Source organism: Pagrus pagrus (genome assembly GCF_965226575.1).
Source record: "Pagrus pagrus genome assembly, chromosome: 7".
Taxonomy (NCBI): Eukaryota; Metazoa; Chordata; class Actinopteri; order Spariformes; family Sparidae; genus Pagrus; species Pagrus pagrus.
Window position 1 is genome coordinate 9,448,744 of NC_140191.1, and position 72,089 is coordinate 9,520,832.

A 72,089-nucleotide genomic window follows, 5' to 3' on the forward strand; every position below is an offset into this window, starting at 1 on the left:
CACTTTCCAGTTGCAGCGACAGGTGGCTCTTGGGGGTTTGGGGTGAACACGACTCAACAGCTGCACAAAAGAGCCCCACTGGGGTCCTTTTGACGGGGTGTCCCCTCTCAAGCGTGCCGATCAGCCCCTGTCCCAGCCCCCACCTCGGCAGATGCTCTGAGGGATCCACAGGTGGTAGACGGGAAGACACTCAGCAGAACATAAAACTGTTATGTAACAAACATCCTTTTTAAGTTTAATGTGTTGAACGGGGTTGTGCTCTCTCTGATGTTCAAAAAATCGAAGTATATAACAGTAGCTCTATCATGGGTGGAGTAACTTGTTTAACGCATCAAACATCCATCATTCAAAACAAAAACCAGGCTGACAGGAAAACCTAGTCTTCTCTTCAGACCGAAATGACATGCTTGTATTACCTTTTTATTCCAACAAATTATGAACAGTACATATGGTTGTACCTCAGTTGTAGACATTGAGAGGGCCGTCCTAGTTTAAATCACGTTGACGTACACCTTTAAAGGAGCATTATGAAGTCTGGGAAGAACGTTTAATCAGAAGAGAAAGATCTTCACTGACTGAACACACACACACACACACACACACACACACACACACACACACACACACACACACACACACAAAAAACTCTTGGTTTCCATGACTGAATAAACAAAGTGACCTTGAAGGACAACACAATTTCATCCTGTTTTACTTTCTTTATATTTGGCGGACCCTGCCACCATTCTACCTTCAAACAGCTGGGGACCTTATTTTCCTCTGAGAACAGCTTGTTTAATCAGTTATAGAATATATATTTTTGATTTTGTATTATTACCTCAATTATTTTACAGATATTACAATTCTGAGTTTGAATTTCTTCTCCAAAACTACATAGTGCCTCTTTAAAATGCAAGCATGGATGAAGTAGTAGCTATCTTCTCTTTACTGCATGTGTTTTGCGTGTATTTTTGAAAAAAATAATAATAATAAATTCAGATAGATCTTCATTAAAGTGCCTCAAACGATTTTCTGTAGTTATTTACTGCTTTCTACCATTACGTGAAGGAAAATAAGAGGTTGTCTGCACATTGAATATAACAATATTGCAAAATTCAGTGTGTGGACCACCTCTCCTTGCTTTTGTCCAGCAGATATACCCACCTGGAGTTGGACAAACATGAATGTTGGATGTATAGATTTGAAGTCTGAAGAGGAGCTTTTGCTGGAAAACATCACTTGGATGTGCCAATAGATTACATTTAAGGGAGCTACAATGTGCTGACTCTTTTAAAAAGTTTTGTATTTTCAAATACTAAAAAAACACACAGGAATTGTGCAGAGAAAGTGCAAAGTTGTTCACAAAAACATGTGAAATCCTGTTTGTTGAGTGCAGAGAAAGGCTACAGCAATCTCAGCTTTTTGTTCAATCAATAAACCTACGGGTTTCTTACATATTGCTACATTTTAATCAGATGTTAAAGAGTGCTTTTAAAAACTGAAAACAACAGTGCAGGAAATAAAAGAAGCATGCTCGTCAAAGGATTTCCAAGGAAGAGGTTTATATTGAATCTGAACTGTGAGCTGGCTGTGTGAGCATTGTAGTTTCGTGGGTGGAGGGGCCAATAAGAAGGGAGGGGGGGTAACAATTTCCTTCAGATAAAAAAAGAAGAGTTTTGAACCGTACAGTTTGCTTTAACAGTATAACATAGATACATTTAACCCAGCCTTTACTGTATTCGTCTTTCATAACGTTGAATCTAGCGAGTATGTAACGAATAAAACAATAGGCAGTAGCCGCACCCCCCTCTTAGTAATGGTACGGTCCGATCCGGAGGCCAGTGAGGGACCATCCACACGAGCCCAGCATCAGCTGTGGCGTGTCGGAGAGTGAGAAACTTCCCTCACTCCTCCTCCTCCCCGCTTTCTCTCTCCCAAATTCCCTCAGACACCTCGTTTTTATTTAACTTCTTACCAGCGGCAGCCGCCCGCACCTCCTTCCGCATGCAGGTACTGGCTGGTGTTTTGTAGTTTTTTACCTTTTTGGTGTATCTGGGCTCACTCGAGAGGCTTTTTTTTCCTGCCCCGGTTCGTTCAGGACATCGGGTGCAACTGGAGTGACTCGACCAAGTTTCCCCCCTCGTTCAGCCTGAGGAATGAGCCCGGGGAGGAAGAGCCGAAACTCGCAGGTTTGAATGAACAAAGGAGCAGAAAGCGAGGGTACTGCCGCCGGAATGGAGGAAAATACTCTACCAGGAGCAACATGTAAGTATTTACCCCCCAGTCTTACCTGAGAGCTGAGTCTGTGTTGTTTAAAAAAAGAAAAAGACTGCACTTGTGCTTTGTCATTCACGTCCTCTATCACGTTTAAACAACACGCGTCGGAACAATGTCTTGAGGGGGTTAACTTTATAGTTGCATGGCTCATTCATGTGTTGAGAAACAGTGTTGCAAAATGAGGTAAAGCGACACAGAGGGAGGAGAGAGAGAGAGAGAGAGAGAGAGAGAGAGAGGGGGGTCAGGGATGAATTTGTCTGATGAATTATGAATGATCCATTAGGAGGTGCGGATGCAGACAGTCCTCGCGTCATTAAGCGAACGCAGCCTCGTTTTGCTGCTGTCCACAAGATTAACACCTAACCCCCAACACGGATTTTAATCTGAGCGACAGTCAAAGATGATTTACCCTCTGATGACGACAACAAAACGCCGGTATGATCATCAGCTGATTCCTGATGGCATGACATTAAAAGCTACACAGTGTGGTGCCAGTTCTTCTGCACACAGCTCAGCCAACGGGGTTATGATAACACAATTTGCGCTAGATGAGGTAATCTGACTAGTCCCATCCCATCCCATCCCCCTCCGTATGTTATGTTTAGCTCAATACTAACATGATGCAGTCACAGGCGGGCTGGCATCCCTTCCTTTCTCCTCTGTGCTGCGGATCTACTACAGGATGTTTTCCCAAATGCATAGTTTAGTTGTTGTGTGCACAGGTGCAGTCGTGCTCATTTTGCGCCGGTGCAGAGATGATGCATCAATAAAGTCCTGAAATCAAGAAAATGTTGATGAGAGGCTCAGCTCAGGGGGGCAAAGTGCAGGATAGAGAGTTCACCTCACACTCCGGCCAGATCCGGCTTACTTACTTACTTACTGCTTTATACGTGCAATTACAAACTATGCGATCTTGTGATCAGGCGGTTCAAGGACAATGTCATGTCTGTGCACTCAGGTGTAACAAATCTCTCAGTTTAAGACCGGCCTACGTCAAATGAGTCTTTGCAAGACACCCCCAAAAACCAATCGAACACTTGAATCTCCATGCCAAAGCATTGTGCACTGACATGTCGCCTGTTTTCTTGAAATAGAAGGGGACACACAATGTGACCTCCTCCTTCTGACAACAGAAAACTTCCTTCCTGCTGACAGGGGGCTTCGTGGAGGGAGGTCAGCTTGTTTTGGCGCTGCATCAGGCAGGAGGAGGGACGCGCTCCACCCTGATCGTGGGAATCTTGACCAGCAGACGAGAGAGTCTGACTAACGTAATGTCCATATGACCATAACGCCAGCAGGGGTTGTCGTCATATGCGTTGTGACACATCGTGGCAGAGGCATTTCATGTGACACGCAGCATGTCAGCCGTTCTGTTATACTTCACACACATGCATGAATTATCAAAAGTTGTTTTTCCAGCAGTCTGTAATAAGTCATCGTTGGTGAGGTGTTTGCAGAGCTCCAACCCTCCCTGTGCAAAACTCTCCAGCCTGCAGCATCTTGAAAGCCTCCGCCATCTAAATTTTAAGGCGAATTGTAGAGATCGTGGTCTTTACTGTCCTCTTGCTTCTGTTTCCAAACTTCACATAACCTCACTGACTAGCAGCAACGTTATAGCTAGCAGTGTGGTGGATGGAGAACTATCTTTAATGCAATCTTGTGTTTTAATAGTGCCAATGAAGAAATTCAATCCACGCACACTGGATTGTGATTGCGATTAAATAGACCGTGATATTACCTTTTTGGCCAGATTGCACAGCTTTACTCTGTGATCATTGTTTTTTCAGATGAGGATGAACTTCTAAATGTCACTTAAATCTCATGATGTTGCCCTTGAAAAAGATTTTACCTTTATGACATTCTCCTATTAAGAAGGAGAGACAGTATGTCCATAACTAAAAAATCTCTGATAAAAGACATGTTTTTCCGCTCCTAAGAATGTGTGTTTCCCATGTAAAACATCCGGGAGCAAGATATTCAAACAACACCTGGAAGCAGAAGGACAATTGGAAAAGCCTCCTTCTTTTGTTGAAGTACAGGCCCTAAAGAAAGCTGACTTGATCTGACCTGCTTGAAAACTAGCCCTTGGACTAGAGCCGTTGAAAGCCGGGCACAGCATTGTGAAAATCTGCTGTCAGGAGTTTTGGAGAAGATCTTCTAATCCGTCTTTTCTTTATGCAGGCTTTCTTCTCTCGGTGCTCTCCACTCTGCCGCTCTTTGACAATCAGCTCTGTTTGGTCGTCCTCTTTAATCTCCGTACCTGAACAGCTAAGCTGTGACCAGCTGAGATGAATAGAAACTTTTATTTTCCTTGAAGATTTGCCTTTTATAGCACATTCACAGGCCGATGAATGCGGCTGCTCGTATCTCTAAATTCTTACTGTAGGTACACAATGCATAAGATACTGAGGCGATGTTTTAAATTGTTAATGAGCCATTATGCAAACTTTGTTTTAAGCAAAAAGCCAAGCTACTTCACCGCAGGCATACTGAGGATAAAGAGCCTCAGCAGGCTAACAGGCAGTGGGATCATAGTGTAGTCCTTGTCTATTGTGTAATATGGGAGAATCCACCAGCTTTGGCTGTCAAGCCTGTAGTGTTGTGAACAGGATCAGTCAGCTACACATCTTCAGCCGCAGGAGTTGTTATGTAATCAGGGGAATACGTGCGACCGTGTCCCATTTTTGGAGAGATTGCTGCTTTCGTGTCTTTGTAAATTAGCAGTGGGCAGAATCCCATGGGCCCTCTTGGATTCACTGCCTAATAATGGAGCCAGATAACGGCGGGAGCCGACATTGTTTTTGTGCAGGAATAATTGTGAGCAATGCAGCGGTGAAGTGTGTGTCATAATGAGATGTTTTCGTGCTCTGCGCGAGATATGTTTGACAGGTTAGCCGCACGTGAAACCAGTCATGTTTGAAATGTATCATCCAAATCAGAGATAGACAGATTATTGGCAATTTTCAGGGCCAATATTCATATTTTTTCCGAATTATCTGTTGTCGTCTTTAGTCTTTTATGTCTTTGGTTATTTATTTATTTTTTTTATAAATGAGCTACTTTGGCTCAGATGCAGCATCCTCTCTCTGTTTGTAAACACCAATCTATGATCTCACTCAAAGTCCCACCCACAACACTATCTGATTGGTTGCGCATCACAGGTAATAATCTATCAACAATGAATAATCTGAATCTGCAAAGTAACTCTTAACTAAAGTTATGAAATACATGTAGTGGAGTGGAAGTAGCAGGAAATAGAAACACTCAAGTTACATGGTTGTAGTATGTATTACATTCATCCCACTGCTCTACCTGTTTTTTAATGTTATTTATATCACTGGGTGGTATCCACAATGGAGACCAACCTATGTGTGGGCTCCAACCTGCATAATCCATTTAATTCAGTGTATGTGGCTGCAATCACAGATTACTTTGTCAATCAAATGGCTTTTTCCAGGCATGCGTGGCTAAAAGGATTAAAGCTGATTATTATTAGACTTTACTACACTCTCACAAGATAGAACTTTTCTTTTGGTGTATGTAGATTAATTGATTATTCCTCCAAAGCTACTTCAGTAGGCAGTGATGTTGGTGCAGGAGGCTGGGGGCTTCCCAGTTCCTGCATGTTCAGATATGTTCAAAGCCCACATTCAACACTTTTTATAGAAGGGACTCGGCCCCTGTCCCATTGAAGTCTGCAGAGAGTGAAGGGAAAAGGACAGAAACATCTGAGTCCCAGAGAACTGACTGAAGTCATGCCAGCACTGTGGCGTTGAGGTCTGCTTTAGAAACTGCAGTGCAGTTTTTAGACAGCAACACTTTTTTTTTTTTGTCATATTTGGCTCCCCTGTACTCCTGCATATTGGATTTAAAATGAAACACTGTCTAGGTGTCAAGAGATGAGTTACAACTTTAAGGGTGCTTGAGGGTCCTCACAGCATATCGGTTTGAACAGTGCTGGAATCATACCCCTTCTTTTTAGTGCGGGTCTGCAGTTCAACTACTTTTCACCCAGTACAGCGCTGCAACGATTAGTGGATTATTGATTAGTTGATTGAAATAAAATTAATTGCCTAAATATTTTGATAATCTAATAATCATTTCAGTCATTTTTCAAGCAAATATGTCAAACATTTGCTGCCTCTAGCTTCTGAAATGTAAGGATTTACTGCTTTTCGTTGTCATTTACGATTGGAAATTTGGACTGTGGACAAAAAGCTATTTGAAGTTTGGGCTCTGGGAAATTGTGATGAGCATTTCCTCAAAATTATTTGATATTTTGTAGACTAAACGGTTAATCGTGAGAATAATTGACGGCGTAAATGATAATGAAAATAGTCATTAATTGCAACCATAATTGATCTACAGAGCCAAAAAATTATGTCACTGTCCCAATACTCAAATTGTGCAATTATGCGATTGTGCTCATAATTCCCCCTGTATATACAGTAGGAGCTCTTAATGGATAATCCATTAGTTTGCAAGCTTTTGTATGTATGTTTGTGCCTTTGTACAAGATGCAGGACGTGAAGCACTCCTTAGGTCAGTCCAAAGTAGATCCCACAGGGGTGAGGAAAAGCAGATACCAGAGGAAGCGGAGACATTGACCTGCCTTCTCCAAATTTCAACTCCCCACATAGAGGAGGCATCACGTCAGTGTCGGGTCCACTCTGTAGCACCAAGATGGAGTAAATCACACCACCCAGACACTGACCTCTCATAAGGGAATAGAGGCGGATCTCTAACCCAGCACTCTGGAAAGGCAAATAAATGCAGAAAGCCTTCCCATTAACCAGCACTCAAAGTGTGTCAACTGTCTGCCTCTGCAGTATTCTACCAGGAAATGGTTACTGAAACGGTCAATACGTGCATGCTGGCAGGCACAGTTCATGTTTGTTTTTGAGAAAGTGGATGACAGACACAACCTCACTGAGCTTCTGTGTGTGAGCTCCTTTTAATTTTGGACCACCCGTTTTAAAATTTATTGGTAGAAAACTTAGTGTTTACTCTGAAAACATGGATTAAGGTAGGATTAGATAGGATTAGAGCTGAACTTGCTTATCCTTGAACCACCTGTAACCGATTAAAACAAAAGGTAGCTCAAGTATGACAAAGAATGTCTGTGTGGTCTCACCTTGTAAATAATTAGTCCAACCATATGTTCTAGATAATGTCAATCAAAATGCTGTGATGTGACAAATAATTGACACACAGCTCATGTTTTCTATGTCTTGTGCATAATGGGTTGTGACGATGACTTTTCGTAGCCCCATTACATGTGTTATTAGTCACACTTAAAATGACTCTGGGCTGCTGTTTTGGTAGATTAGTCTTTTAAAGTGAGCTTCAAATTTTGCCCCAAGAACTCATCTGGCTTGTAGAGAATGTGTTTGAAGAATGGCTTTATGATGTACGACCTGTACTCACCTTTTCAGCTCCTTTGGTCTTTTCCTTATAACAAGACCCTTTGATATGTAATACAGTTGATCATTCAGAGAGCTAGGACTTGTCAAGGACCACCTGAGATTACTTTGAGTTGCAGGTTGCAAGACTCAGAATAGTTAGGTGATGAGTAGTGTGTTAAGAAATGTGTGTGTTACGGTATATAGGGTTACTTGCTGCAAAACAACTGTCATGTTTAGTTAAGTTAAACTGCATGAGGGTGATCTATAAGTTGTTAGTGAGCTCTAGAGGTAATGGTTGGCAGATTTTGTTACCCTTCGGCAGAACAAGGCTAGCTGTGAAGACTTGATTTCAGTTTTTATGCCGAGCTAAACTAATTTGTTTCACAGCCAACTCTCAGCAAACAAGCGAATAAGCATACCAGTAGGCTTGCCCAGTTGTTGGTGTCCGGTGTTATATAGTTGTCCGGCATTACCCGATTACATTACTTGCCGTCTGCCCGCACCATCAGTTTTAAAAAATCAATACTTAGTCAGATGATAGATGCAACAATTACAAACTGTTTACAAACTGTAAAAGCAGTGGGGCCAGCAGCAGAGTCACAGCAGAGAGTATCAGGAGTCACATTTAACTTGTGGCGTGGCAAGATAAAGTATAGTTGTCTGGTAAGACGATGGCCGCGGATTTGCTGTCAAAGTGAAAAGCTTTGGGATTTAAACCCAACAGTAATAGAGAACCTGATTACCTGATAATGTTAACGAAGGAAAATGAGTTGGTTACTTCACTGAGAAGTTAGAGATGTGCAGCCTGTCACCTACAGCCCTTCATCTAACAGCTCATCTTGTTCCATTATTCCAACAGACTGATTTTAAAATTGATCCGCTGTCATCAAATGTCACAAATCACCGTTGTTTTGCACTGTAGATGCATGTTTAAGAAACAATGCTAAACTCACTGAACACATTGCAGTCCCTGTGACTAGCCTACTTCAAAAGAGAAGTCAACTCGTGTTTCACAAGATAAATGTTTTTAATGTGAAGCTGCAGCTGTAGGAAATGTTCAGTTTCCATGAGCAAAGAAATTAATACAGCACTCTACAGATAGTGAGCGTCTTTTCATGTAGAAAGCCGGCGTACTGGGTATTATCAGTGTTGTCACAAGCTTCTGAGTCGATGGGAAAATGTTGTCACTGTGGCACCCCTACATGCCAACTCCCAAAAGGATGAACCCAACAAAAATACTGTTAGATTACTTCCAAGACGAACACAAACAACACATGACTAATGAATTGACTGCACCAGGGCGTAATAAAGCCAGACAATGGTGCAGAGTTTGTTCAGATGCTGTTCAAGTTCTTTTTTTTTTTTAACACATGCAATGCATACTTAAATTAAATATGCTCTACACATTTGATTTACATAACCATAACAAAAACAGACAACAAGACAAAATTGAAAAAATATGGATCTCGGCCTGTTTGGTCCTAGATGCTGCACAGCTGCAGCAGCTGGGTAGTTGGGACTGAATGCCAAAGAAACATGCTGTTCTCACTACTAAACCCTTCACTTTAAAAGCACGACAAGACCATGAAACGTACACATGTGCTGTTTGGGCAGCATCTGCTTTTCCTAACCCCTCGACTGACATACAGCAAGAAGGCCAATGCTGCAGAGCTGTTTCCTAAATTTTAAATACTCCCTGGGACTCTAGAGGAAGGAAAAGGGGAGGGAAGTCTTGATTTGGACTGTGTCGCTTATTCCTTCCACCTCCAACAAGTCTGAAAATATCCCAGACGGGCTGCTCTGTGCTCTCTGGTCTTCTGAAAGTTCCAGTCACCAGACCTATCTGCTAATATTAGACCGGCCCGTGTTCAGCTAAAGGGCATGCTTCTTATACTATAAACACATCTTGATCTCCCGACACATTCTCTGGCAGGTGTAGCATGTGTCACGTGGAGCCTTTTATCGACTCATTTACACAGTTATTTAATTTCTTTTGCTGGCTTTTTAGGAAGTGATAAGATCGTTGCAGTATCATGATTTTGTGGATGGATTTGAACCTCGTCACCTAGAGGTGGGAGTCAAAATTTGGCGTTGTCATAGTTACCTGTGATTAAGAAAACCCTGCTGCAAGCAGAAAAGTTCTGTGTTTTTGTGTGGGGAGACAAAAATCCAGTTAATGATAACTGTTTGGTGTAATTGTATGTTGAACAGGCTGAAGATTACTGACCGTGCCTGACTTTAGCTTTAGGTAATGTTTACAGAAGTAACCATATTGAAAAAAAGTGACAAACAACAGTTTCTTGAGATGCCTTAGACAAGGACACACACAGTCACAGCTCTTTCAAAATGTCAACTGAGCTGATGTAAAGTGTCACTAGTTATACCTGTATCTACTGATTGGTCCCAGTGATGCTTAGGGGTGGTAATCTCCTCACAAATCAATTCATTTCATAGGGCTTCAATGCGATTTATAAAACAATTATTGATTCATCTTGAAGCATCAACATTTTTGATTTGTTTACATGATTTATTTTTTCTCACTGTGTAACTACTTATTTTAAAACGGCATATTTGCCTCGCTTAGAGTGTAAACATGACACAAATGTTTATGTCCATTATGTTTGATGTCCACTTGGTTCAGCCATAAGGAACACACAGCCCAGTCTTACCAAAATAGTTACAGGCGATCATAATGTCAAGAACTGGATCTTAAATTTCTGATTATTGACTTTTCTGCACCAAGAATGAATCTTTCAAGAGAGAATTGCAATGCATTAAAGAATCACGGATTGCCTGAAACGCTCACTCCTTTTGCACCGGATCACTTTCAGTGATATAGTAAAGAATAAGAAAAATAGACTGCCACATAGATGGAAAATTCAGGATTACAGAAACCTGAGAACTTTGCTTGGCATTAATGACCTTCTCACTGAACCATGGAGCTAAACATTGGGAGTTTTAGTCATAAATCTGGACCATGTTTCTCTCAAAGGCTCATGTGAAGCATTGTTCTCCTGAATATTTGAAGGCATTACAAACTTAATTGCAAAAGATTAGACTCTTCTAAAACTAGAACAAATAGTTTCAATCCTAGTTTGACTAAAATTGGTTTTCGACTGTGACAGGGGACCTGAACTCCCCAACACTGAGACTAGAGAGAATTGGATCATGCTGTCACTTCCCAACCCCCCAAACGGGATGTGGAGCAGGTTGCTAGGAGCGACTGGCTGGCATGCCGATATACTGCATCCAGTTATGAATGGCAGCTTGTGCGGCCCACAAATCCCTCCTCGTCCGCTGATGTCATTGAGGAAAGACTCAAGTTAGGCAGTTTGTGACACTCTTCCCCCACCGCGGGTCAGACTCTCTAGGTTACTTATCCGTTTTATGCTGGTGGCAGCAGCACATGCAGGGTCCCCGGGGGGCTGCTGCTTGTTCAGATAAGCGGTGCCTTTCATCAGCGCGGTGGCTTTGGCGCATACGCTGGTGCAGGAGAGAGCAGCAACAGCTAAATACCAGGCATTGTCCTCCGCCTGGGCCAGGTGATGGGATGGAAGCTGTTGCAGTCACTGACAGAGACATTAGTATTCACTGACCGATTGACACGCCGTGAGGGAGCGCTGTCTTGTCTTCAACTTTCTTGATTGGTATGCAGGACCACTTTTGACCTTATTAGGCAGACATAAGCTGAAGCCTGATGAGTGGTTTCATCAGTCTGCATCAGATATACCTGACCTGTTTATTTTAGTGTCAGTCTAGAGCTCAAACAGTTAGCTGATCAATTGATTAGTCTTTCGAAAGAAAACTAGTCAGCAGCCTTTTTGATGACTAACTAATCATTTAATGTAAGTCATTTTACAAGTAAACATGTCAAGCATTCTCAAGTTACAGTCTCCTTATTGTGATTATTTGTTGCTTTTGTTCTACTCATGAGATAGTAAATTAAAATCTTTGGATTTTGGACTGTTGCTCAAATGAAATAAGATGCTTTAAAGATATTTTCTGGCATCTGCAACAGAGGACAGGCAGAAGTTAGGCTGCCTGCCAAACAGCCAGTGGAGGCGGCTGCAGCACATATAGGATAAATGATTAAAGTCAATCAAGTAAATAAGTTGGCCAATGGATCGATAATGAAAGTAGCAGGTAGTTGCAGGTCTTACTCAGTCCTTGTCTCAGATATATCATGATCACAACCAATCAACAAGAATGAAGAGCACAGAAAGATTTTAAAGTTTTTCAACCTCTCAAATGTGAAGATTTTCCACATTATCCTAGTTAACTGGACATCTTTGGACTGTTCGTCGATCAGTGTCAACTTTTGACAATCATTTGTTTCATCAAATTACATCTAACACAAAAACATTTTGGACACTAAAAGATTGATTTTTTTTTTTATCAATAATTGCCCCAATTTAACATAGCCAAGTATGCTGGTGGTATTTTTAAGTACATTCTGTGTGCAGCATATGGTGATGTTTATTTCAGTTCCTTTTTAAAATTATAGTCCCCAGCTGTAATCACATCTAATGAAAACTTTGGTCTCTAAACACACACACGCAGCGCCTCGTTTGGCATGGAGTCAGTGCTTGTTGTTTACACTGCGCTTCCTGTGTGTCTGGGCCCCCTTGCCCTCTTACATCACCCTATTCGGTGCTGGAGGGACACAACAGGGTGAAGGGGCGACGGGTTAGGGGGGTAAGCGATGAGGTAGTTCATTAGTCCCCTGGCCCATCCCAAATGAGATGCAGATCCATTCTCTGTGTGTTTCCCTGAGTTCCTCTTTTCTTTTTTTTTAGTTGCCGCCCTTCTCCCTTTCCAGTCTTTTGATTTCACACTCCTGGTCTCATACTGTTTCCTAGCCTCTTGCTTTCCTCATTTGCATTTCTCTAGAGAATGCATTTCCGTCCCGTTTACAGGGTTAAGATTCGCCGATGTTAAACCTTGTTGGTGTTCTGACGGTGCGGCCACTCCTCGACTCATCTGTTTGCCAGGAGACAGAGAAGACTGTGCTTAAGAGTGAAGCTCTTCTTGGCTTCATAAATATTCCATGCCGTGCCCTATATTCTTACGCTGCACAATGTCTTGGCAAGACATAGGAGCTTCTCTTGATGTTGCATTAGGAATGGGCAGCAGTTGTAAGTTGTATTAATTATGACTAGTCACTATCATTTAAGAAAGATCATTTTAAAGCATGCCATTACTTCTTCGTACATATTTCACACCGGACGTGTCCTCTTGTTTTTGCAGCAGGCAGTTTCACTTTGAGACTGCTTTTTACTGCCCTTCTCCACCGAAAGTATCCCTCCCTAAGCTGTTAATGAGCAAACAGTCATAAGAATGTGCTGTCATAGTTTGCCGATTCTGTCATACAGTGAGTCATGTGTTTTGCTGCGCTGTGGAGGACATAAGTTTTTCTTACCCTGGCTTACAGGTCCCCTGCGAGGTTGATGAACAAGTAGAAAAATAGCAGTGTGGTAGATTGTCAGAGGCCTGTGCTTCGTATCCTGTGGAAATGAGAGAGCTTCCATTCAAGGTCACAAGGACTCATTCTCTCCAGTCTTATGTTTTTGTTTTTATTGCGACATTCTTATTGCTTCAACATAAATATAATATTCATACTCTGTTATAATTAAATTAATTAAACTAAAGGGCTCTTGTGCCCTGCAGTTTAGGAGGTGACTAAGTATTTAACTGGCACTGGGGCAGCATTACATGAGGAATCAGGCTTTGCAGTGTGGGTATTTATAACCTGCTCTCACAAAATAATATGCTGTGAAATTGGATTTTTGCTAAATCACATTTTGTGTGGCAGCATTACCAGTTGTCCCAGTATTAACTCGGCTCCTTGCTCCCAATGTCATCAGCCAAACTGTAAAGTGCTGAATTCCTTTGTGATTGCACTTTGGGAGTGAATCTAAAATGAGCTTTGTAGAGCCTGTGCTACATTTTTCCAAAGCAACATTTGAAGTTGCACACATATTCTGTCCAACCTGACATGCCTCTGACTGGGAAATGGCACTGAGTCTGTGCTAATTACCTGCTGATTCCCAACCTGCCACTCTGCTCCCACACTGTGCTCTTGCATGCATGCATACACCCGCTCCTGCAGGGGTTCCTTTACCATTTCTGCTGACTTTTACAGATATCTTATTCCATTGTATCGCTTTTGCATATAAATAGGTTCAGCTGGGTGCCTGAGTCTTTGTTTGACACCTACAGCTCGAGAGGCCCCATGGGGAGACACGATGGGGCCAGCTGAGCGGAGGTGCAAGGTGACGATGCAATGTTCAACCAGTGATCACGCACAGCATGCCGCAGATTTGTGAACCTCCTCTGACCCACTTTGTAGAGTCTCATAGCTGTCGAATAGCCATTTGATGCCCACTTGGAGGGTAATGCACAACGCGATCATGCAATGACGTCACTGCTTCAAGGTTTATTTACTTACTAACAACGGATCAGCAAGAGATTATGCGAATAACACAATAGTGTGCTAATTATAGAAGTAGTAGTACTTAAAAAAGGCAAAGTGTTCTCGAAGCAGCTTTTGGATTATCTTGTCAAGCACCAAGTTTTTCTCTATTACATTTTGGCATCATCAGCATACACTACCATCCAACGTCTATCAAGATTCCGATTATTAATTTGTAGAATTATGATTAGATTCCTGCCAAACTTAAGACCAGTGTGAAGAGGACAAATAAAACACAAATGCAGAAATCAAAATCATGTTGGACCCCATTGCTTATAGTAAGAAGCTGATTAATACCTGGCTTTTCAGGACATCTAAAGAAGGACCGGTCGTGCGCACCAAACACTCCAACATGTCTGAGAATGCTGTCAAGCTTTTGAAATGCTGACCAGATGTTTGTCCTGTGTACTTTTCTTCCTTGCCATCCAGTTATAAGCATAACCAAAGTGTTTTTCCGTGTTCAGAGCCCGATGGAGACTCGAGCATCTCAGGGGGAAGTTGGTGTGCATTGATTTATGAATATGAATAATGTACGTGATATCACAAGGGGGTGGTCTAATGGCTTTTGGTTGGTGTCGTCCCCTGGGTGCAGTGCCTCCGGGAAGCTGGAGTGTAAATATTGTAAAGGGGCAGTTACTCATTGTTGTGCTTCATTGATAGACCCCCTGTGTTGTGTTGTAGGGGGTGTATAAATATGATAATAGAATTAGGCTGATCTTTCTGTCTCTGTAATGATCTCACAAATAAATGCGGCACATGAGGACACACTGTTACATAAGAACGTGATAATTTGATTAGCTTGGTTGGAGTCATATTTTTCTGTCAGTGACAGCAGCCAGAACACAGAGTTCATGCATTGCTGAACACATTTTGTCATCGCATTCAGTACATCTGTGCAAATATTACTAAAGAATTCTCCTCAAAGCCCTGCATGACTATGTCCCAATCGTGTTTGCTGTAAGGGGTCAGAGTGAGCAGCTTTCCAAATGCACTTGTTCCCGTAACTATGTCAGCTCAGGACGGGCAAATGTCCCTGATTCAAAGTCATTAAACTCAGCAGACTTCTCTCATTTCCTTCCTTCTTAAGAGCTTCTAGTCATCAAAAGCTTCCTGTGATACCTTTTTAAAGTATGCATTTGAAAGAGATTGCAGTAGTTACCTTGAAATGATTAGTTGACTTATTATTTGACTAAAAGAAAATTAAGCACCAACTATTTTTTGCTAAATTTTAAATTATTCGTCCTTCGTTACGGTTTTAGGGTTAGGGTTAGTTATTAGGGTTTTAAGTTTTTGACAAGCATAATTAAGGGATTATTGCAAAAAATGTGTCTATATGAGGCTAGGGCTGATACTAGATATGATCGAATATGGTGATATTTGCAGTAATTTTCAGAATAGTGAATGTCGAACAGCTGTTACGGCGTCTTCGGGCATTTGTTTAGAGACCGAGCTGGTGGAGTTTACTACAGATTAATTGGCCTGATGTGGCGGCATGCACGCAGCATTTTAACATATATGCATGGAGGACGGGAAAGAGGACCTGATCTATATCAATATTGGAATATTTTACTATATAATATTTGGCCCCAAAAATCAAGTATCGGTTTGGCTCTAGTTTACAGAATAAAAAATCAATCAACTAATCAAAAAAAATCGTAACCGCCTCAAGCAATAATGACAATGGTTGTTAAATACAGCCATAGTTCAAACTTTCTCTTATATTCTGTGTTTTTTTTACCATTAATTTTCAGCCGTCTATCGTACACTCTGTTCTCCCAGCAGTCTTGTTGCCAGACAGTCAGAGTGCTGCATCAATCAGCCCTTGTTTCAGTCCCTTGCCACACAGCAGTACTCCTCTCCCTCAGCTCCCATCCCGTTTTCCTCCAGAGAGCTTCAGGTTTCATTGGTATTCATTGTCAGTGCCGTCAACATACCAGAGTGTGTTACATTCTCATTCTCTTCATCATTGACAATATAGATCTCAGTGATTGTCTGACCAGTCGCCCACAGTCCTGTCAGTCAGCCAAATCTTTGTGCCTCCAGTTCTCAGGTGTATGGGGAACTTTTACAGGATATGAGGGAATACAATACCCCACTGTCAGAGCTACACTTGCTCCTATCACCTTAGTTGTCCTATATGCCCTCAGGGATATGTAAGACATTTAGAAGCAAAGGTTTTATGAGTTGTCATCTGAGAAGTCATAATGGAAGGCCTGGGGTTGCATCATTTGTTTCCAAAAATGCGCGGGGATTTGGTTGATGATTGCATTCATTTTAAATTAATCCCTGAACACATCTCTGGCTCCCGCTCTCAGCTGATTTTCTCCCACAAAGTTGCATTTTGTTGCAAAATTGCTCTGAACTGATCCCAGTGTTCATCTTCCCCTCTCAGTTTATCTCACTAGCAGTCCCCCACCTTCCTCCTTCCTTTCTCCTCTCACTGTCATTGCAGTGTTTTGGCTGCAGTCCCGTTGCCATGAAGAGTCCACAACAATGGCCCCTCTCTGTCAGAGCACATCGCTGCCCGAGGAATGCTTATTTAATAGTGGCATGCTTCGACAGGGGAAACACAATGTCTTGTCTCCCAGCTGGACTCTTTCATAGACTGCTGTTCTCTCCGGCTATCAGACTTCGTCCAGCTCAGGGTCATCAGTAACCGCCTCCATTTCCCAGACTGATGACATCGCTTTTCCATGAGCCGAGCTGAGCTCAGACAATCTTTGCCATGAGGCCTGATATCTCATTGAACGCTACTAGAATCTGTAGTTGCGGTAGTGAGAAGTTGTTTATTTGGCCGACAGCTATTCATGCAGATCTTTGTCCAGAAAAACTCACGAGGGAGCAGTTTGTTTGGAAAAAAATAGGTTATAATGCTTGTTTCTGAAGCACAATGTACAGTTGCACACTCTATAGAAAGCTAATCAATTCTCTTTAAAGCTGCACAGCATTGGTCTCGCTGCTCATTGGTGCTCTTCTGTGCAAACTTTTGAATAGCACAGCATTTGTAGAGTAAATCAGTGCATCCACTGTCTCAGTGTGACACCCCCCTGCGGTCTGTGTTGTTTTTAGCCAAAGTCTGAATAATTTACAGCATGTTGCCCCAGTGTTTACCTTCAGAGACTATGCAGAAGAAACTGCGCTCCGACATGGTTCCACAGGGAGTGCAGGGGTACAGTGCTGAGCGGACAAAGCCAAGTGTCCCTCCCATGAGGGTCTTTGTTCGGCCATCAAAGCCTGGGCAAACTAATGTTTGAGTAGGAGATTCAAGCAGCAGTCTGCCAAATGTGAGTCATAGTGCTGTGAGTGAAGCTGCTGTCCCAACAAACCGGACCAGCTATTCTTTTATCAAAAAAACATTTAAAATCTCGGACTGGAGGTGACTCATGAGCCTAAACAGGCTCCTGTCTAGTAGTTTTTATCAAAAAAGAAGTTTGACTACTTCTGGGAAGATGATCACTCTGATTTTGTTTTCCTAAGCAATTCATTTCACCTCAATAGAATCATCAGGATGCCAAAAAGCAATTACTGTGTTTTGTTCTGCCAGGGAGTCGGGCCATTTGCTCCGGCCGGTCTGTCGATAAATCAGCTGCGCAGAGTAGAAATGGTATTAGCCGTAGAGTCAGAAGGGGCAAGCTTAAGACCTATTATCTTGTGCTTCTGAACAAAAGCTGTAATCTCTGTGGCAGATAATGTTGCTCAACAACTAAAAGAAACACTGTACAGGAACAGAGGAGCTTAGGTTGTTTCTTTGGAGGTGTTCTGTTTCATTATGTTGTTACAGTGCTGATTTTTAAGAAAACAGCCATCGACTCCACCCCTCACACTCGATACATGCAGCTCTTTCTTCAGGAAGTTTACGTCATCTGCAATAAACTACTTCAGAGGCCTGGCAGTGACAGGAATGAAGACCAACTGGTTGAGTTCCATCTCTGTGCTTGTCTTAGCTTCTACCTCGTCATTTACTCACTTGTTTTTATTCTTTGTCTGTCTCTTCGACCAGCTCCTCACTCGGATCTGAACACAAACCCGACAAGGCCTGACCCAGAGGGGGAAAGCAGCCCACCGAAGATGGACAACGCCCCGAGAATGGAGTCTCCTGCTAAGAAAGATACAGACCGGAGATTGACTACCCCAACAAAACCTGACACCATCGGTCGATCACCTGGGTCACCTGCATCACCTGCACCAAGATCAAAACGGAAGGAAGGTAAAGGAAAAGAGAAATTTCACCTTAGGTTACATGAATTAACTGTCACGCGATTAATCCGCCAATTATTCACTTGATTAGGCGATTAGTTCTGGTCTATAAAATGTCATAAACTGCTGGAAAATGTTGATCGATCTGTTTCCCGAAGCCAAAGATGACGTCAAATCTCTTGTTTTATTTAAAACCCAAAGATATTCAGTTTACTGTCACAGAAAATAGAAAATATTCAAATCCTTTTCAGTCATTTTAATATATTAAACTGTCCAAAATCTCTGAATACAGCTTCTTAAATGTGAATATACCTTTTCAATTGTCCTCTGTGACAGTAAACTGAAAATCTTTGGCGTTGTGGACAAAACAAGACAATCCAGGACGTCATCTTGTGACCAACTTTCAAAATCTTTAAAAAAGTAAAAAGTACGGAGCAACAACTAATTGACTTTAGGGCTGCAATATCTGTCATTGTAACTCAATAACATATCAGTGGAAACAAACCTAAACTGTCAATAGAATAATATTCCTGACATCAAAATACTGAGTGCAGTTTAGAAAGAATGAAGGACACAGACATCAGTCAGTATCAGTCCGCCTCCCTCAGTCCAGGTGATTCACAATTACTCAAATCAATGAATTGATTATCAGAATAGTTGATAATTCATTTAATTGTCATTGGTTGCGGCTCTAAATAGAGTGCACTTGCTCAAAGGTAAAACTTATAATGGAGGCTATATTTGGCCTGACGTGAAGCAGCTCTTCCAGCAGCGCAGTTACATCTGCAATCTGCTGGAGTTTGGTCAGCTCTCTTGAGGAAAGTTAATGCTTCAGTATCTGAGTTACAGTGACCGCATGCTTTCAGACGTGAAGCAAAATCCAATAGAGCTGCGTCAGTTTATCTTCCAGTGTTGGAACAAAAGTGGAACAGAGGCTTCTGTGTGAGAACATCTCAGCTTTAGGCTCAAAGGTTTTAAGCACAATTGAATTAGTGAAGAAAGTAGCCCAGTAAAATATGGACAATGAGCTTTCTTGGTAAGTGGAGCGCTAATGCTGATCAGTACCTTGCACTGCCCCCTAATGAAAGGTGAGTGAAGGGAACGTGAATAGGAATCCCATTTCAGCGAGCGATGCCAAGAAGGCATTTAGTTTGACCTCATGGCACCATCGCTATTTTCATAATACCACCACTTGAACTGCTTGCAGACACTGGCTAACAGCACATGCAGACTCTAAGGAATATGTTTGAGGGTTTTGGGAGCGTAAGCCTCTTTTCTCTCTCCCCTTTATTCATTATCCATTAATCCATTCACTGTGGTCATGGTCTTTATTCCCTTAGCGTGAGGTGACGCGGATAAACCTCCCCCAATGCCCCAAACTGCTCCCAAAACTGTAACAATGCGTCCAGTTTTGATACCTTGTTGTGACCTTAGCCACTTGAGTAATACCAACACATTATAGTATTCTGTGGTTATTCACCAAAGTTTGGTCTATTTTAGAGAAATATGAAGTTGAGTCCTCAGTCTCCTGATTCCAGAAATGACCCACACTTCCTTTTTGTCCTTCAAGTTCCTTTTCCGCTGGGTTTGTAAAGCTCATTACTTGTGAGCATTTGCACCACCCAGAGGGGTATAATGAAGATGAAAAGCACTCTGCAGCTCCTTAATTAGTAAAATGAAATGGTGAGGTTTGTAGCTCAGTTGGGAGCGGTTGCTTCTGGTAATGCCCAGTTATATTTTTTACATCTCAAGCAACGTTTTCCTCTGAAAGCAGTGATTTGCTTCAGTTTAAAACCCCTTTCACACTGGACCAAAAAAACCCACCAACATCTGGATTTTGTCTTCAGTAGGAAAAGGGTACAATTGGCGTACACTCCCACATCAAATGACTCCGCAGTAGTTATGGGTACTTATCCGATCACTGTGATAAAAACATGACATCCGGGTCGACATGCTAATTTTCGCATCTTTTCCGACGCGATGCTGACGACACGTGTGATACTTTTCCATCCTTCTCTGTTCAAGCAGTGCTCGAACATCGTTCAGTCAGTGTCGAGTTTTGAAGATAGACTGAAGTTAAAGATTAAAACTGATGCAACCACCGAAACATTGTCACTGGCCTCCATGCTGCTTTCTACTGTTCACTGAAAAAAACCAAAAACAAAACAGAAAGGCAATCTCATCTAATGGATCTTGTTTTTTTGACGGTTGCATCTTATAAGGTCGCAACTTATGCTATACAGTAATGTTGTCACGACACCATAATGTCTAACTTCGATACAATACCTTGAAAAATGGCGATATTCATTACCATTTTCAATAATGCGGGGGACATTTAACACAACTAAGCATGAAACTTTAAATATCTAGTACAGGATAAATCTAATAAGATTATAACATGACAATGAGATAAAACTTATCTTGGCTAGTAGCAGAGAACAGCAGAAAGACTGTAGTAAACATCAAATATGACACTTTTTTTAATTTACAAAGATTTGTTTTTTCTTTTAAGATTGGAACTAAACTAAAAATTATATGTGTTTCAACTGGTTATCGGAGAGAAGAGAGATTAGGGAAATGCAGCTGGCTTGACGCTGATACTGCACCAAAAATTATTGAGATGAGTTTAAAATACTCTGTACGTATGTATCGATAGTTTTGACAACACAACTAAGCAATATATCCTGCAATGCTGCTATTATACCTCAATTTAGAAGAAAACAACAGAGCTGACATTTTGAGAAGGTGCCAGAATGTGTGCGTGTACAGTCTGGAGCCCCAAACGCTGCACCTAGCAGCATTTTTCTAGGCCATTCTGTTTTTGTCTCCGAAGCTTTGTGCATGTGACGTTATGATTAACACGGTGCTGAGTTGCAAACAGCAGCACATCACACTGACCAAGGCCGTGCACATGGGCTTTCCATAGTCCTATAAATATCAAAGTGGGTCAGGGGTTGTTCTTAGGGGAGACTGCATGGCAGATTGTTTTCGTGTTTATGATTCACGCCTCTGCCTATTAGACGTTGGAAGGATGAGTTCCTTTGTGTTCGACGTTGAACATCTGGTCTGTGAAGACGAGGGAGATGATGTGGTGTGAAGACTCGGGGAAGAGCCAGACTGCATCCTGTGCCATTGTTTCCCTTTGGTGGACAAGTTATTGCCAATACACTAAGAATGTATATACGTGATTTCACATGGGAGCTGTTTTGATTAATAGACCTTACAAGCTATTTATTTGGGTGGGCTGCAGAAATAGATTTAGGAAAATACTGTCATGAAAACATCCCTCTCTAATAAAGCACACACTCACTGTAGGATTGGAGCTAAAATGTGAGGATTATGTTATGTTATATTATGTTAAGTGACTGCATAATACAGCACAGATCTTCTGAGTTCGGCAAACCAGCCCTCTCTGTAAGAGCAATCCATTTTTGGAACTCAGTACCAAGTAACATAAGGCCGAGCCCACACATACACGGGTATTTCTGTAAACTGGGTTTTAGAAAAGAAAATATCTCTGTCCAGGCGAGCGCTTTAGCACCGTTTGAGAAAATATCTCCATACAACACACCTGGAAATGCATATCCCATGGCCATGCGCATACACTGGGCATGTGCGTGGCGTTGTAAACAGATTGTATACTGCGGTCGGTAGCTTGGTTACAGAAAATGCTGTGAGTGAGGCAGGGAAACGTGACTTGCTGACTAATTATCCAGGAAGATTCTGTGAAGACAAAACATTGTCCCGTTTTTCTTTTTCCGTCATTGCAAAATCGATGTCCGTTTGTGTCTCTCTAAATATAACGTTGCACAATATAACATCTATTCTACCACTGTACAAACTGAAATAGTGATAATATCATAACATGTAGCCTACTCAAAGTTCACATTTGCTAATGATGCTACAAACACTGATGAACGTGTGTGTGTCTGCGTCATCATTTCCAAAAATCTCAGTTTCTTTTCTGTCCAGCCATGAACACTGAAAACAGCGTTCCACCCTGGCAGAAAAGGCTTTGTTTTAAGAAATACCCATGTATGTATGGACGGGGCATAAGAGAGTGCTGCAGCTTTGATGATTTTGAATTTGAGATGAAATCATGGCTAAAATCAACCCTAATCATGTTTCCATCACGCATAAACGCAAATATAATCTCATTGTTATTGTAGTGTTTTAAATTATGAGATCTAATTGTTGTCGTTGAGGTTGCTGATGTTGTTGTACAGTGAATATGTACTGTCCGTAACTGTTTTTTGTACTGTGCAGCTTATTTTCTTAGTCTCCTGCCCAGGGGACTACAGATATATAATATATAGATAGATAAATTAATTTGCTGTAATCGTATTTGTGTTGTAAACAAGGCTGCAATTGATGTCCAAACCCAAATACATTCAGTCTACAGCAAACTTCACATTTGAAAAGCCGCAACAAGTGAATTGTTGCCATTATTACTTAAAAGAACGGCTATTTATCATCACCAACCCATAGACTTATTGATGAAATACATAACTGTTTCAGCTCTTCTGGTAAAATATTTTCATTGGTATATTCTTTGGAGGACATGCAAAAGCAAAGGGTGCCTTCAGCAAGTAGAGTGACCCAGGAAGTAAAACCAGCTATGCTCAAAGGCTGCAGTTTGAATTCTTGAAATGGCTCACTTCAGCGTTGGCTCGCACTGCCGTTCCTCTTGCCTTTCCTTTTTTTTCACTGAGTGGTTCCACTGAGGTATTTGGAAGGAATGTTGTGCATGAGAGAGACTTCAGAGACGTCACACAGAGAGAAGACATATATGTAAGTGCTCCCCTGTAGTCATAACATATCACAGTCAAACATGCACCCACGACCAGATGGCACAGGAGATTTACTGAGCCTGCCACATGCTGCAGCTTTGATGTGGAGGAGATTGGCTTCCAAGAGGAATTTTCTTCACACGTTCATTCTTTGTGTTAGAAAATATAGCACACTCCAGCTTCGTCCATTTGTCGAGCATCGGCTTCGAAATGTTGACGTTGCCAGTTTCCTGTCATTGTCTTGTGGCATGCATTTCCTTGTGGTGACGTTTTTTTTAAAGTTTAAAGCGTCTGCTGCTTTGACTTAGCAGCAGGGAAGAAAACATTTACAGATATTTCTGTTTATCAGACGGCTGTGCGTCATTGTTGCCTCAAGCCAGTTTTGGGTTGAGGAAGGTCGGACAGGCAGCTGTTATGGCGGATGGTACAAAACATGTGGCTAATAGTGCATCTTCAGGATTTTGCTCTTCCTGTTTTCCTAGTAACTTTAGTGCTTTGTTAACATAATACTATTTTAGATATACTGAATTATAAGACACACCGTAAGCTCTTTTCACCCCACAGTGGATACGTAGTATTGAATTATATATTCTCTGCATAACAAGTGGCCCTCAAGGATTCTAGCTACGGTGAGCCCGACTAACCAGCTTTAATTAAGCCCTTAGTAGCAGTATGTTAGCCCTAATTGTTCATTTATATGGAAGTGTGTCATGAATTTAATTTGGTGGGATACAAGGCAAAAAATTCCCAGATATTGAATTTCTCTCGGGCTGTGTTGTTTTGTTTTGAGTCGCAAGGAACCATAAAGAAATGTCAGGTTTAATTTATCAAAACAAATACTGCATCACCGAGGTCTGAATGGTTTGGACTTGATAGAAGTTAACAATGTGACACCGCTCACTTACACATCCTCTCTTTCTTCCCCCTCTATTCTCACCCCAGACATCATAAAGTCAGAGGACAGGCAGAAGCTTGCCAAGGAGCGGAGAGAGGAAAAGGCCAAATATCTCGGTAAGTGGAAACAAGGGGTGGGAGCACGAGCCTGTTACATAGGAAGAAGGCTCCCTCTAGTGTTGGGGTGAAAAAGTGTCGGTCGTGTTGCTGCTGAGCTGGCTTCAGGCTGCAGATGGCTTGCACATGCAGCACGGGGAGGATAAAAGGGGTAGTTTGAATAGTTTGGGCTTTTGTACAAAAGTGACTGAAATCAGCAAAAGCCAAGCAGCCGCCATTTTACCAAAGACGAGCGAGCGCTCATTTTCTACGTGCATGTTGAAATGAGCATTTGCCCATTGTGTTTTATATTATTTTATTGTTTGACTCATTAGCGCTTTAACTCACCTCTGCACTAAAATGTGCTGTAATACAATTTGAGTTACGTAGGGATATTCCTCACACTGACAAAAATGATGAATAAAGAATTAAAAACTGTATTTTTTTAGCCATATGTGTTAATAAATGTAACTGTTCGCAGCTTTTTGCAGTGTGATGAATATCTCTTGCGCAACAGCACTGAGTCATAAAAGCACTGGAACCCAAAATGGAGCAAAATTTTCTCAGTGCCTTTTCATTGGGCGTCACACGAATCGACACAGCTGTGTCAGCTGATGCATCTCTTTGCCAAGTCCTTATTTTTCTCATGAACACACGGCTGTCACGTTGTCTCTCGGCTACACGCTGCTCAAACACTGCTTTGCATGATTGACAGTTGCCTCTGTCTTCTTTCTCACCCCTTCCCCCCCTGCAGAAGAGCTCAGCATGCTACAAGGTAAGCCACTCACCTATGTGTATGTGGTGGTGGTGGTGGTGGTGGTGGTGGTGGTGATGTCCTGATTCATTCTGTTGCATCTGGGTGTCTCAACTTAAACATGTTCAGTAGTTTTAACTAGAGTTGGGCAATAGACCAAAAACTCATCAACATACAGACACCAGGAGTCACCGAACAAGCTTGTTCATGTTGGTGTGTCTGTTAAAAACTCATTGCATACGGCTTCAAGAACCATCCCCTGTTAAACTGCATGCTTCATTTCACCTCTTACTTTATAACAAAGCAGCATCTGAAATAACCAGCACCAATGTTTATCTTTCAGTCAAATCTGTTTAAAATATGAACTTTTTGTAGACATATTGCAGACTTGTCATATTCAGGAAACCTGGATTGGAGGTAAAACTTGTCAGTTTGGCTATTTTTAAAGACGCCACATAAAGGAGGTACGATATTGAATTTTGGCCATATTGCCCAGCCCTAGAGCCTTTTCATTCATTTAATCCTCATGGCGTTTCTTAATTTAAAATCATGGTTGTATTTTTTCTTCATCTTGGAATTTCAACTAATTATAACCTTTTCCCTCCCTGAACATCATCAATGTGTCTTTTTGCCAAATTCATGTAGGCATAGACTGACCTCTTAACCGATCATTTATCCCTGAATCAATGCTCTAATTAGTTGTTTCTCAGTTCAGATATGTGAAGATGTAACGAGCCCTGAGTCTGAACTCTGTTCATCCACATGTTCCAATTGCAGAAACCACTATGTTAAAGATAACACGTTCGAACCACATGCCACAAAACTACTGTGATTACCATCTTACTGGAGAAATTGGAGGTTGAAGAGAAGCTTGCAGCCAGATTTATCTTGGCTGTGAATTTACATCCAAACAACTTTTATATTGCCAAACACAAAATCACACAGTGCAGAATGTCCCGAAATAGAAAAATATGTAAAGTAGTTTTCACTTGTGTCGATACAGAGCTGCTTCGTTATGTATTGCAGACATTTTTTTCCTTTCAGCTTTTGTCATCTCACAGGGTTTTGTCAGCTCGGTACTAGACAGAAAATTTAGAGTAGTGGTAAATTGGTAAAATCGCGTTGAAGTCCTCACGACACTGATTTCTTTTAACTATCACACTCATACTTTCAGTAGTGCCCCATTGTCTAATCCCACTGTGTGTTCGACAGCAGTAAGATGACTTTGACACACTTCGGAGCGTGGATCAGTCTAATTGGGCGATCACCGGGCGTGCCAGATGGTACAGGTCTGATTTAATACTCTCAGTCAGACCTGGATAAAAGATAAGATCCCGCCAATGCTTTTGTTTACAAGACCAGCTTAAAAGAGATCTTATCAACCATCACCAGTAGTATTACTAGGCTAGTAGTATAAGGGGCACTGTTAGAAAATCACAACACATCCTAGCTCGTATCTTATTGTTTTCTTGTCACGTTTAAGTGAAGCTTTGAAAGACTTGCGTCAGGAAATCGGCCGCGACTGCACAGAAGCCTCTCCCCTGCCTTGTCTGTCTTTGGTTGGATGATATGAATAGTTCATGTACCAGAGCTGGAGCCGCGCGCTGTTTATGACTTATTTAATGGTCTTACTGTAGTAGGTCCCGAAGCTACTTGTCAGTGCTGATCATCGTCAGGAGAGAGCTGAGGAATGCATTTTAAAGCAATGTCATCTCAAGACATTCAGAATTGGACGTCTGTTAATACGAACTCCTGGTGTAGATGCACGAATGACTGATGGTGAAGGTGACTCTGACGCTTGTGAGCTGAAATAATTTAGACTCTCGCCATAGTTTGGTGTCACCATCAATCATCCAGCCAGTTTCAGTTCATTTTCCCTCCTGCAACCAGCACCTGTAGTCTGGAAAACTACCAAAATGCTTCTGTTGAATGGGTCAAATTCCAATATGCAATCAGACTTGATTTGTTTGGAAAAAGTGGGTGCAGTCTTTCTACATTAAGTTTGTGACCTTAAAGGTTTCCCTTGGAGGAGAGAGGAAATGTTATGGATGTGGGAAGCTGTAATCCATCCCAGCAAGCCTTGAACATTGCATTTGAGGGCGGTTGAAGCAGTTTCCTCCTCCCTGGTTCTCATCGCAGCACAACTAGTGAATTATGGAGCACTCTACTTTCCACTCTACTACATATTTGTAAAGATGTGTCTTCTCTCAAATTGAGGCCATCGAGCTGCAAGGAGCCGAGATACGCACTGCAGCAGATTTTTTCTTTGCCTCAAGGTTGCTTCCGTGCAGCACCTCGGTATAACTCAGCTTTCCTTTCCCTTCTCGGATAAAAGCAGAACTGCGTGCCTCCCAATAAATTTGAACCCTCTAGCCTCCAGCATCTCTGCAGTGATCCGTCACCATAATCTGAAATCCACAACCAGTTGCTTTTGTTGAATCAAGTGCCGTTGAAAAACTAAGCCTCGCCTCCTTGCAGAGGCCAATTCTTCATGGAGGTTTTACTTTGCAGTTTAAAGAAATATGGCGAGTTGTGTACACAGCGAGGCAGCTGCATAAGGCTTCTTTACGCCCTCTTTAAATGGCTCAGGGACAAGGAGACGATTTCCATATCAAAGTGTGTGGTTCATTGAAGCTGACGTGGAGGCTTGATGCGATTAGCGTGGTGTAAAACTGTCACTTCAGAAGCACTGTATCTGTCTAACCCGGCATTATGCAGGATTCTGTGGAAAAAGTCAAGTAATTGAATTTATTTTTCCAAACACAAAGCACGATTGAAGTGAAGGGCAACATATTTTTTTCAAAGGTGGCTTTTAACATCAGAGGCTTGACTTTTGGGATATTTCCTTCAAGCTTCAAACAGGATTTTTCTTGAACATCCCGACAGATATAACATTACGCTTTTAAGTCTAAAACCGATAAAGGTAATGCATACCGCACCTACAGTATTCTGAAAGGACAGGGAAGAGCGAGCGGGCTCCTTTGTCCAGTGCTCTTTAGGTAAAATCTCACCTTGACTGTGTTTTTCTGTCCCATCTTAGCTGCTAAAAAGAGCCAGTGGCTGGAGAAGGAGGAGAAGGCGCGGCAGCTGAGGGAGCAGCAGCTGGAGGGACGCCGCAGGAAGCTCGAGGAACAGCGGATCAAGGCGGAAAAGCGACGATCCGCCCTGGAGGAGAGGCAGAAACAGAAACTGGAGAAGAATAAAGTACGTTCTGGCAACAACGCTGTCTATGTTGAGAACAATCTATTATGTATGTGATGGTGTTCCACTTTTGCACTGATATCCAGAGGTGAAATGTTAATGCCCTCCCTCACTGGAATGGGAACAGAACAGGGTCAGTTGCAAGATGAGAGGTTTCAGCTAGGCATGGTGCTTGACTCTGTCCTATTCTCATCCTCTCCAGGAACGCTATGAGGCTGCCATCCACAGGTCAACCAAGAAGACGTGGGCAGAAATTCGCCAGCAAAGATGGTCCTGGGCCGGCGCGCTTAGCCAGAACAACAGCCAGAAAGAAGGTGAGTACACGGATCTAATCTGGACAGGACTCGCTTGTGATCAGATCTATATTGTTGATATGAGGCAGTTGATGCAAGTTATTGATGCTTTTATTGATCACAGTTTCTGTCTGTTGAGGTTTTTATTCGTCATTATTGGCTTTTGTGTTTCAGTGCCATTAACCTCTTATGGCTAAGTCCATTAGAGGAAAATTATGTCAGCATCGGTCTGCTATCAAGCAGCTTCCTGTCACTGTTTTCACTGAAGATCGTTAGTACGTTACTCCTACGTCCTTGCAGAGGTTTCTTTTATTGTTTGAAGAGACCTCAGACTTGTTCATCAACTGTGCTGTTACAGATTTGCAACAGATGGATTTATAATTATTTTTATTATTAATGAGTCTCTTTTTTCTCAGTTGATCACTTAATCATTTGGTCTGTGTGATGCCAGAAAATAGTGAATAATATCTATTTTCCCAGAGCTCAATGTGATGTCTTCAAATTGCTTGCTTTATCCAAAATTGTTCGAAAACTGAGAAAAGTCTTACATCCTTTTTCTTCAGAAGCTGACACCAGGAATTGTTTGGAAAATTAATTAGCTATCAGAATTTTTGTTGAACTGAACAGTGTAGGTACTGCAGTGGTGGCCTGTGTCTCAAAAAATTTGGGAGGACAAGAGGGAAAAAAAACTCACTCTGCCATTTTTTTATTTTTTAGATTTAGTGATGTTTTATTTCAACCAAGTACTATTTTATCCCTCCTCCCCTCATTAACAGTGGAGGAGCAGCCTCCCCGAGGTAGATCTGAAGCACTGCAGCCTGAAATTGGTGCATTATTAGCTCTATCAGGTGGAAAATAATTGTGCTGTCTACTTCTCACTTCCATTTGGCTCAGTCATGTGTACAGTGTTTAATGCTCAGTCCTGGCTTTGGCATATGATGTGGGCAGGTGCACAGTCAGGAACGCTGCCCAAACATATTTGGACAGCAGTGGAGGTTTTGTTTTGTCATATTTTAATCTTCTGTCACACTCCTCCACCACTCACCATGTTCTCTGATGTTAGTTACTGCAGCTCTGTCCTAGCAGGCTGCAGGATCATGACCAGACTATATCGATCGCACAAGTGAAAATGTATTCTGCTGCTTCATTGCAGCACCTGCAGCAGGCAGGGATCTGTGGACTAGCAGCAAACTTTATTATGCCTATTTTGAATTGATAAATGTCCTGACAGTCCTACAGCAGATGAGATCAGTCTGCACTGACTGCGGTGGCTGGATGGTACTGTGGAAATTATGTTTTAACAATGCCGCCCCTGTCCCTGTGTGCCATCCACCCGACGCGAAGCTGTAAATCTTAAGAGACTAGACTTCTATCTCATGTCATGTAATCGCCTCTGCCATATGCCAGGGGAATTATTGACTCTCTAATCAATCTCTCGCTTCCTTCCTCCCTCACCAGCCTGCCGCCTGTCAGATGGTGGAGGCAAACAAGCGTAAACAGACTGCAGTGGAATGACGCAGAGTTCAGAATGTTATTTAGGAAATTCTCCAAAGTCTCGGCCTCTGTCAAAAGAGCTAACTGCCTCAGTCACTGCTTTAATAGACAAGGCCTGCTTTGATACTGTGCCTCCATTACACTAATGTTCTGTGAATCATGCCTGACGACATTTGGGTAAAGCAGAGTGTTTATATTCCTTTAATACGCTGCAATCAAACAGACTTGGGATGGATGTAAGTTTTGCACATGGATTGCACAAGTTTTGCCCTTTTCTGAAGCCAGTTCACGTCGTCAGCTTTGAAATGAGTGGATGTTTCCCAGCAACCTCTTTCCATCACTGGTTTGTTTGTTATGGTTGTTTTGAGGTGTCTCTTCTGGGTCACTGTTTGTGTTGGTAGCGTTCAAGGTTCTTCATGAGTGTGGTTGACACGCTCTCTGGAGTTGGCATTGTTGTGAAGTCGGCATAAACCTTCAATCTTTCATCTGGAATTTTGAGAAGGATCTTAAAGGGTCAATTCACCCAAATCCCCCTCAAAAAGTCAACATATTTTCTCACTTACCTCAGTAGAGTAGAATTCAGTTTAGCGTGCTCACAGCATTACAAATGACCTAAAAATATATATAATATAAAATATTTATAAGCAACAAAAGATGTCCCGGTTACTCTGAATAATCTACTCACCTCACCGCCAGCAGTTTTCACTGCTTCTCTAGTAAAGTAATAATGCAAGTGAAAACTGCTAACAGTGCATTGTCTGGATTATCCAGAGTAACAAGGACACTAAAAGAATTGTTGCTGTCATTTTTCATTGTATTGTAATTTGCTGCCTTGACAATCGATTTTCGGTTAATCAGTAATAATATATGAAATAGGCTCGGGCCGATATTAGATAATTGTCGAATATCACGATATTTGCCATCATAAGCAATATTTTTCTCAGTATTGACCAGCTGTGTGAAGGAAGTGCTCTGACTGTATTTTAATTTATCACAGTGTTATTTCTCACCTAGCTGGCCCTCTAGAGTTTAAAGGGAAGGGAACCAGTGACAGACTGCACTTAATATATTATACTACTACACTATACTATATATCTGATTTAAAAGTTCCCATTTAATATATATATATATATATATATATATATATGTATGTGCTGCTGCAAAAGGACCTTTTTTAATCATACTATTCAAACTACTAATAAACATAAAATACAAATACAGTAAAATACTTTAATTATAAATTGTAAGAAAAACAAGACCCCCTCACCCAGTGGTGACAGGATTGTGTATTGCCACATTTGGGACGAGACAATATCTACAAGAATTTGTATTGTAGCAAGATGCCATTTAAAGCCTAGTGCCCATCTCTGGTTGTTGATTAATACATTTTTAATCAGTTAAATTCTACACAGCGATTTATCAATTCATCATTAATCATTAACATCTCTAGTTTGTCAAAAATCTCATAAACAGAACTCTTGATTTTCTTGTGCTATATAAATAAAGTCTGTAATTTATTATCGTATAATTTAAAACCCGGGCAAATAAAACCAAAACTATCTGCAGTGCTAAATACCGCAAGAGGTAGGTGATTTGGGTGAACTGGCCCTTTTAAAAACTGTAGCATTTGAGGAATTCAGAAACATTAAACATCATTTTTGACACACGTTTTGTGCCATGGACGCCTGCCTACACACCTAAAGGCGAGCTGAAGTGAACATATGGCGCACTGTGTGCGAGCATGCAGCGTAACAGAGTGGATATTATTGTAGACACGTTGAGCGCACAGGAATCCGCTTTAACGGCGGTTGCTCGCATTACCAATCGGTTACTTGACAGTGTGTGGGCGTATGTTTGTAGAGGCGTCGTTGGAGCGTAACGCATTACGCCACAGAAGTTCCCATTCTTCCTCTCAACCATGTGACCTGTGTGAACATCTGTGTGGCGCTCTCTTGGCTTCTTAGGCAGATGCTCTGTGTCAACGGTCAACCTGCCCAAACACGTGGACACTGTTATAAACAAGCGACTGTCCAAGTCCTCCGCCACGCTCTGGAACTCCCCCAGCAGAAGTAAGGCAACATCTGGAATGCCCTCCCCCCTCCTGTTTAACTGTCCATCACTCTGCCACCGTCTCTGAAACCCGTCCGTCATTGTCTTCTATTTTTTTCAGTTCCTCTCTCTTGATTTCAGTCCCTCTCTTGTGCTTGATGGTTGACAGCTGACCCATTTCCATCTTCCAAAACCACTATGAGTTCTTTTTTTGTTTAATTTTCACCTCAGAAGTTGGGTCGGGTTTTTGTTTGACATGCTCTGCATGCTCGTATTTTAATGTGGGTTATGTCCAGTGTTCGTGTTTTGTTTTGCCGCCTTTTATATATCCTTTGGTTGGTTCATTGTGTGGTGGTCATTTCATGTGTTTGCACAGTCCAGTGGATCCTTTTGTTCTCATTTTCCATCATAACACACTGGCTATGGGATGTCTTTTATGTTGATTGAATGCTCTATTGATTGATTATATGGAGGTGGTTGTTGTTCATAATTGACAAATACTCCTTTGAATCAAACTTTTCTTCACGCTTCGGATGAGCGCGTTTCGAAATTAAACCAGGTCACGGTGTACTCCTGCAGAGAAGGAGAAAACTTCTCAAAGTAAAGTTAGTGAGTGAGTCAGCATTTTTCAGGAGATAATGTATTCCCAAAACTCCCCCGGAGCAGGTACTGTTCCTCTGTGATGCTGGAAAAAAAATAGACAGGTAACTTCTCTGTCCCTCATGTCGCCCTCCTCCTCAATCTCAACACGACTACACACCCTGTCAGCATCCACTGTAACAAAAAAGAAAGGTGTCTTCCCCAAATAAATACTGATGAGTCCACATTCTTCTTCTTCTCTGCTTGTATGCTCAAGGCTGTGGTTATAAATAACCAACTCACTGTCTAGACAAGCTTTTCAAATAACTCTCTCTCTCCTGGGTGGTACCTCTACAGCCCAAGGTTATACTAGACACATTTACTGAGCTCATTTTCTTTCTCTTGTAATCTCTTTGGGTGGCACTGAGGTGTTTAATTGGGGTTTTGTGTATTTTTGTTCAGGTTTGTATGGCTTGTGGGCATATTACTACATGTGACCCATAACCTGAATCACTGTTTCTTTTCATTTTCCTTTTGGTGACAAATTTTAGACTTAATTTTTGGTAAGGTGTCTGGGTAATGAAGGTCTCTGCAAAGATTGATTTTAAATGGGCCCATGTTGCTCTCATACTTCTGGTCTGGGTTATCCTTATGCTGGGGATATCAATCGAAGACTTATCTTTTGGAGTTATCTGTTTCTCCTCCCTGCAGCCCGTACACTTGCACTGAGTCCATGGGAGAGCAGTATAGTCGACCGGCTGATGACGCCGACGCTGTCTTTCCTCGCCAGGAGCCGCAGTGCTGCCAGTGTCCTCAACAATGGCAAAGATGGTCGTAAGTTTGAAAAAAGAAAAAAAAAATGGATTAACATCTTTCCCGCAGTTAATCACGCTGCCGTATAGATTTTTGCTAAACGTAATTAGACTTGTATTTTCTCCTCAGACTCTCCTCTCTGCCCCCGTTCAGCCTCAGCCAGTCCCCTCACCTTGTGCGCCCACCAGCCCCACCACCGTTGCTCCGACCGCTGGAGAGTGACGTCCAGCACACCCGACATCACCCAGCGCCAGCACAGACGGAGCTCCACACCTGTAAGTGGGCCTTATTAGATTTTGCCCTGTGGTTGTCCTCTCTTTAATATTTAAGCTGTGTATGATGGATTCTGGGGTGAATAGTTGGACTACTCATAGTATTTGTAGTAGCAGTAGTTTAACTTCTTCCCACTCCACGGTCATCAGACGGTAACAACAGCACTAGACAAGAGCGATAAGTAAGCTGTTTCCCAGAATAAAAGCACAGCTAAAAGGGCATGAAATTAATAACAGCTGATTTTCTACATGTGGGTTTACAATTCACCGGAAACTGACTGAAAGTTTAACAGTGATATTGTTGGATTGAACTGTGGCCAAGACAGTAAAACATGTACCTGTCCAGACTTCTTCTCCTCCTGTGTTTTATGTATAACAACCTACAGAGAATCTTGTCATATTTTGTGTTTTCATGACAATGGCATGCTGTCTTTGGAGTGCACATGAGAAGACTGAAATATTTTTACCTTTTTTTCATCCTTTTGTTGTACAGATGGATAAAAACAAGAAAGAAAAGAAAGACAAGGAGCGGGAGAACGAGAAGGAGAGAATCGCCCTCACTAAAGAGAAGGTGCTTAAGAAGAGACAGTCTCTACCCAGCATGAGACACAGACCTGACCCGAGGTAGCGCATTGTTTACTTCTTCTTTTTTATTTATTTATTTTTGTAATTTTTACTTTTAATTCAGTTAAGTTTGAAATCTGTGAGTTCATTTCGATTTTATTTATAAACATTGAAAAAACCAACAAACTTTGCTGTCACCTTTTTCTTACTTGTCATATTAACCACCAACCTGGTTACTGATTTAATCTACAAGACCTCTAAATAGTCACACATAACCACCGTATAAAATGTATGTAATTTAAAGCTAACATCCCCACTTAAAAAAAAAATACTTTAATCTTCCATTTGAATAATCAAACATATAATCTGCTATTTTGATGCTCATACAGACATGGTCAGAATAAAACTGTAACATAAACAAGGATAACCTTACATCCCCCTGACCCACTGTTTGTCTCTGGTCAACGGCTGGGCTAGCCAGAGCTACCGTGTTTACGTCTGCATGATAATGGCTGCGTATTTCATGCTCTGTTTGAGCCGAGGCAGATCCCAGGACGAGTGGTCACTTCCTCTTTTATCCCCAGGCCACTAAAATAAGTGACATCAGTGACAGAAGGGATGGAATAGGAGAAGAAAGTTCTCCTGACTCAACAAAAAGGCAACAAAGAGCTTAGCTGTTAGCTGTCAGTACCATCAGTGCCAGAGGATAAAAAGAAAAAAACGTTGTCTTCAGCATAATGGATGTTTCCCCTTTAAGTGTTGCGTTGCCTGTAAAGCTGGGATCCGATAATGCACTGTAGGGCTGATGCAACTTTTGAGTGCTTTGTCTGCTGTGAACCTGTTGAAGAAGTCAGGTTTCTTCAGGACGTGTGTCATTTTAAACAAACATTCGGGCCCTGACCTTGGTCCAAATGCATTACAGCATCAAAATATATTTTCCCTTTTTTTCAGTCCAAGTCCTTTATCAAGACAACGGCCGTCATCCCCAGCCACGCCGAAGGGCAGAACTGCCTCACCAAGCCCCGCCGCCTCCCCCAAGCCTCCATCCACACGTGGAAGCCCGTCGACTCCTAAAGCTCGGCCCAAAAGAGCCAGGACCCCAGCCAGGATAGACCACCGCACCTCCTCCCCCGCCCCAATCGGAAGAGTGAAGGAGCCTCGCAGGCCTGCCACCCCCGAGGAGAGAAAGGGTGAGTGCAAACAGTTTTGATGAGTAGATGGATTGAAAATCTCAGCATCCTTCTGGACTTAATGTTCGTACGATGTTTCAGTTGCAGAAAATGCCCTCGGCACAAAAACTGAAGCTGCAGGTAGCAGGGAAGCAGCAGGGACAACATTTAGTTTAGGTGTAAAAAAAAAATCAGCCAATTTTCCCTTGCAATACAAATTTGACCAACAGTGATAACTTTAATTATATTTTCTTTTTTCTAAATAGTGTGAAAAATCATGCTTGATTTTAGGAAAAGTTGACAAAAAAATTAATTCAACATACATTTGCAAGCCCTTTCTGGATTTTTCAATCACCTCTCACAAGATTTATCTGGAGATTTGCTCATTTGACATCACGTGAACTATGTATGGAACTGTGGTGGACAACCTGTCATCAAGTGATAGAAGTCCTGTGATTATATCATGCTGTATCTGCAGATGAAGACTATAAAAAGATAATGACGCTGTGGAACAAGCCAGCACGTAGGCCTTGAGTAAAGATTATTATTATTAACAACACAATAATCTGCATTTGCTTGCAGTTTCTCATCACATTGATCTACTGTCAGATTTGCACAGTCCAGCACATCTGGATATTTGGTAGCTTCCCTCCACAGCTGAGTCATACTTTATTTTTTAAGTATTTTTTAATTTATTCCCAAGGAGTTCATCACTGTCTGGCTTGGTCTCTTCCTGGCCAGGAGAATGGATCTACTGGAAACAGTGAACAGGCCTCTGGAAAGTCCGTATTTCTTTCAAGAAGAAATGGGGAAAGATTACCATCAGGCTTAATTAGCCGTAAAAACAAAGGGAATGCATTCAGAGAGCCACACACAGCTCTGTGGCCTGTGTCTGCTCACACGCAGCACTAAGAGGCTGCACTAATCAGTCTTAATTATATAATTACCAAGCTCTTAGGCTTGAAGCAGCCACGGCTGTTTACAATTTCCAGTTGCTGAGGACAGAATGTTTCAAAGTGCATGTGAAGAGAAAAGACTGCAGTTTCATGCTTTATTAATAACGACTGATAGGCACCACTTTAAAGGGAAGCTTCAATAATTGTTAAGCTGAACAACACCAGATCTGTAACACTCGTTTTCCTTGTTTCAGGCTCCCCCGCTCCTGCCGGATCCTCGGCTGCTGCCTCACCTCATGTGTCGACAACCACTGCCAAATCCCCCTCACCTGAGCCGGCCCATGCAGCTCAGTCTGCCCCGGCATCATCACCTGCACCCTCTCCGTCACCCAAGCCCATGGCGGGCACCAACAGCCAAGAGGAGGCGGCTCGCATCCTGGCAGAGAAACGCCGACAGGCCCGAGAGCAGAGGGAGAGGGAAGAGCAGGAGCGCCGCGAACAGGAGGAGAAGGAGAGGTCAGAGGGTTTTTTATACGCCGCACAGTGTTGACCTTGCAAGATCTGTCAAGTTCTTTCACCGTGCAAGAGGCGAAAGAAAATTTAAACACGTGTATGTCCGTGCTGAAAGACAGTAATTCCCAAGCTGTGTTCCCACTTAGGGGTTTGGTCTTTTAACCACCAGTTTTTTTTCCCTATCAGCCTTCTCAAGAATTGCACAGAAGGTCACGGGGGACAAGTGGAACCACTGTGTATATAACATTTGAACTGAAGCTGAAGTATTGTATGGTTGGTGTAGAATACGATGCCGTAGCCGCTTTTTTTGCTCCAAAACAAACCTCACTGGTGACATTAATCTATACATAAAAAAAAAGATCAGTAAAACCGAACAGGAAGGCTCCAGCACATGCCCGTCTGTGTGAGACCTCATCCAGCGCTGGACGTGGTGTGTGTAAGCATTAAGAGTTTAATAGCCTGTTAGCTGATTCTAACCACAGCAAGTCGCCTGAGAGCCCGTGTTGGCACTCGTACTTCTGATTGTTTCCATTTCCTTTAATAGTTCGGTTGCGTGTGAACTAAAGAGGAAATGTCCTGCCGATAGAATAATTAGAAATTGTTTACCACAGGATTTAGTGGAAAATACCCTCAGCTTTTACGCCCAAAACCCTTTAGGATCCTGAGAGAGGAGCGGATAGCGAGGGAGGCCGAGGAGAGGCGACGCAGGGAAGAGGAGGCCCGCGCCATGGCCGAGGAGCAGCGGAAGAGGGACGAAGCCCAGCGCCTGCAGGACGAGAAGGAGGCTCAGGAGAGAGCCAAAGCCGAGGAGGAGGAGAACCTACGGCTTCAAAAACAGGTATGCTCAGCGTCGACGCACGGCGTGTCGGGGAAAAGCAGCTTAAATGGAAGTTGTTAGTGAGGTTGGGTGTTAGTGCAGTGGGCAGTAACTCACCCAAAGCTCAAACACACTCCACTGCATCCTCACATCATTCCCAGGCACTTTGCCCATCACACCACAAGCTGAAAAAGCTCCCCCCCCATCTTCTGCAGTGTTTTTCAATGCCTCTTGTTTACCGTTTCAACTGAGCAGCTCACCTCATACTGACCTTTAAAAGCACAGTCCAGAGTTTCTTTTTACGTCAGAGGGGCTGTTGTTGTCCTCCTTTTAAAGGCAAATATTAACCCGAGCTGGTAGCTACAATGAATGTGCTCTTTTTATTCTTCAGTTAGTCAAATAGCCATCAGGAGGAATATTGACTCTTCCTGTATTTGCCAGGGAGAAGCAGAGACAATTGATTCATAGAAACTGATTTCCAATTGGAACAGGAAATGTGTCTTTTCATCACAGTATTTGTTTATCCTGCAGACCTGTAACGTGATCAGCACTGGCACAGTCTTATCTCTGCGACTGGTCCGTTTCCCAGCTCTTACGCTTTGCCACCCCCTTGTGGTCTCTCACAGAAGTGGCATTTGTGGTTAAACAAGATCCAATGTAATTATACAAAGGCTCAAGTATTGTATTTCGCTTTGATTGGGCCTCACAAGGCTGTAAATGTTGAAAATAGATCTTTTTTGGCTCATAGGTACAGGAAAATATCCCTTTTGTGGCTGTAAACAATAATTGAAGTGAGCAACCACACCCTTGTTACGTAAAAGGCATGTTATTTTGGCTGAGTTTTTTTTCCCTCCTTCTGCCGGCATTAAAGTTGCGGTTGGATTCTCGCCTGTGTGTGTTTCAGAAAGAAGAGGCTGAGGCTAAAGCCCGGGAGGAGGCGGAGAAGCAGCGTCTGGAGAGGGAGAAGCACTTCCAGAAGGAGGAGCAGGAGAGGCTGGAGAGGAAAAGGGTAGGGCGATGCATCCGTGCTCGCATCACTGTCCTTTCAGCCAGATTTTAAAGTCATTTCACAATTGATTTCACAATGGAAATTTCATTTCCAGTCCTTTCTAATAGACTCTGAAGAAGTTTAGCAATCCTTTGTCCCAGCTCTGCTCAGAGTAACACAACATTAATTCTGTAGTAAATTCTCTATAAGCGCTCCTCCCTCACTGGAGGTATTATATTCTGGGGTTCGTTCATCCTCTGGTCTGCCATATGACATGCCAAACGCAGGCTTGAAAGTCGACTCCCTGAAACCAAGATGGATGATGTTTTTGGCTTATCCAGGATCGGCTGTCTGCATGCCATGATTTAATAGGAGTTAGACCCGTGTGAGTGTGAAGCTATATATAAACACTAATAATGGAGATCTCGCTGTGCTATTCATCTCTGTGGATTGTGCAGATCTTCGCACGTGTGTGTGTTTCTGTAACAATAGTGTTCCACCCACATCCATCAGTAAGCCCACGCCTCTGTATGCTAGCTAAGCCTTTCTTTCCCTCTCCTCATTTTCTTTCCATGTGTGGGTGACTCTTATCTGGGCGTGCCAGGCCTGGCTCGGCCAATCCGAGCCAGGCTCTTTGCTGGAATTAGCCCACAAGAACAGCGTGTCCTCTGCCCCAAAGACTTGCCTAACTTCTACCCAAACCGACAGGCTGACTCTTGTTATCGCCTCAACAAAGAGGAGTTTGTGGTCAGCAGGCACAGGTGGTTTAAAGTATCCAGAGGAGCGACACTGAAACTCATTAGACACACGAGAATCTCTCGTCCCGAGGCAGAAGTTTTGCAGCCACACTAGATGCCAAAGCCATGAGTGTGTGAGCTGTCTATGAATAATCTTGGACCATAAAAACTCTTCACTTTTATGAGTGGCAGCTGCAGTTATGGTCCCGGGCTAGCTGTGTCCTCAGATGAGGGTCGCATCTTGTATCTTCTGCCTTCGGAGCATACAAATGAGTCACAGAGAACGGTTCACATTTGTCTTTCCTTTATCCTACTGTCCTCTGTTCGACCATCCTACGCTGGCGTTCCAGCTGAACACACAAGTGCTGCTTCATCATTTTTGACACAGCCCTCCACCTGGAGACACAAGGGTGCATTCACTTTAAGCATAATTAGATACAGGAGACAGGAAATCCCTTTTTTCACCAGCGGAGAGAAGCGATGAACAACAAAATGTGAAACCGTCAGTTTTTCTAGAAAACGGTCTGACCTGGATTCAGACTAGCCCAATAAACCTAACCCAGTTTTTACCAAAGTTAAATGATGCTGTTTCTTGTGAACGCTGCGTTAAAGGATAAGTACCGTTTTTTACAACCTGGACCTTATTTCTGGCAAAAGATATGGTCATTTACTCACCCAGATAACTTTGGTGTCATTCGGCGTCGTTCGGACGAAATTAGATCCAGTGTAGCGGCGATATATCCATATAATGGGAGTAACGGGGCATCGACACACAGCCTCTATATAACACATTATCTGCCACGAAACTAGTTCATTTCATCAATATTTTGTTATGAAATGCTAGCGCTATTAGCCTCTGAGTCCGGGCTCGTCTATTGTCAACATCCGGGGTCTGTAGGCTGATCTACTACCTCTGACCTGGAAGATGTCGTCTCTGAGCTGCGCGCGCACCCGCGACAGCGCGCCTTGTTTACCTGTAGCTGCTGCTGCTAGTTTGACCCCGGATGTTGATAACGGACGAGCCCGGACTCAGAGGCTAATAGCGCTAGCATTTCATAACAAAATATTGATGAATTTAACTAGTTTCGTGGCAGATAATGCGTTATATAGAGGCTGTGTGTCGCTGCCCCGTCTCTCCCATTATATGGATATATCGCCGCTACACTGGATCTAATTTCGTCCGAACGACGCCGAATGACACCAAAGTTATCTGGGTGAGTAAATGACCATATCTTTTGCCAGAAATAAGGTCCAGGTTGTAAAAAACGGTACTTATCCTTTAATAACTTTCTGATTAGTGTTATGAAAACCGAAACCTTTATTTGTTAACGTCATAAACACATCTACCCTGACGTCTCACTGTGTTGCTGTAGAAAAGCAACAGACATGTTGCATTTTGTTTGTTTGTTTGTTTTAATCTCGTTCCTCTTTTCTTTCATCAGCGTCTGGATGAGATCATGAAGAGGACACGCAAGACAGACGGAGGCGAGAAGGTAACGTTTTGATATTTAATCAAAACAACATGCCAAACCTTAACTTTGCAATTTAAAAATGACCGTAAACGTCTCCCATCTTCACAGAAAGAGGCAAAGTCCTCCCCTCTCGCACACGTCAATGACAAAGAGGCAGAGAGCAGCAAAGGTAAGCAGAACATCAGTCTGAACGAGGCTGCCTTTTACAAGACATCCACAGGTGATTCAATAAAACCTTTACACAAGACAAGCCTTTAATCTGCAGGAGTTGTTTAGGGGAATTGTCTTCATGGATCTCCCATTAATGTGTTATCTGTGGAGGGATTTCAAACAAAGCTGGTTTCAGGAATCCACTCAGAAGTGGATTTCTAGCTCTTACTGCTTTGTAGGTCATGCAGATTTGCTAATCATAGTACATTTTATAGTGTCTGACTCATACGTATCCCACCTTAGGGTGATATTTGATGACGCACCACCTCTCCCTCTGCCTTCTTTACCTCTTCCATATGTTAGAATACACAAAATCACAGGTATTCGTTATAGTTTTGCTCTCATTTTCCCACGTGAGTCAGCTTCACATCGGACGATTTGTATAAAACGGTTATTAGATTATATTTCAGTCTCATATCCTGCACAGCTGCAGTTGGAGTTCTTCTTCTTTGTAAAATAGGACCCATGTGTGTTGTTTGTTGTCCAAGCTGTGGGACTGTGGGAGTCAGAGAGGAAGAGTGATAACTGTTGCCGGCTGTTGTCATGAGCCAAGACATTTACAACTGACACAAGCAATAATAAGGACACTTGATGTGGCAAAGGCCTTACCCATGCACACTTTTCCAGCTACTTTAACCATGGAAAAAGTCTGTTCCTAACCCTTTACCAGTCACACTGAGAAATACATTTGCAAAAAAATGATTTATTGGAAAAATGGGTTCCTACGTCTACATAGCTAGCTTTTTTGCTTTTTTTTATTCTAGGCATGAACTAACAAGTAGCATGCATCACTAAAAGCTTTTCATTTGTGTGACTGAAGTTTATAGTTTAAGGGGTAGAGTATGTTAAAAAATCACCAATTTATAAAAAAGAACATTTTCTTATTGTAACATACACAATAAAAGCATTGTAGTAATGCTCTCTATGTGATTTCAAATGTATTGTGTATATTATATTCAATATAAGACATTTAAAGATAAAATGTGATACAGGGATAATAAAGAAATATAACAAAACTATACTTTACTATTCTATAAAAGAAGTGGAAATGAATAGAACTAAAATATAATCAAAATATTAAAATGCATCTACCAAAACATCAGCTTATAATGTGATGTAAAAGGTGAACAGTCAATGTAAAATCATAGAAGTATTAATCAATACAATTTCGGCACAGTGTTTATGCTAAGCTAACTTTTCCAAGGGTATCGTAGATACACTTTATTGTCACGATGCGGTAACTCAAAAAATAATTGTTAGGGGTCTAGAATAGTGTCAGTTGTCAAAGTGATCGAAGTATCGAGAAATACCCATACTGAATATTTGAAACAGTTTCAGTACGAAGTTTACGCAGTATGGATGCTCCAGTTCTAGCTGAGTTATCTTCACTGTTCTCTCTCGACACATGCACCGCTGCAGCGCCTACATAGTCCCACCTCCTCCAGAATTGAATAAACTTAGAAGCTGTTGTGCTCAACACACCATACACGAGCCTTATTATATATTTTTTTATATAATACAATTATGAATTTTTATTCCCATCAGTGTTTCTTATCTCAACTTTTAGCGTCACTTGAAGTCAATATATGAAAAGCAGCTTCACGCCAATCAGCTTCTGTTTTTTTGACAGCTTTCAAAGATCTCTTTTTAAAGATGGCCACCCAGCGGATATAATATAGTTTTACAAACTATATTCAGTAAGAAGAATAAAGACAAACAGCCAAACATAAGTTTTTATTACAGCAATTTGATTGAAAAAGGTCAACGGTCTCTTCACAAGAGTTAACAGAACTATATTAAGAAGCACAGAACTTCCCTCCTTGTCTAAACTTCCACGTCACGTACAGTCGATGACTAAGATGAAGGGGATCAATGTGGTGTGGGAGATATGCTGTTTGTGGCAAACTTCCTCAATGCAGGAATACATTAGCCAGCCCCAGATGTGGTCGCAGGCCTGGCAGGCGCGCCTCTGCTCTAGTCAGGGGAGTGGAGATCTGACTCAGCCACAGCCATGTCTTCATCAGAGCTGAGTTAGGGAGATATGAACTTGGAAAGATGCCTCAGGAAAATTTGAAAACCTTTTTCCTGCCTTTTTAAATTTAGCTTGACACACTTTCTAATGATCATTAATGGTTTTCATCACACTGTGTTTGATCATGGAGCGTAGGATCATGTTAACGTGCATGGTCTAAAAGTCTGTTTTACTTTGTTTCCTCTAGCATCTGCTGAATATCAGCCAAAGCCAGACGTCAAGCTGCCCAACAACATGACAGAAAATGGACAGACCAACGTCAACGAAAGGTAAAACTATCGCTCCTTTTGTTTAAAAACCATTGAAAAGTTTCTCTGTGCTCATACTGACGCAAGACCACCATGCACGGTGTAAAACTTGTGTGCCAGAAAAGTAAGCCAGGAGTTGACTGTTGTTGTTCTAAACCTCAACGGAAAACACAAGCAGCCGCAGGACTCTGGCCCACAGTTAACAATCGCAGCACTGAAGAAACGGTTTGGTTTCTAGAAATGTTTACTCTTCGTATGCGAACACATTTCTCGGGGTAGATTTTAAGAGACTCCCGTAATTGGACAGCGGTGGAATGACTCATTTGTTGCATGAGTCACCCCGAGCCGTCATAAGTACAACCATATTCTTCTGTGTCTCCCTCTCTGCAGCAGCCCCTCGGTCCAAGTGGTCAACGGGGTCCAGCCTGCGAGACATGAAAACGGTCTGCCCACTAAAGGAGACACTGCCCACTTCGGAGATATCATCCATCTCACGAATCACGGCAACACCACCAACGGAGCACGGGAGAAGTCTGAGACCGGTATGGCCAGCGAGCCGATCCTCGCGTTCGAGAGCGAGGATTCATTCATGAAAAAGGCCGGCCCCATGAAGCCTCAGCATGTGGCAGGTACAGAGCAGACTGCACACAAGAGAGACCACAATACAAACATGTGAAAACACTTTAGACTCGACATTAACACTGAAAATATAAATATATATAAAATTAATAAAAAACATGTTCGCTAGCCAAAAAGTGATTTGTGTGCACCGTCATAATTCTGAGATAATCCTGTAAAAATGTAAAATATGGACTCTGTGTTACCGGTTCTCCCACACACACACACTCGTGCTAAACATATTGAACTTATTACATTCTTACAACCTCTACGAACAATCTCTTTTGTCCTCTTCTTGTGGCTGCTGGCTCTTCCTCCAGTCAAATTTTGGCAAATTTTTTATCGTTCGACTGTTGGCCTCCGCCGAGTCATTCAGGGATTTTCAATTGCATGGAGTTTAATGGGTTTTGTTTTGACAGAATTTTAAACGAGCCATGAAGAATTATGTTATTTTGATTAAATATTACCATTTTAAGCTTTGATTTGGTTATTTTTCCCGATTCGAGGACTCGTAAACGATGATGATATCTGTTTCGGCAGTTTCTGGCTGAGATAAATGTTGTTATTTTGGCTCGGAGGATCTGGTTTAAGCATCACGAGCATCGGTGCTCCAATTCGGTTTGTCTTCTCATCTGTTCCTAATAAAAAGTAGCAGCAGACACAACCGTGATTCACTTACAACAAGCGTGTGTGCTTATTTGCACTGATCTGGTTTTACACTTGGCCAAGTTCACATTACCCAATAAAGACTGCAGTATGAGGTCCATAGTTAGTGCTGTTGTCCTTGGCACGGAGTGACCACGAACCTGAATTTGCACTCTAGCTAACGTGCAGGTCATCACTTCAGAGAGAGTGTGTTCCCCCCTGAGGAGAGGATGGTGTGACATGGAGACTCCATTTACACTCACAAAGGGGTGGAGATGGGACATGGAAGAAATAGTGTAAGGAAGGGTGAGGAGAAGCAGAGTATCTTTATACTGATGACAGCTTTTATTCAGCAGCCCCACTGACTTTGGCCTGCACCCAGCTAGGAATTCCCGGAATGGCTTGAATGGATGTGGAGACCCTATCCACAAGTGCTTCCCTGCCAGGGGTTAGAAACAAGACTCCGAAAGCCATTAAGCGCCATATCACCCGTCACACAACCCCCCTCTCTGCGACGTCAGCAGCACCCTACTCTCTCCTTCCAGTGAGATTTTAACCTTCACCTGATAGCCCGAAGACAAGCCAGCGATCATAAATACTGCGTAAAGCAAACAGAGGACGATTTTCCTCTGATAGCTCTCACACGTCTTTCCTGAAATCACTAAACTTGACTTCCCTCACCTCTCCGTCATGTGAAAAGTGAACGTTCTGTCTCCTCATTTTCACTCCCGTAAACCTGGACACTTGAGACGCCTTCCACCTGGCAGGACATTTAGGAAGAGGGCCACGATCGGGAATATTGATATGCGAGACCGATTGAATGTTACAATGTAATTTTATAGGAGGTCGATGTATTTTGAGGTTTCACTTCCACGGTTTATTTGCATGTTCATACTTGGTGAGAGCACAACCTCTCGTTGCCCTCACATGTGGCGTTGTCAGTCAGATAATTCAGTGTTACATCAATTACCAACTTGTTTCACATGTTGGCTGCATTCGACTATAAATAGTGTCCGAGTCGAAGCCCTTCGCATTAAATCCCCGCACACAGGACATTAAAGGTTTATGGGTTCATGCCTCCTGCGACATGTTCAACATCTTTTGCATTTAGCATTGTCACCAGGTCAGAGGTTTCCAGACAGTGTCGTTACTCAGTTTAAAGAGGGGAACCCCCGGGCCTTTCTCAAACCGGACCCTGCCAACCGTCACCTGCAACTGAATGAAGCATAATGTGGGGCAGCAGCTTTGGGACAAACCTCCCCCCTCTCCGACAGAAACAGAAACCATCTTACCTTTTCATAACGATGGTTTCGTATCACAATCGTTCGGATGCGGTATTTATTTTTGAAAACATCTTCTCTGATGTTTATAAGTTGCTTGTTTTTTTAACAATAGTCCTTTTACAATCAATCAAAATGCATCTATCACTAGAGAAGCCTATCTATCTATCTATCTATCTATCTATCTATCTATCTACCTACCTTAAGTTAGCGTTTGTATGACAATATTAAATGTCTAATAAAACTCACCCAGAACTCAGAACTTTTTTAGTTCATGTCATCTTTTTTCATGAAAAAAAAATCATGTAAAAACTTTCAAACCTTTCAAAATCCTAGAGCTGTACTCCAAATCCTTTTTTAATTTTTGAAGTTTGACCCCTCTGAGTTATATCTAATAATTTTCGTGCTTCTTTGTTTGTGTATTCGGAGTCTCACAAATCGCTTATTTTTCACTGGATTGGGTGAAATTTGTCCTGAACATCCAAGAAACTCTAGAGAATCATTTGCAACATGTATTCAATTAAAAACATTGCTGCAGAATATCTAAGGTCATCAAATAGATAAATCATTTTTTTCCTGAACGAAGAATCTTTCATTTTTGAAATGTATATCTCCACTAGTTTCACTTTGTTGCAACCACATTTTGATTCAACATAGTATTAATATAATTTAAAAGTTATTTGGTCCCACGTAAAAAAACTGCATGCTACAGAAGAAGGAATTTGAAAAAAATTCTTGAAATCATTTATGTAAAAGTTTTAATATTCATTTAATTTATATAGAAAATATAAAATGTTATTACTTTATGATTTTTTCACTTTTTAAACGAGCTATTTTTTCAGTCTTTACTGGCTGTCATATTCCATTTAATGTTGGTTGGCAAGTTGACCCATTTATACAGCACGTCTTCCATGACGAACACTACACAGCGTTGCTCGTAGACAGTAAATCAGCGTTGTTGCAGACCCACTGTGATTTGTGATGGAACTTAATATAGCGGGTCGAGGGAGTGGAAGTGAGTATGGAGATGGTGCAAAAGGCAGTTTGAGAAAGAGCCCTTGTTTTGACTACAAACTAGACTCTGTTAGCATGTGTTGATCATTCCTCACTGGCTGCCGACCCTTAACCCCTCTGCTCTCTGCCTTCCTCACAGAGGTCCTGTGACACGTCCCAGTGTTGATGTGCTCGTCGCCTTAGGCCACTGACCTTTCCCCGGCCCTGCCAACGCTCGCATGGAGAGCCCTGTGACGTGTGCCAATCGACAACCTTTCTCTCAGCCCCTGACAGCAAACACGCTTCTCTCTGAAAACGAAGCGGGCCACAGAAGATGACAGCCAAGCAACAGGACACAAGCAAAAGACAAAAAACGGGATGAAAAGGTGTTGCTGCGTGCAACACGGGTGCATCAGTGTTAGCGGTTGTAAAGATCTTTGTGGCACCGATTCCACGCACCTTAATACTCGACAGTGTCATCCTTTGTACATTGCAGCGCAGCTTACAACAAGCTGAAGTGTTTGTTTTCCTTGTTCTTTAGTTATTTAACTGAAAGAGAAATATAAAAGACTGGGTACATTCTTGTGAATAATGTAAATTAACTGTGTGTGACGGACAAAGGAGGGATGGGTCTGTGGGTTAAAGTTGTGTGAAAGGGAGACATTTTATGCCACTTTTGCTCTGAGTAGACCTTCGAAGTGAAAACCAGGTACGGCGCATCCTGGTCTGTATAAAGCTACCTGTAACAGTTTTTTGTAAAGTTAAACTCGAGAAATCTGGAAAGAGATTTTGAAATGTAAGCTCACGTGCAACAGCTTCTTACTGTGCGTAAACATATTGTCTGTCTCAGCTTTGATTGATTGTATGCAGAACTGGATGTAATAATGAGCGTGCAACCTTGACGATTAAGAAACCAGAAGTGATCTGAGGTCGAATCTCTATGAACGAGGGATTTACGCCACTATTTAACAGTTAAAGCTGTTTTTATTTCACATGTGCGAGCATGACTCAGTTTTCTCTCATTTGCATTGAGATGCCATGGACTCATCTGTGTTTGAACTGCTGGTGCGTGTATATGCTATAATTATTTTGATGTGCGTTATAAGGTCAGTGGGAGTATCTAAAGTCTTATTAAAGACGAGCTGTCCAGTCCGTGGTCTCTTTCTCTATTTGTTGGGGAAAAACTGGATTTGGGGGATTATTTGTGTTAAAAATGATGCAGATGTTTTGAATTCAACGCTAAAGATTCTCGGGTTCATTGATCTAAAACAGGCAGAAAGATTGATCACCATTTGTTGTTAATTTGAAAGTTTATGAACGTTTTGTACTTGCTTTCGGCTTGTTTACTCCCGAGGCTCAATAATATTGTGACTTTGGAGGGGAAATGCCGATTCCCACCGAAGGTTGTGAAAGACAGAGTGCACGCTAACCACAGGAAAACAGATTTAGAGATAGCACCAGAGGGCCTTACAGTTGATACGTACAAGGCATGCAAGTTGGCTCAGCTGTCCATTTCAGTTTGGGTCTCCTTTTACAAAATCCCCACAGGGGGTACATGCCGCTCCATCTGCTGCCCCTCCTTTCACCATATTCAGGTGGCCACTTGGAGGCTTGGCTCAATGTTTCCAGACTTCCAGGCAGCTGAAGTGCGTTTCGAAACAGGATTTATGCCCTCTTCGATCAAACACTAAGACGTGCCGCACAGATCATCATCTAGAACTTATGTGATTTAATGACTTATAGCCGTTTGTGAAATGCAACTGTAGTGCAGCCCAGCAGAATGAGGGGCAGCAGTTTGTTAACTTGAACCTGTGGTGTACAGATGGCCTGCTTACCTCCCAGGGGGGCCACGCCAACATTTGATCAGCATGCAGTGGAAAGCTCTCAGCAATGCATCCCAACACCTTTTTTTGACAAAGTGTCGTTTAGAGGGCTCAAACAGAAACCCAAAGAAGAACGTGCATGTGAGCAAGATTAACAGTAAGTGAGAACTTTATTTTTAAAGCTAGTAACATGATGAAACACGGTTTTCGTTCCAAATGTTATTATTACTAGGGACACGCTAAATATCAAACTGATGTTGGTAAATTTATATTCAGTATTGGTGAAATTATAGCCAATACATAGAGCCCGGATTATGAAGCCAACTTGATTTCACTGACTTGACATGGCATTTACAAACTTTGATACATTAGATTGCCGTGGGCAGCACCACCAATAAACATGAAGAGGAGCCAGCTGTGCTCATGACATCAAACTGCTGCACCTGGTCGGTGATGACAAAGTGTTGCACAAGGGTTCAGAGAGGAGGGAAACTGAGTTTCAACACAACAAATCTTACAGAGTCATGAATTATTAAATCATCCATCATCATTACCCTCAGGTGTTCGTAAAGTTTGTTAAGAACTTCTTTTAAAAATACAAAAATGAAATCACCATCGCAAGGCCCACACTACTAAATATTTATTTAAACCTGCTTAAGATCATTTTAGGTAGTTTTAATGCTTTGTTATCTTAAATGAATACTGTCTGTCACTGTTTAAGTAAAGAAACATTCCGCTGAATTCTGCAGATTTTCATTCTGGATCAGTGCTGACAAAAAAAAATCTTCTGTTTGGGTTTTCGTATCGGTAACAGCCAAGAGAAGCAGGTAACTGTCAGGCCGACTTACGACTTATTATCCCCAAATCAGCCAAATGTGGGCAGACCGCTTGCAGCTGCATTGGGGTTGTTCCAATACCGATACCAGTATTGGAAATGCCTCCAATACTGCTCAAAAAACCTGGAATCGGTATCGGTGAACATACAAGTGTATGCACCAATCCAATACCAGACTTTTTTTTTTTTTACTTTTTAGAAACTCCTTCCCAGCAGCGTCCCAGACACTTTTTTCCTGCACAATTAGCCAAAATCCAGGCTTGGGAAGTAAAGGAACATCCACGTAACTGGATTACGTGATTAAGAGAAAAGGTAGCTCTATTCCAGTAATGATACAGGAAAAAAAACATGTAATTAGATTACAGATACATCCAGTAAAAAAGGGGACTACTAACAGGATTACAATTTTAAAATCAATCAATCAACAATTTTTTTTTTCACTTGAGTAAAAGCGAAAAATTAGGATTACAGAAAAATCATTTTATTATTATCTGTTTTCTCTAGTCTTTATTTGCATATATCTGACATTAAGGTAATCCAAAAGTAAAGGAACATGATCAAGTTACATTACTTTAATGTAACTTGATCATGTTGATACTTGGATTATGTTGCTGGCTACATTTTTTACCAGGTAATAAGTAACTGTCTCAGAATACATTTTCAAAGTAACCCTCCCAACTCTGCCAATATCCATAAGCAGCAAGGCCTCATCTGTAACATCCATCCCCATGTTTCGTAGTTTACAGCTGTTAGAAAAAAAAAATGTAAATGCATTGATATTAGAGCGGTACTCAGTATTGGTTGTTACTCAAAGTTCAGGGATCAGAATCAGTATCAGGAAAGGAAATAAATGCTGTTGGTACGTCTCTAAACTGCATCACTGCTGTCACAACTCCTACAGTTCACAGTTTGAATCTGCAACAGCCGGTCGGCTTCCCAAGCTTCCTTGAAGAAAGATGTAAACACCTGCCGACACCGAACGTTTCGACAACATGACCTCACTGGTTCAACATGTTTCTGCTGCAGTTGTCCACCTGAGTCTTAAAAGCTGTATTCATCAACCCCACCAGAGGGTGCAGCACTGCAGCGTGGAGGTGATGGACGGCGTATTACATTTCTCTGGATGCATGCCGACTCATTGGTCTGATACAGCAGTGTCTCAACGTTGACAATGCTCACATGCAAACCTTAAATTTCCACATTTATTTTTTCATCTATTTAAAAATTGATAATCTCTGTGGAAGTTTTGGGAGCAGTCGATCTGCTAGTCAGTCCCTGGTAATGTGTAATGTTTCTCAGTAGGGACTCGAGGATTAGTGGGCACTATTTTTAGGGAGGTGTCGGCAAGGCAGTGCACAGTTACAGCCTGAGTAGTGCCAGGTCTCTGAATAAATTCACACAGAATGAGGAGTAAAATAAAATTTAACAAAATAAAAATAAAGGGAGTAGAATTTGTGGATGCAGAGGTTGATCCAAAAGCCACAAATGGTCAGTGGATAAGAGGTGCCTCAGGCTTCTCAGGTTATTGAGTTGGAGAGTCCTGGAATAGCCTGGCTAGCTGGCGTGACTTTGATTGATGGGTACATTATCTCCTCAGCCTGCAAGTGTGCTGATGGGTGCAGTGGAGGCGTCACTATCCATGACTGTATTTTTATTCTCCTCCTCGCTCGCATTGAAAGAAAAAAAAACAAGAACCGGCCGCATCCTGTTGTGTGTGAGGACTTTACGGGCATGTTGTCAAACCTTTGTGTCAAAGCAGCTGGGCTTCTTCTGGACACGCGCTCACTGTTGTTTCAGGCGTGAATCTCTGCACTTGAGGGCTGCGAGGAATCTTGTAAATGTTTCAGAATGGCAAGTGTGCCCGCTCAGCCTCCATTTTAAATGAGACAGCGAGGGGGGGGGGGGGGGTCAGCGCCGGGTCACACCACTCCAGATAAGACCACCACTGCTGCAGTTATTCATACATCACAACCATCAAAGCCAGTAGCCCAATCTTTGTTCAGTGTTTATGCTCACAGCCCCTCCCCCCCCCTCAGACGCTGAACTGTCTTTATCTGCTCAGCAACAGGTTCTCTTCACACAGCTGCTCTCAGATGGCAGTGCATTAACGAAAGGCCACAGAGCGGCCGGCACTCACAAGGGAGCCTGTTTCTTGATCCCCCCTTCGGAGCTGTCAGAGCAGGGCAACCTCTCAGCAATTCCGAAGAGAGAGGGCAAGATTTAAGAGCGCCTCCCCCCTCGTCGCACCCCCGCGGGGCACCGATACCACAGAGCTGCCCTCAGAGGCTGCACAGAGAAACCCAGGGCCTCACATCCTATCAGGGGTGGCCGCTGAGGACAGGCAGCAGCTGAGTCTAAATGGGCAGCTGCTGAATCATTGTCACAACCTGTCGGATGTGGACGCTCTTTGATGGGGTCCCTTCTGAGTGTGAGATGTTCCACCAAACCTCAAGTATGCGAGGAGTCTGATCTCAGTGGTGCTGTCTGCATTCGCGTTATTGTGAGCTGAGGGCATGCCGTATTTCCTTCGGCTACATGCGAATAAAAGAAAGTGGGAACAGATTTATTGGACGTGTAGGCATCTATTTTATGGGTGCATCTGCTTGGCAGTTGATTGGCATTGAGATTCCTTTGTTAACAGCAATAGCAACAGGCCTGGATCACTGTGTTGCTGACAAACGTTTGATCCGCACCAGTACAAATGCTTTATGATCACATTAAATAAAAAGAATGGTGCACTACACGCTGCTAATTATCCCGTGTTACCAAACTCTTAAATCACCTCGTGTTATGGACGGAATAAATTGAAGGCAACGCAATGTCTGTAAAAAGATGAAGTGGTCCAGAAAGTTTGCCTACAGATCAGGTGCCAAATCATGATGATACAACGCCAAGCTAGCAGCTCTATGAGGCAGAACTGGAGCGCAGGGGTACTTTATAGCAAATTTCTAACATCAATGTCCTAACAAGGTCTCAGTGATAATGCTACCATGCTTGAGTTTGGCTGGTATCACGTTTACCATGTTCAACATCTTGATTTACTGTGTTAGCATGCCAACACTCGATTATTAGCACTAAACGCTAAGAATGAGAATCGAGAACCAGTTCCAAATTGTCCAGTCCTTCAGAATCGTGTGCCTCCACGCTTTGTATTTCCTGTGATCAGTGCAGGTAATGATGCAAACCTCATGCAAACCTCAATGCTGCTGAAAATTTGCGGCAAGGAAATAGGCTAACAAGCTCTCAATGACAATGCTACCATGCCAGTGTTTGGTAGGTATCACAATTATCATGTTCACCATCTTTAGTTTAGCGTGTTAGCATGCCAACATTGGATTTTTAGCCCCAAACACAAGGGATGGGAATCTCATTCCAAATGGTCTGATCCATCTGAATCGCACAACTCCGAGCTTTTCCTTCCCTTTTATAAATGCCGATAATGACGCCAAACTCATGTGCCAACATTTCTGAAAACTTGAAACAAGGGTTCATGGCAGAGAGGAAGAAACAGTCCAAAGCATGTCTTTATTTCACAAAGAAGATCAAGATGGCAGCAGTGCCCACTATAATGTCTGCAAAATGATCATTTCAAGTAAGGGGTGGAGACACCAGAAATATGCTAAAACATCTTTCTGTGCAACATGGGCTTTAATTCAAGGAATGCCATGTGTTTGACACTCTTCCTCAGAGTGCCACTGCCTCCCAACCGAGCAGCACATTCCGTTACAGAAGCTAAATGTTCTGTTATAACACCCGGGCCATGCAGGCAGGCTTAGCTGATTCTTTCTTTGACTATAAAAACATAATTGAAAACGAATACTGTACAAATATTTTCCCATTTCATCCATTTCAGATGAGGACAGACAGACAGTGTTCAACTTGCATATCAGTGTGTTTAGACTCAGAGATAACGAAACAGCTACAGATAAAAACAGAAATTGTAAACCTTTGTGGGAAAACTTTATTTCCACTCAGAAAATGAATCAATAAGGGAATTGCTAAAGAGTTGAACCGATAAGCAGAATGGCAATCGAGCTAACAGATGTTGAGATACATTGTCTAGAAAGGGAGCCATGAATTTCTGCACCAAAGTTTGTACCAATGGATTGTTGTAGATGTTGGCAGATTTCACTGGATAAGCAAAAAATGTGCTGGTGGCGCTGGAGAAAATGACATCAGGGGATTTCCAAAGTTAATTAATCTTCTGCACACCACGAATGAACCAAATTTCATTGCAATCCATCTGAGAGTCATAGTGACATTGAACCTCAAGGTGATACTAGAAGGGATTCAGTGGGCTATATCCTCTGGGGACCATGAATGTCTGTACTGAATGTCAGGGCCGTCCATCCACAAGTCACGGGGGTTTTTTCAGTCTGGACCAAACTGGACCAACCAACTGACTGACCAACATTGTCCCAAGGGCCATGCCGCTACTGTGTCTTGTAGCAAAAAAAGCGGTACAAACAAACAAACCACACCCCAGAGGCTTCACATTTAGACAGCGGCACGGTTTTAATTCCAAAGATCTGTTGTCTCTTCGACTTGGAGCTGACAGCTTAACAGCAATCGCCGCCAAATCAGCGCACAGAAGGAGAAGCGGCTTCAATTTTGCTAGCTTGCAAGGCTTGGTTATTTTCAGTTCATGGGATAACTGAGAATTAATCCCCGTTGCACGCTCGGTGCCAGCCACGGCGAGGGCTTTTGGATCGCTTAGTTTTCTTTTTGTTCCATTTGGAAGGAAAACTCTGAAAACGGGGAGCAACAGAAGCCAGGAAAGGGGATCCTCTCTGGTGCCGGTCTGTGTTAGTGTTGGCTCAGTTTAGTAGAACCCCAATAGATGTTTTCTCTCACTGTTGGACTGGCACCACCTGTAGTGTCTAGTGTCTCTACGTGGTGTCTCTTCACTCCGCTAATATGTTGTGTCTTGGTTGCTGTGAAACTGAGGAACATCACAGCCTCAGAAGTAACCAGATGAAGCAACACTCACTCGCTTTCTTACTCCATTGGGAATTTCTGTCCTTCTGATTTAATGTTGGGGAGTTTTCTTAAAATTGAAGTAGCTTTGGAATGAGACTGCGTTTTCTCACATTTTCTGCTCCGCAAAAGTGAAATGATGAGTCAAGGCAGAGCAAGTTTCAGTCAATTTAGCTCATGTTGCTCAGGCACTAAACCTTGTTGTTCTTTATCTTGCTCTGCGTAGGAAAGACGACAGGGAGGGCTTCCTATTTTAAGACTGCATTAATTTATCGTCAAGGGGTTAATAAGGTGTTGCAAGCAGATGTCGGTTTGTGTGGCTGTGTGTGTGTGTGTGAGAGAGAGAGAAAGAAACATACAGAGTGAGAATGTGTGTGAATTTGTGTTTGCATTCCCACAATTCTGTTTGCATATGGATTTATGTGTACGTGCACATGCTGAAAGTGTAGCAGTGTGTGTGTGTGTGTGTGTGTGTGTGTGTGTGTGTGTGAGAGTGTGTGTGACACATGAGAGCAGCCGTCCGGGACCCTGGAGAGCAAAGAGAGCAGAGAAAAGGGGGGCTGAAACTACCGTCCACGCGGCGACAGTGGCCCTGAGTTGTCAGCACTGTCAGAGTGAGAGCGTTCAGCTGGTGGAAGGAAAGTTGTAAAAAACACAGTGACACATTTCTGTTTCGCACCACGCTTGGACAAAGGTCGACACAAAGTGTGGCTAGTGTGAAAAAGACACTGAAATTTTAAAGAAATTCACACAAACTGCCATGAAACAGCAGGTGGGTGGGCCGTCACTGATGTTGAGGGGAAAAAACAAGCTAGCACCTGCATTTGACTTTTAAACGGGCTAATATAATCAAATTATTTTTGCAAATGTTTCGTCATTGATGTTCTGTTTGTTCTCACAGACAAAATGCAGAAGAAGCAGAAGCACTGGGTGTGATTCAAAGTGGGAGTGAGTGCACACTCTGCTGTTGCACAGTGGTGTTTTTTTTTCATTAAAGGTAATGTGACATTATCAAAATATATTCTTGACTGTGAAAAAAAGCTGTTTTCCAGAAACACAAAATAAAATAGGCTCTTCTTCCTATGGAAACTTAACTAAGTTCCAGAGCTAGATTCTGGTCATCTTATACAGAGGAGCAATAGAAAGCATCCTGACTGGAAACATCACAAAGTGGCATGGGTCATACACGGCCCAGGACAGGAAGGCTCTACAGCTGGTGATTAAAACTGCCCAGGACATAATTGGTACCAGAGCATCAGTGATGTCGGAGAATTGCGATGTCAGCACGGAGCCCACAGGGTACTGAAAGACCACCCCCGACACAGCCACAGTCTGATAACCTGCTGCCATCTGGCAAAAGATACAGAAGTATCTGCTGCTGTACCACCAGACTACAGAGCAGCTTCATTCCCCAGGCTGTGAGACTCAATTCAACGTCAACACTCTATTTTATAAAAACTATTGTTCTGATTTTTTCTGGAAATGTAGCACAAAGGACTCAAACATAGTTTTGTTTTTTAAACCATTGTGTTTTTTAAAAAAACTTGTAACCTTGTAAAACTTCTAAGTTAAAGCAGCTATAAGAAACTTTTATTTTTTGTTGATTGTGGTGACCCCTGTGGCCAAAAGTGGTATGAGCACCACACCTCATGTCTAATGATCTTGATCCGGCTGGCGTGTGCATTTGTTTTGGAAGCGAGATAAAGAAAGACACAATGCATTTGTAATACTTCAATTTTTTTAAACACAGCTACATAGCTATGAGGGTATGTAAGCTAAAGTTATTAGCATTCCCAGTAAGGTATCAGAAACATAAGATGTGATATTATAAACCAGCTGTTCTGCTGCCATCTGACAATACAAAAGTATCTGCCGCCAGACCACCAGACTACAGAGCAGCTTCTTACCGCAGGCTGTGAGACACTTGAATTCATCCTCAGCAAATGAGTATTGAATGGTATTGATTACTATCAGTATTGATTAGTAATGAATTTTCCAAATCCGACCTAGTGACAGGAGTAAGAATAACTATATTGAAACAGTCAATCTTGGTCTGGTTTTCTTATGTAGGTCATACAGTGTTAGAGTGAGACTGTTTCGTAACCAGTTAAAAGGTCCTTGTGGTACGTTTAAATCGAAACAATATTAATCGTGTTTTTGCCTGAAGGGTTAAGTGTCACTGCTGAGATGTACTTTATGAACTCAACTGGGGGAGAAGATTTACGACCTCAGGCCTATGAAGGAGGTTATTGATATTTTCCTTCATCCTTCAAGCTAAGCTCTCTGCAAAACACAGGAAACTGTAACCAGCTGTGTTTCTGCGAGACTAATAAAAAATAAATATCTGTACCTGTGTGTATAATTCAACTGCAGCAATTGAATGCTAATATGACAAGAGTGATCCGGTTAATGTGCACACATTCATGACAATCACTAAATCTTCTAATTCTTCTGATCCTATGCATTCTGTTGCTCGCAAGATATTGAGACCGACTTGGCATCAGCCTTTCTGTTCCACTGATTTGTGTAGAAACCGATCACTGATTTACTGTTTTCCCGCTGGGGATATCAGGCACAGCTGGTTCTCACTCTCAGAAGTGGAAAGTCCCCCTTTGTGCATCATCATGTGCATCTCTTTTACAGTGTCTTGCTCTCTTCTTTTTCAAATGTGAGAGGAAGCCGATTTGCTTGCAGTGTCAGCTGTCTGGCGTTTTGGTCTGGTGCCGCTCGGTGTGACGTGGCTCGGCCTCTTTCTGCAAATTTGTCACTGTGCAGATAACTGAAGATGAATGATGGCTTCTGACGGTGCCTGCCAAAGGTCTTTAAAAGTCAAAGGCTGCTCTCAGAGGGACAGAAAATTGGTAAATGGTTTGTTAAACTGTGATGTTTACATCTGTTTACATCTTGGATGTAAACCCATTATGTTGATTTCAGATAGAAAACAGATGCAATATGCATCTTCCGTGCCCTGTGTGTCTTCTCTCTGCAAGTCCCATCACAGGATGTCTTTGGGTTTAGGGTGGAAAAAAAGGAGGAAATCCCGATAAGATGCTCAGTTTGAAGCCTCAACTGGAAACATCTTTGAACTGAGAAACATCAGTAATATTAAAACTCTGGCTGTCCCAAACATATTGTGAACATACTCCACAGATGTACACAATATATGAAGTTACCATAACCACATGGTGCCGATCAGAGTAACATGTCTGAAACATAAACAGTAGGCTGTAATGTTGTCTCTCATGTATTTTTATTACAGCCGCATGTACTCTTCACATAGAATAAGGATATACAGCCGTGCTGGCAGTTTTGTGAGGCTGTATTTAGGCACAGGAAGTATCCAGGTCCTTTATTTAAGTGAAAGGACTAATACCACACTGGGTAAATACTTTGTTACAAATCCTGCATGAAAATGTTAAGTAAAAGTATGCAGGTATAATCAAGAACATGTAGTTAAGGACTCGAAAACGTCCTCGATGTAATGTAAAAGCATTAGCTCATTTTGAAGTAGTGTCTGTAGGACTGTATCAAATTATTGTTTTCATTTTGGATTAATTGTACAAAACTAGTGAGAAATGTCCTCACAATTACCTTAAGTGACACGTTCACATTTTCTTTTTCTAACCAACAGTCCAAACCTCAACATTTATGTACATTCAAATTATTCAAATTGGTGCAGTGCCCAGTCAAACATTCTGGTAATATGGAAAGATTACAGATTCAGTCTTTAGCCTCCTGGACTGCTCACAGACTCATTTGTGCCACCTCGATAATATCAGACATGTTTGATTACGTCCATACTTTCCGAACCGGACAACAACCAATGAGAGAGCCAACCCGGAGCAGCTGACAGTGCTGCCAAACAACTGTAAACATAATAGCCCTTGAGGCTAACGTTAGCCAGCTAAAACTGTTGACAGAAACTTAAAATCTCACCTCCACTTCTCGCTAAAGAATAGAAAACCAGTGTTGACCGCGCATCTCCACTCATCCCATTGCACCATGCTAATGTCCATTTTGTTTACGTCTGCTTCCCCGTGAGATCACATGAGAAAGACCATGTGTGAGTCCAGCTTAATACTGAGCGGAAGACATGTCCAAATTAACATCCAAATGCACTTTCCGGAGTACAAAACAACAAACCTGGCAAGCATGAGGTCAATCCGATGAATGGTTCTCTAGATGTGTGAATAAAGTCCAGAAAGACCTTGTTTTATAGCTAACTATAGCAAAAGAAGCAAATCTTCACACTTGTGAAGTTTGAATGTTGTGCAAAAAATCTGAATTTGTAAAGTCAGTAACTTAAACTGTCAAATAATTAGTTTAATTGATTATAAAACACAAATGTGAATGTCCTGGTGGCGCTAGAGAGCAAGTCAGGATATCATCAAAGTCAGTGGGATTCATCGCCTGGGAACCATGAACGTCTGTACAAAATCTCATGGCAATCTACCAACTGACCGGCCAACTTTGCCATCCCTGCAGCCATGCTGTTAGCATAGCTAAAAAATGCCTCAGACAGCCAGCCAGGGGAGTTCGGACAAAGCTCCTTTCTCAATGAAAGCTGAGGTAACTTTTCTCCTCCATCCTCTTAAACCAGCACTAATTAAAAATAAACAGCCAGCAGCTGTCTGCAGGACACCAACCAGGCTCACGGTTCTCGAGGCCACGAGATCAGTTTCCAAACAAAATGCCTGCACCCTCATTTTGTATTTGAAAGTAAGCTAGCAGGGGCCTATATTTTCATAGAAACATCCTGAGTAACCCCACAGCGGGGTTCTGACCTGGACTCATCTATCTGCTCTCTGCCTCTGTCAGCCCCCCTATGTCCCGTGTTCTCAGATTCTCATTTTGGACGTGTTTGTTCATCAATGTGGCAGCTGACTTAAAGTCTACAGAAGTCAACCCCCCTCCTGTTCCACCACATAAAAGCCATCAGGCTTCATTTTGCATAGTAAAGTAGTGTCAGGTTACATATTACCTAATAGCTCTAAGACGCTACAGACTGCTCGCATTCAGGGAGTCCTGCAGAAGTTTTTTGTCCTCCCACTGATATTGCCAAACAAGGAAACAGTTGCCTATGGTTGGCATCAATGAAAGCCCTGGGGTTGGCATGGAGGAGGGTAAGCTGGTCCTGGTTACTTTAAAATTGCTTTGGACTTGATTTAATTCATGACCTTGCATAACTCGGATCCAAAAACAATTGGTGCAGCCAAGACGGGCTGCAGCGCGCCAGACAACTGGTGCTTGTAGACGTTGCCACACATACATACACTATATCTTACACATGCATTTTGCATTAAGCACTGTGTTTTACTTTGTTAAGCAGAACTGAAGGAAAGAATGTGGCGTGCAAAAGGTTTGTCAACATTTGTTGTGTTGATGGTGCACATTGCAGTGAGTACGAGCACAGTGTTTTCCCATGTGTATCATGAATCCCCCTGAAAAAAACCAACACCAACTGGCTTTTGGTACAAAAAGAAGCTGATTATAGGTTATGAAATCAGCATTTTTTTATTTTGTGTATAGAAGAGAGACAAAAATGTGCAGATATACATGTATGAAGAATATTTATTTCGAGCTGAGTCAGCCATTACTGACACACTCGGCTGTCACCATGCATCATTGTCAGCAGGACTTCAAAATGACGCACGCATTTTATTTGGCACCCAGTTGCTTTTCATAGGAAGCAGTCCAAATAACTTTATTGATGTTTATTTACTACGAGTTCAAAATGGATGGTGGAATTATTGCACCCATTTGCACAAAAGAGAATTGTCCTCTGTTTTTCCTTTACCAATAAAAAGCCATGGAAAGAGGAACATGAGGACCAAAAGTCCTCTACATATGTTCTTCATCTGGTGTGAAAAAGCACTAAATCAGCATTCTGCACAAAAGACAATCTCAGAAGGCTGTGGGAGCTGCAGGAGGATGAAAAAACTTGATGAGAACAGATTGATGGGAATTGAGATCTGGAGGTCCGGTGCCAGGGTACTTCCTTATTGTTTTGTAGCGATTCCCCTGCAGAGCCAAGCATCTTTGCACAGAATGGTCATAAAAAGACATTCTCCCAAAGACTGGTCATGCATAAAGTGTGTATGGACACAGAGAAGATGGCCAACTTGTGCAACATCTTGGGTTTTATTGGGGCAGAGGGAGATTACGTTCATGTTTCATAACTAGAGGAAAACCAGAATCCTGTTGATCTGCATCTGTCAGTGACTGACTGATAGTATGGTCAAGATGAATAGGGCCGATGGTCAGTGCATTCTTTGGTTGCAAACATAAACGTTTATAATAAAAAACAAAGATTTCATGATTTTTGCTGTTGAAATATTGCACGACTTATGCCTTAAGATTTGAGCAATAGTTTCACTTAGGTGTTGCTCTGAGCCCCAAGTCGAAAGAATATTTAATAGGTGCAGGGGTGAGACAATTTAAGAGGAGGTAAAGTGCGTGCACTTCCAATGAACCTGATACAATATGATTTCATCATTTAAAGCTTGAGGTTGTTTACGAGAGGAACAATTTCAGAGTGCCGCAAGAGTTTACTAAGGTGCGTTGCTATTCCTGAAAGCCAAAAGCTTTCTGAGCCCTTCAGCCTTGGATGTAATGCTGACAGACAGCGTGCTCTCTCTCCTTCTGCCCACCAACAGTGGCTCTTCTCAGCTGCACGCCCTTGTTGTGTAAAATTAAAATGTGTTTGCGAGCTCGAAGATGTGCTGTGTGTCAACATGAGTGAGAAGAGTGATGAAACATATGTGAAAGTGTGGCTGCTCTTTGTATTATGTGTGAAAACCCATGTATGTAAAGACTGTGCACATGTCTGCAGCACAGATCAGACAGCGAGGGGGAAAAGGGGAAATACCGCTTAACTGAAAACTTGGAGGGGAACCAAAAGCCACAAAAGTAGCTCTGGATCCAGCATCCCTGAGCCCTGTAGAGCCGTCTAGCAGGACAGAACAGGAGGAGAACAGTGGTTCTATTCAAACCAAACCATTTTTCCCTGGCACCAGTTTGAATGGGTATAAAATGAGATCACTCTTTTTTTGCCATCACAGAAATGAAATAAAAGACAGAGAAGAAAGCATTTTTCCAACTTTCAAACAGCAGCAGAGCCGTGTCTGTGTTGTAGTCGAATACAACACAATTTCACAGTAAAGCTGTTAGTGTAAGACAAGAAATCAAAAATATGTTTGTGTTGAAGCTCGTGGGGCCTCATTTTTTTCCCCCTCGTAGAGTTGTTTCTTTTCGGAAGTGGAAATGTTTCCCTCACCGGAGTAAGAGCGGAAGAATAAACTCACAGTATTCAAACCTCTTTACTCTGCCTTGCTTCTGTCACACCTGTTTTTTAAATGTCCTTCCAACTAGAAGACTGTCACTTCAAATGTTTGTCTCTTTGAGAAAAAGCAGCTACAACTCATACATGTGATTCAGAGACAAATAAACATCTTAGGAAGATAAACAAGCACATTTTCCTGATTAAACGGACCCAATTAGAGAAAACAGGTGGGCTGGCTCATCCCAGCCTTCACATACTCAGTCACCTTAGTCACAAGCTGGATTGCCTTCCAGGTGTTCAAGCTAATTGTGATGCATTTGAAAAGCCAGAATCAGATGTTAATCATCTTATTTTCCTCATGCCGAAATCTAAAATGGCCCAGAAATGCATGCAAAAACCACAAATAGATTCTCTATTTCATCACCATTTCGGCAGTTGAAAATTTTCATCAACAGGTGCCATAAAAAGCATTGCTCATGCTTTTAATATCAGTGTTAGCATCATACCACCTGTTAAGAATATATTTATTCTTTTAGGCAAGTCCTGCAATTCGGCAGCCATCTTGGCAACCCCCCAGGCAGTTATTTCGAGATAACGAGAACAGGCGCCTATCTAAACAAATGGGGAGAGACCCATAACTTTTACCATTCCTGAAAATGTACATAAAAGTATCCCAAAATGCCAATCCCAGTGGAGAAGGGAAAGAAGAGAGAGTGTGTCTCCTGTCTTTCCAATTACTCGTTGGCTGTTTCAGGCCACAGGGCGGGCATAGAAGCTCCTATCCTGTTAAATAAAGTCAATTAATAGGTCAGAGTTCGGCAGCTATCTAAGGTAACTCTGTGTTGCAGTTTAATGATGTTTTGCTTTCAAACAGTGGAGTTTTTTGAGGTGCCATACCTCCCCTTTCAGTGCTCACCGGAACATAAGCTCAGCCGATAGTGACGTGCCTAGTAGAAGTCTGTCTGCAGCAGCACCAAAATGATTCACTGAAAATAAATCTCATCTGTGCACAATTGGCTAATATGTATTCCAGTGCAGCTGTGATAAAGCAGACAATTGGCTTTTGGGGATAGGGAGAAGGGTATGTGTCATACCGCCACCATCTCTGCCAATATGGACTTTTCTATTCAAGGTGCTTGTCTCCTCTCTTACAATGTCTCTGGTTTTACTCTGCTCACTCTGCTTCAAGTAATCATGGAGAAATGGACTTTGAAGCAAAGAAGACCCCAAGAACTTTGGAAAGGTCATGAGAAATGGGCTTACCACAATAAGATAAATATAAATAAATATAAAATGTCATCAGCGTAACGACAGCTATATTGTAAATATCTCTCTTCAGGGAAAGGGGAAGCAGAAATCTGTCACACACACAAAAAAATTAAATTTCATCTGATGACAATCAGCACTAAAACAAAGCATCGCAATGAGCCAAACCTGCCTTCACAAGCCACAATGTGAGTGAATAAGCTATTGAATTTCAAAAAACTGAAATTGCATTATTTTGTCATTGTTTTGTGTTTGTATGTGTGTGTATTGTTCTCCAACACATTGTAGTATTTTTGAGACTTTCAAGGCTGTGGGAAACTCCTGGTCCTTCGATAATCAGAACAATATGCAGCAAAGGCTCAGACCATGCCGGAGTAATACCGAAACTAAGAGTGCTTCCAACACCAAAACTAAATCAGATGCTTAAACATGCTCATGGAAAATCATCTGTGTGCCCTCTTTTGTTTGAGAAAAAAAAACACACACACTTTTCTTATACCAAATTTTGGAAAAATTAAGAAATTCACAGTAAACATGAGGAACAAAATTGGCTTTTTTGGATAACATCAACATTGGCTGTTAAAGTTGGAAGACAGATTTCTATAATACAAAGATAGGAATGGTTAGCTGGGATTTCCTTGGAATTACATTGAAACAAATGATGGTATGACTCCAGGGTTTCTTTAGTAATTACTTTGAACTTCAATTAAATCAATCATGACAATAACAGTGGGATGATTTTGTTGCCTATAGTTCAATCGGATTCTTTTGGCAGTGTGTCTCTCTGCTTCAAACTCCGCCTAATTTCTCCTTTATATCTTTCCCTCGGGCATTTCCCATCAAAGTCAAATTTACTTTTCAACACAATGGTTGAACAAAGTCTGTTTGAACGATCCAGAAATTTAGCAGAGATGTTAAATTAGCCTTAACCCATTTAGCCAACTTGCATGGACTTTGGACAACTTTGCATCCACACAAATATATTCAGACCATCTTCCCTGAGGACTCACTGAAATGTAAAACAATTACAATCACAGCTACACCTCCTCTTCTTACTCCTCTTTCAGTTTCATACAACAGACGACTGTGTATACAGCCACTACAGACATTTATATCATTTCTATTTTTGTTTCAAATGGACGATTTTTCCAGTGAAGCTATTTCCCAGACGCTGAAAGTTAATACATATTTGAATCAAGCCAACCAAGCGAACAAATAAATAAGTGAAATTTGAACAATCAGATTTGCCTAAAAATGTATTGAGATTCAGGAGGTATACTAATCAACTTGACTGCCCGCCAATCATCTAGTGTTCCATCATTAGCTGCCAAAATTAGGTGTTGAATAGTCTCAAAACGATTTACTCTATCCCAGGAAGGTATTGTATTGTAATTACACTGCCACTGACGCAACTTGATCCTTTTTTGTGCCATATCTATTTAGTCTCAGTAAGAGAGGCTGTGCGTCTCTGGGAAACAATAATTTTCAGTTAAGTAACACATTGTGAGAAAGAATCAAACCCAGATGGGATTCTGGCACGTCACAGTGGATGGGAGCAACTCCAGGAAAAGAGCTGATCACCAAACTGAATATCTGGGTCCTTCTGTATCTCCCAGATGCCCTGCCTGCTCTCAATTAAAAAGAGCTTCCACCATTGTGGTTTATTAGGTTAAAGGACTTGTCATGGACATGTAAACATGTAAAGACTGGAAACAAACTGAGCTCCTGTTGCACTACAATTGTCCATCCACTCTGCTTTTTACTCTTGTTTCCAACAAACTTCATGCTGTCTTAGGTATTTTTAGGAGCAGCTATTGACCTTTTGGATAATGATTCCATTTCATAGCATCAGAAGAATTTTGGCGAGAGGCAACTTCAAAGCACACATTCATCTTTTAAGAAAACACGTCTGAAAATGTCTTTTGATCTGCCAGGCTCTGTTAATATATTGGCATGTGTCTGAAAATTAATTTAATGTAGAACCCCCTCCTGTGAACAATACAAGATAATCGATTTAATGTGTTTCCTCAAGAGAAATGAGATAAGGCAAAGTATTAAGTGGTGACTGGGGCTGAGAAAGCATGGATCCTTTTCCCACGTATTTATTAGATCGACTTAAAGTACATCATTGCTTTGGTGCCTATGTCCAAGTGAAGGTAATGGATGTCATATAAGGACCAAAAGCTATGGGGGAATTTGGGTATTATGGTTACATATTTTGGTGTGTGACTTAATAGGTACAAAAAGTTTAGAAAATTGGTCCAGTAGATCACCTCAGCTGGCAGTGGTGACACAGGCTGCAAAGGGATCCTTGAGGGCATCTTTGATCGTCAAAGTTCACCTTCCTAAAGTACTTGTTTTTGCCATTGACAGGCTGAGATTGTTGTTGTAAAGCCCAATCCCAATATACCCCTTGCCCCTACCACTTAGCCCTCCCCGTCCATTTCTTCACTTTTGTGTTTTGGATTAGAGTGTCCAGATTCTCGCTGGGATAGAGGGGTAGGGTGAAGTGTTGGGGCTACATGGCTCTCCAAATAGGAGACTATTCAGAGGCACACTTTAAACTGAGGGTTGTGAGAACTCGCAACCAGTTTGGCGATGTCTCGGTAGCTAACTAGCTAGCTCTCTAACATTTAATTGTTATTGCATATTTGTGCATAACAGTCACACCCCCCCTTTGATGGCATTTAACACCTAAAACTTAGCTTCAGTCCAGCAGTGAAGATACCGCACTTGGTACCACTCCTGTAATATCAGTGCAGACTGGCAGGTTAAGAGCACGGGTTGCTAATGTTAGCCTTTATAGCATTGCTAATGTTAGCAGATGGGATCACAACAGTGTTCCTTTTTATTTGATGACTTGATTGATAGCATGAAACTGTGAACAAATTGCGAGCATCCATGCTTTTCTATCTCCATTGGCAGGTGGCATTGTAATAATACCAGGTCGCCACAGTAAAAACAAGAGAATTCACCACCATGGTGGAAATGTCTGGTTTAACGTAACTGATGACATATGAGGGTCTTGAAGGGTTGTTCCGTTACATAGATGGGGATCTCAACCACTACCACTTGCAACACTGTTCTGAGAGTCAAGGGGTTCACTCTTTTTTCACTAAAATCCTTTTTGTTTAACTAGAAACAGCCACTATGTCGCTCTCGCCAAAGCCACCAGACTCCATTTGCAGAGTCAGTAATTTTATCATTGCAAAACACACTTTATTCAAACTTGACAGATACAAACTGAAACCCACCGAAACCGTCTAAGTTCGTCTTTCCACTGTTCCAACAATCATCAACTCTGGTTTGGGATCCTTTCTATAATGTTATCAGACACTCTGAATGACAATCAGAGCATAGTCAGTGGCATAAACAAGCACTTTAAGTGGATTTACTTTGACGCTTGTAATTGCCCTCTGGGATGAAGCTGCAGCCGGTGCTGTGCTGCCAGCTGAGACCACTCCCAAAACTTTTTGTCATTTACACACCTAAACTTAAAGTTACTGAAATTCCTCTTTAATAAAGAAAATTGCCAGAATGACAAAATGACATCTGAGTCTTGCTGCATTTGGATGTAGCCTAGATGGTGTGTTTGTGTGTGTGTGTATTTGTGTGACAGTGTTGCACATTTACAGATATGATGATTTCCCCACAGACCTCACTCATTAACTGTGCTGCTCTCCTCTGGGGTTAAACACACTGAAAAACAATTACAGATCTGGTCGTCTTATTTAAGCAACACGTCTGATACTTAGAAACTCCCCTCAGCTGATGCTTTCATCTCCGTCTTTTTAATGTAACCACTTTTTTTTTTTGCATCTTGGAATTTTGCTTCCATTTCAAAAGCCCCGTTTGTTAAAATGATGTACAACAAGACCAGAATTACCACACCGCTTTACATCTTTGAAGCTCCAACTGACTGCTCCTTGGAGAGCATGTGGGGTACGTGACTCATCATTATCTAAAATCATGAGGCTGATTTTTGGTCACATGCCCATTTAACCATTCACCAGATCTTCCACCATAACACTCAGCCATGTGTAATTCATTAAAATCACTGCTTTCCTTCTGCCTTAACAAACCACAGCTAGTGCCTTGTTAGGGATTTCTTTGATGAGCAGCCAACAAAAGGTCACATGAGGTATAGAGGAGTTTAAACAAATAAATCCTGGTACTATATAGCCAAATATCAACGTAAATATCAGCCAACTGACAAAAAACTGACACAGGAGTTTCAAAATTCAAATAGAAGCAGAATTGGAGTATCTCTTCCAAGATGATTATTCAAACCAGATTGTTGTCTCCTTGCTGACTAGATGGATTCTTTGTAGATCATTAGTTTTGTTTACTTGTGTCAGTCTCCATCTACAGTTAGTTGCTATGTTGTAAGTCACGGAGGCACTTGACTTGTGTGACAGGCATTGTTATTCTACAAAACCCAGTATTACAGTTCACTCACACTGTAGTTATTATTTTAGATGACTCACTGATAGTTACGTAACTCTTCCAGCACACCAGAGAATCACTATCAAATCACTGAGGAGTACAACATTATGTGGATAAAAGACAGAGATGGAGCACTGTCAGTTCTAGTCTCGCATAGCCAGACCTCCTCACGGCGCCGCAAAAAAGAAAGATAACTGTTTGCTTTTTAGGATCGTATCATTTGCAACCAGTTAGGGTAACTTGCTAGGTAACTAGCCATTTTTATTTAATTTCTTAACACATAATGTAAATGATTGCAAACAGAATAAAGGTGCAATAAATGTCTTTCTTCATTTAAATCATAGCACGTGCAATAAGAAATCACAATAACCTCAATTGCAAAAAAATAAAAAATAAAAATTTAAGTGCAAATATTATTTAAAAAGTTTTAAGATTAAATGAAGTGTTAAGATGACAGTGTTTCCCCCTATTTTACTGGGATACAGGCTGTGTAATACTTGTGGAAGTATTTCTGGATTTGCTTTGTTTATTGTTATTTTTTAAATCTGACCTGCTGAATATCAGGCACACTGGTGCGACCAATAAAAATGTCAGTGCAGATTCAAAAAACGCTCTCTTGGATGTCCCTATGGTAGATAAAACATGAGAAAGTAACCTCTAGTGTGCCCTTTCAGTGCCCTTTTTGCATGCTGGTGCCCCTCTAATTTCTTTCCGCCACTGGTTTAGTCACACTTGACAGATTTTTGGGCACACGTGCGTCCAAAGTTTGTTGTCGTTTCCCTCAGAGACGGGGATTTTGAAAATGCAGATAAACAGAAGGGGGAAGAATGCCGACTGAAATAGTTTGCCAATGGCAGGCTCATACACACAGTCCACATCCAGTGAGTCAGACTATGTCAGCTGAAATCACAGTTTCTGTGGTTTGCAGTTGCAAGTTGTGCTCTGACATATCCTTGCAAATCACTCAGCATCATAGAAGCAGAGAAGGGGTTTCTGGCACGACTTCACCTTCTAGCAGCACTCCAAGCTGCATGGAGAAGGAACAAAGTCCGAAGAGGTCAAAAAGCTCAAGGAACACCTGTAGTATATAGAACAACTTGGTCTAATAATAAAGTTAATCATACTACAAGAGTTGCTGGAGCTTTCTGACCTCCTCAAATCCCTCAGCATCCCAAGAGGTACTCAGAGTTTGAGAAATGGGCTCGTGACCAGCCGGTCACTGCTTTTAATATTGAAACTGGCTGCAAACGTGTGTGCAATATGTGAATAAGTAAAATTTTCCGCTTCTTCACCGACTACTGTTGACACGCCATTAAGAAAGGAGCTTTACTGTCCCGGTAGAGCTGCTCAGCAGGAAAAGGCTGGGTCTGTTGGACAGTCCTTGGATATGACTCGGTGTTATTGTAAATTTGAGGACCACATGACTTGAAAGAAGCATGTGTGCAAAGCAAACTTGTCCTGACATGTTACAGATGCATGTAAAATCTATGAAACTTCTCTCTTTCAAAGGACAGTTTCAAGTTGACTTTGTGGCACAGACATAATATACAACACGTGACTTACAGGCTAATCTGGCACACACCTTCCCGTTTATCCACTTTATTTTGGCTGGGAAATGAGGTCTGCACTTCTGAAACAAAAGTCACTTTTATCTCCAGGTGACAGTCTGTCCTCACTGAGTGGCCACATGCAACACTCACAAAGCCAAAGTAAATGGAACAGCAAAACCAAAGACTATTAATAGGAGTGGAAAAAGTCTAAATGAGTTTAAGCTGAAATGCATGATGCAGAGAGAGCCTCTGATTTGTGATTTTCTGAAAGAGTAAGGGTAAAATTGAATGTCTAAAGAAAGCCAGAAGGAGTAGAGATTATTACAATATGGGTTTGCACCACAAAGAGATGAGTTGACAGTTTGAAATTGTGCATTTTGGAGCAACTTGGAGTTCAGTGTCTTACCCAAGGATACTTCAAAACTTGGACAGTAGGAGGTGGAAATCAAATCGCCAAACCAGTGGACGACCCTCTCGGTCTCTTGAGCCACAATTGCCACATATGCATCCTTCTGCACGTGCGCGATACAAGAGTCCTCGTAAAACCATTGCAGAAGAAGAATATTTGACCTAAGCCTGCTTAGACAAAACAAGTCTACAGTCATAAAATCCCTGGCCCTTGGCAGGACCTTGGCAAACCAACAGTAGTTTAGATTTTCAATAGTCACAGGTTGTCACAGGTCATGCGTGCACCAATGCACCTTCAGCCCCATCACCAGGATAAAATGTTGGGAAGCTGGGACGTCTCCGGCTGTGTTTGTGCCAACAAAACCAGGTGATTTTGATAAAACCTCGGGACATCCTCAGCCATGACCAAAATTAGTATTTTAAGCCAAAACATGAGCTTCTCCAAACCAAACAAGTCGATTTTGTGCCTCAACCTAACAAAACCATAAACACAGTGTAAAATGCACGTATAAAAACATAAAGTTGCAGCATAGAGAAATGAAAAGTTTCAACATGCACGTTGTTTGCAGAAATGTACACTGCCAAGGATTTCAAGTGTTGGCTGCTTCCAGACGTAGACAATAGCACAACGCACTCTGCATAGATGATCCTTAACACTGACAATGAAATTATAGTTATACATCTTTTTAATCCTATATTTCAATGCATGAGGACCACAAACACAATTCCATTCACTATGGAGGCAGACATTTCAGAGATGATATAGGCCTATCAGAGCCTATAAGCACATCCAACCAAAACTATTTGCATGAGTAGATACCACTGGAGCTAAGTAAGAAAAGGTTTCTTGTAATTGGTCGAGCCTTCGTCATGAGCGCACATTCTCCAACGTAGCTGTTGCTAGATTAACTGTCCAGTCTCTGTGACAAAGTAAGTGCTATCTGGGTAATCTGAAGACCTCTTGAAGCGAGACACGGCTTAACTGAAGCTGACACAGCCATGAATGAGTGAATGCAGAGGCTTTCAGTCTGACCCTCTTTCACCAACCCATTTCATGTTGAGTGGTAAAAATTTAGCCCTTGTCAGCAGGCTGTAAAGGCCTACAGTTCACCACTCCGATAGCTGCAGGGGCCAATGAGAGGCATCTTGTGTCCAGACAGCGTAGGAGAGACACAGCGTGCCTTGTCAGGCAGTCGGCGCGTCCTGGCCACAAGTATTATGACCATTTCTGCCACAAGCTAAATGGATCCACACGGCTGGACAATAGCAGCTCAGGACAACAGCCAGTGTGTCAAAGTCTCTGAGGCCTTTATAGGTGCACGTGTTAAAATATTTTTAACATGAACAAAAAAAGTGCAGCATGTACCAGAAGAGGAGACGTGTGCCAAACTGACATTTTTCTGCCTCTACACAAGCGGTAGTGGCGGGGAGTTTTTCTTTTTTACCAAATATGACTCACTGTGGTCTTCCAAAAGCATTCCTCTGTTGCCCTCCATTTCCTGAATGCCTTCTTTGGAGAGAGTTAAATGCAGCCAAATTTTTCTGTATTTGCTTCATTATGTGGAATTTAGTAGTTTTGTTTGAGAGAGTTTGTTTTTTTTACGTTTAATGCTGTTTGCTGTCGGTTTTTTGAACAGTTTGTTCCCGTTTGCTGATACAAATTGATATGTTGGTAGGGAACCCTGCAGCGGGCATCTGCTTCCACTTAATAAACCAAAGATTCAATTTAATTCACTCCAAGCAGGCCGTTATTCTCAAACAGTCTATTGTGTAATTTTCAAAACAGAGGGGGTATGGTCCTTCAGCTTTGAATTACATGGTCAACTAAAGTCTTTCCAAGTAAGAACTAACAAGCATAATGGATGTATTACTTCACAAAATGGACAAAAACTCAAGGCACTGGTGACTCTAATAAGTAAGACTTAACCAAAAAATGCCATTAATGATCCAATCAAATGTCCTTGACAGTAGAACAATCTTTACATTCTTTACTATGATTGCATCTCTTCAAGTGAAAAAGTATTTTCCATGAGTCCGTGTGGGCTGCTCGGTGTGTTTGTCCCAGTCTAAGTAAACTGTGATTCGGCTCCATAAATTTGACCTGCGGTGTCCCAGCTCACTATGTTACTCAGTTGGCAAAAGTGACCTCAGGGGTCTGGCACTAGGCCCTGAGCCTCTACCTCTCTATGACCTAAAATATGCCTTCCATTCACTGCTATGATTAGGTTACATCTGAGGGGGATGACCTTTGAAAAAAAAAAAAAAATGCAGCCCCATAAATGCCAGGAGGAAAAGATCAACAAATAAATATAATTTATATGATGTCAACTACCCCATATATATTTCACAGTTGTAAAAACGATAATTCTAGCGCTAGAAAGAAGTGAGGATAAATGAGCATAATGAACTGATATATATGCTTGTTTAAACTGTATTTGAACCCTCTGATTGCATAAGTCCCTGCTTAAGCTTCCGTTGTCTCCAAGGGTTTTATTACATGCATGTGTTTTTGTTGTAGAAACAAAAGAAAGATGCAGCACAACTCGGGTGAACATAGGGTGAAGGGAAAACGCTGAGCAGCCTCTCATATGTCAGGACACCATATGCACGATTTATGAGGGAATATGTTGCCTCTTTCTGTGCTGCCTGTCTCCTGATTATGTTCTCAGGTTACCACTGATCCATTGGAACGCTAACTGTAAGTGAAACCGATGACAGCCTGTAATACTGAGTGACA

The 72,089-nt window shown here is 41.9% G+C and overlaps 1 protein-coding gene across 5 annotated transcripts; it reads left to right on the top strand.

Moving 5' to 3' along the window:
- Positions 1 to 1,865: 1,865 nt before the first annotated feature.
- map7d1a (MAP7 domain containing 1a) lies at positions 1,866 to 47,917 on the top strand. 5 transcript variants are annotated; one of them, XM_084358688.1, is made up of 19 exons: positions 1,866 to 2,262; positions 18,152 to 18,358; positions 24,081 to 24,149; positions 24,883 to 24,903; positions 27,923 to 28,086; positions 28,286 to 28,397; positions 31,835 to 31,939; positions 33,210 to 33,332; positions 33,465 to 33,586; positions 34,077 to 34,207; positions 35,099 to 35,337; positions 36,467 to 36,728; positions 37,383 to 37,563; positions 38,447 to 38,551; positions 40,710 to 40,760; positions 40,848 to 40,908; positions 43,169 to 43,250; positions 43,620 to 43,858; positions 46,926 to 47,917. In XM_084358688.1, exons 1-19 carry the CDS (start codon positions 2,193 to 2,195, stop codon positions 46,934 to 46,936), a joined length of 2,355 nt encoding a protein of 784 aa, XP_084214814.1. In that variant the 5' UTR covers positions 1,866 to 2,192; the 3' UTR covers positions 46,937 to 47,917. The 5 variants fall into 5 exon arrangements, with proteins under 5 accessions (XP_084214814.1, XP_084214812.1, XP_084214815.1 ...); XM_084358686.1 differs by having other exon boundaries at positions 1,867 to 2,262; positions 33,441 to 33,586; XM_084358689.1 differs by lacking the exon at positions 31,835 to 31,939 and having other exon boundaries at positions 1,867 to 2,262; positions 33,441 to 33,586.
- The last annotated feature ends 24,172 nt before the right edge of the window (positions 47,918 to 72,089 follow it).

Coding starts and splice junctions, on each gene's coding strand:
- map7d1a (XM_084358686.1), top strand. CDS start 2,193: ATGAACAAAGGAGCAGAAAGCGAGGGTACTGCCGCCGGAATGGAGGAA. Junction 28,087..28,285: donor AGAAACTGGAGAAGAATAAA/GTACGTTCTGGC, acceptor CATCCTCTCCAG/GAACGCTATGAGGCTGCCAT. Junction 33,587..34,076: donor ACAGACGGAGCTCCACACCT/GTAAGTGGGCCT, acceptor TTTGTTGTACAG/ATGGATAAAAACAAGAAAGA.